The sequence below is a fragment of the Cupressus sempervirens genome, chromosome 8, assembly GCF_028749045.1.
Source record: "Cupressus sempervirens isolate cs-2001-9-10 chromosome 8, ASM2874904v1, whole genome shotgun sequence".
NCBI lineage: Eukaryota > Viridiplantae > Streptophyta > Pinopsida > Cupressales > Cupressaceae > Cupressus > Cupressus sempervirens.
The window spans coordinates 290,738,044-290,810,132 of NC_143125.1; the positions used below are offsets into that span (position 1 = coordinate 290,738,044).

At 34.9% G+C, this 72,089-nt stretch overlaps 1 protein-coding gene and 1 pseudogene across 1 annotated transcript; one reads left to right on the forward strand and one right to left on the reverse strand.

Annotated features, from left to right (window-relative positions):
* Positions 1–11,160: 11,160 nt before the first annotated feature.
* Positions 11,161–14,031, forward strand: LOC149542564 (uncharacterized). The gene has a single exon (XM_089796212.1). It carries the CDS (start codon positions 11,161–11,163, stop codon positions 13,789–13,791), a length of 2,631 nt encoding a protein of 876 aa, XP_089652338.1. The 3' UTR covers positions 13,792–14,031.
* Positions 13,875–48,960, reverse strand: LOC149542565 (uncharacterized; annotated as a pseudogene).
* Between the last annotated feature and the right edge of the window lie 23,129 nt (positions 48,961–72,089).

Consider the following 72,089-nt stretch of genomic DNA (forward strand, 5'->3'; position numbering starts at 1 on the left):
TTCTGTATGCAACTCCCCACCAGAGTCACCATTTTGTTGGCTCCCGATTTAACAAAATTTGAACAACCAAGTATGCAAGGAAAGAATGCATCTATGGGCAGCTATCTCCAATAATGGACACAATTTACCAAGAACCTGGGCCAACTATAAGGCTATACTCCTTCTGCACTTTAGGCTCTGTAAAACCTAGGTGGGTGAACCTCTTTAGATCTGACATATGGAACTAGTGTAATAAACATAAGCAGGATCTATGATAGCAGATGAAACCCCTAATTCTTCTATGCTTAACCAGGAGATCACAAGCATGAAATAGCTAAGAACATGACTCATGAAAATGGAAAGCTAAGTGCAGGTTTTACTTTGAATACCTTTCAACATAAAATAAAAATGATTTAAAAGATTGATGACAGCAAGACCCGGGTATGAGCAACAAAATTTAATGATCCTATATGTGATCAGTGCCTTATCTATTGGGCAATTAAATGAATTATAACCATACATCTCCTGGAAATCTCATACATATTACTACATCCAGATCCCTGATCTATCTTTCACCTTGTGAATAGATATCTGCATCAAAATGAATCTCATACTTAGAATATCCCATCATGAAATCAGTAAACCCTGTGATAAACACCAAGCGGATACATGGCTCTTTGTTCCATAAGCAAGGTATTTCAATCACATACATCACTAAATGAGATGCAACCTAATCTATGGTCTTTGATCATAAACTAGAAAAGATTACAGATCCACAAACAGGAGACAAGATTCAAACTGAATTTGAAACCATTGCTACTCTTTATTTGCTTTCCTTGAAACCAAATACATGAAATGTACAGAAGATAACTCATAAATCACCTAACAGACCAGAACTATCTGTATAAAACATGAAATGTTGTTCAATACAATAGAGAAATGTTGGGTGTGTGGCTTTCACAGCCTGAGCAGAGCTCCAAGAAGTAGAAATTGAAAACCAACCAACAACCCCTTTTAGAGAAGAAGAAAGAATAAATATGGAGAAGACAATTCTCGGATTGAAATTATGACTGACATCTGTCCCTTTGGAAATCCTTCCCAAGAAAATCAAAAACCTTTGTCTAACTTCTCCTTCTAATTGAAAATCAAATCTCATCATTTTTGCTCTCAGAGGCACAAAGAATCTCAAATTTTGATTTGGAAAGGTAACTGACTTCTAATGTCGAAATTTAACTCAAAGTGAAAGGTGAAAATCAGTTATGAGACCTCAAAGGAAAAATAAAATTTTTGGATTAGTTTTCCTCCATACCCAAGATTCAACAAGCCTCCACATCTGTCTTTTAACCACTTTTAATGATCAATGAAGAGTTTGCATATTCTGCTGCCAATACCTCAGATTCCACAAAATGACCTATAGCACAAATTGGTAAACACCTATGTAGAATCTAACTCCAGAAATAGAAAATTTAGCTCTTCCTGGTTTCGACGATATATTGGAGCGCATATCTAGCCTTCCAGAAATGCCCAGAATCTCAATTTGAAAAACGCTCTTCTGGCTATAAAAGTTCATGGCTGAAACTCAATTTGATTTTAAATTTCAAAAAATTTAAAATGCTTTAAAGGTAAAACTTTATAAAAAGGCCCACTTTTGATTTTAAAAATTGTGACGTGCATCCAAAAATAATAATAAAATATTATTATTATTTTATTTTTTTATTTTGCCCTAGCCCTTTAAATCCAAGGTCAACCTTTAGTTTGACCGATGCCACATGGCACTGTTTGATTGGTTGAGCCTTCTGCATCATCTACCATGTCAGCACCATCGGGACCCACGCCACGTACCGAAAATCCGCATTCTCACATTTTTTAAATCTCAAGCAACTTCATATTGCCGAGATGCGCAGACGGTCAGATCTGCCATGTGGTAGCATCCTGTGCGTCACGTCTGAACTGGTCATCTGCCCCATCTCATTGCCGACTGGGACCCACTTGCCACATGTCCAATTTCTGCAATCCCACATTTTTTAACCAATGAGCATCTTAATTTTGCAGAAATGCCCCCGTCACACGATCTTCCACGTGGCATCATCTCATGCCTTGGTCACCACATCAGTTCCTACGTAGGTTTGTTCAAAATTGTACATACTTAACACGATTGATGTTATGGGTGGTCGCCACATCAGTTCTTACGTAGGTTTGTTCAAAATTGTACATACTTATCACGATTGATGTTATGGGTGGGATCCCTGCGCATCACTTGGCCTTCACAAAAAGCGCTTCTCATAAGACACCATATTCTTTGTTTAAAATTGTATTTAAATCATAAAGATCTCCATCCATGGGGCATGTGGGATAAAATACTTTTACTGGTTTTTTCCCTCTGTTCTTATAACTGTCTCACAGATGAGACCATTCGACAATGCCAACACTGCCCACCTGCCCTCATTTCCTCCAACACCCACAACATGTTTATGAGAAGTTTAACTATGAAAGCGAGGGCTTTAGAGAAAGTCTCATAGGTGGCTTCGTTCTAACAAAGCATGGGCTATGTTTCTTACGCTATGGCCTTTTCCAGTGTGTGTTCTATGTTCTTTGTATGGGATTTTACCTCCACTTTAATATCGTGGGAGCTCCATTTTCTTATCCGGTGTGAGACTTCTGTTCATTCCTTTTAACAATGGCGGGAGGCTTGTTTCATAGCGTCTCAGACTTCCTTGTCCCCTTCCAAACAGAGGTGGTTTTTCTTTTATGGTCTGCGGGTTCATGTGCGGCTTCTTATCTTATATGACGTGCTTATCCTCTTTCCATTTGCATGGGGCTGCTACCTGTCAGTGTGGATTCCTCTTTTCTATGTGCATTGATTGTTGTTCAGACTGCCCTACCTCATTAACACAAGCTTCCTTCATTTTGGTTGGAGTGAACATCTTTTGTTTGCTGCGTGGACTCAATATGTTCTGCCGCTTCTACATGGTGTGTGAAGGCTCTTCTTCTTAATGTCGTGGGTTGTTGTCTTTGTGTATTAGGTGTGGAGCTACTCTGATTTAATGTTGCGTGAGCATTTCTTTGCCTGCGACCTGGCCTTCTTATGTGTGGGCTATGCCTTTTTATTGCATGGTCTTTCAATGACTGAGTCGGATCCTTGTTCCTTCACTGTGAGCATTTTCTTCATCATAGCCGATTCTTTCATTGCTATGTTGTTATATGCTCCTTGTTCATGCTATGGCATGATCTTTACTTTGTGTGGACGGCTTATTCTGCTCACAGATCATGGTCTAGTTCCTCTTCAACATGGGAGGAATTCCCTACGGCTTTGGCTCAACATGGAGCCTCCCTTTTTAAAAAATTGCTACCCTCTAAATATAAGGGAGACTGTTGTGTCTTTCTCATCCATCTAACTGAGTCATTGAACCGACAGTCTTCATTTGACGCTGGAAAACTATGTTAAACTTACGCCTTTGAACTATACCCCCGCTACAGATGGGTGACTTCCTCCCATGCAGCATGGATGATCATTTAACACTGTGGAGATCCCTTGCAATCTGTAGACCTTCATGACGTGGGGGGAAGTCACAAGCTACATGTGCTGGTGAGCTCGTTCCATTGGTTTTATGCTAGTAGCGAAAGCTCTCTAGTATGCCAATTACAAATTCTCTGATTTGATATCCCGGAGTCTAACATGCTTTCATAAGAATGTATATCAAAACCTCAACAAGAGATGCAATGTAACTTAGGCCCCGTTTGGTTGCTGGCATAGGAATAGAAAATTAGAATAGAAAAATAGAATGGGAATGGAAATGAGGAATGAGAATAGAAATAGGCAATTCCAATCATGTTTGGTGCACATGAAATTCGACTGGGATATGTTAATCTATTGTTTGGTTGTACAAAAATAGAATAGGAATAAGGTTAAGTTTTGTATTTTTAAGAATATTTTTCCTAATTTTTTTTTTAATTTATTATTATTTTAGTTAATTCATTTTCTTTTTCATTTTTTTTAAACAAATAGATGTAATTTAAAAAAATGTTATTAAAAAAAATTTCAAAAAGTAAAAGTACAAAAAAAATTCCAAAAAAAAAAAAAATTGAAAATTATAAAAAATTGAAAAAAATAAAATAAAAATTTTAATTTTAATTTTTTTTTTAATGGAAAATCGGAATGGGAATGGAAATGGCCTATTCCAATAACAGATATTTTTTGGCATAGACATATGCTCATTTTAGGGGCAAAATTGGAATATGTCTTCCTATTCCCAATTCCGATTGAGCTTACCAAACAGTGAATATAAAACATATTCTAATTTCGTTTTCCTATTCCACTCATACTCCAGCAACCAAACGGGGCCTTACTGACTTCCTTTTCTGTGACTGCTGAAACTAGTTCTTGCATAGAACCTTTTAAAGCCACAACAAATTTTCCCTTTTCCATTCTTTCAAGACACACAGGAGGAAACTTGGAAGCACTAGGTGAGGACACATTATGATTGTTGGCAACCTCTTCCATTGTCTTTTGCTTTTTTTTTTTATCTCCATTTTAAAACATTCAAGACTCCATTTGTATCATTATCTTTATTAGTCTGATAGAATTAGTCAGACCGCAAGGTGGGTCCGGCTAAAAAAAATTTCAATTTCGGACAACTGAAACCTCAAACTGGCCCATCAACCTTTTAATGTCCACTGGGATTAATTTCAAGTATTAACTTATTTACCCATTTTTTTGTAAATTGTGAATTTGGTGCCAGAAGGTCCGTTGACTGGCCTAAAAAAAATTGACTAAAACACCTGACCCGGCTTTGAAAATTGGCACAATAAATCTTTGTTCTGCATACTTTCACCCTAGTAGATTTCATCATATGACGAATTCCCAGTCAAAAGATATTTGCCATCAAAGTTGCCTCCTCAGAATTATCTGCAAGTAAACAAATCAGAAAACAACAAACTGGGTTTGGATTTGGCTTCAAAAACTGGGTAAACTAACACATGGGAGGACAAAAACTGGGGCATTGGTTCTCTGTCACAAGGACATTACGGATCTATGATTTGGGCTCATGACGAATAACATGACTCAAATGGAATACGCTCAAAGTAGGCCACTCGGATTTTGCAGATTGGAACAATGGTAAGATAGTGATTTTGGCAAACGGAATTGACTTGGAAAAGTATGCGAATGGATTCGTCAAGATTTGAAAACTGACACACTTAAAATATTTTCAGAGTACAACACAGTGGTACAATCCATTCAACTTTAGTTATCATGGATTTCAAGTTATAACGTCTTGAACAGGGGTCCTGACAAATCTGCAAATGCTGACACCAGTAAAAAGATAAAAATTGTGTTTGGAATCACATTTGAAAATTGACCAAACGGATTCGTCATAACTTGACACTTGAAATATAACAAGTCTCTGAGCTCTACAATGCAATTCAAAAGGAATTTTAGCATTTTGTTCAACTGGGTCAAAGTTATAGCATGTCAAACAGGGCTTCCCAGAATTATGAACAATTTGCAAAAGCATGAAAACAATAAACTACCAAATTTGAGGGACTCAAAACCTAATCAATCAAACTCGAAACGACTCGAAATATAAAACATATGTTCTTGGGTATGGATATTAGACACTCCCAAAGTAGAAAGTCTTGAAACATTTCTGGGTGCAAGATATTCAGTTGCAAACACAGCCTCCTGTCGCTATTTGACACTAGGTGTAAAATGTAGATTTGTAAAATGCTCAAAACAACACCTCACAAAAAGGCTCAGAATATCATTTTATCACCATGGAACACTTAGACACATTGAATGAAAGGTGCTAGAAGCATTAAACACCTCTTAGGGCTCAGACTGACAACCGGGTACAATCTTATCTAAAAGCATTTATAGGGTTGAATTTTCTCAATGGTGCTCAAAATCAGGGCTGCAATTTTGAGCGCCAACACAATCCATGGTGCAACATTGGACAAACTGACCACATCCAGGCCATTGTTACCAACTGAGCAAGACACAAAAATTGCCCTCTGCATCGCTCTGAATGCACCTAGAGAAATACTATTCTCTGTAATACAGTGCAATCCCACCGTCGAGAGACATTGAGAGGACATTAACGCCATCTGCAACAACCTTATCAATGGCCTTCAAGATATGAGTACTAAAACACGCACCGACCTAACATACCTTATCAGCTGCAATCCTCGCTTTGGGGGCCATTCCTCTGGTGGTTTCATTAGCATTCTATGATCACAGAGAATGCTCACAACAAATGTTTATGCAAGTCTTTTGTGGTCATAGATATTGTAATTGCAATTGTAAAATATATCTTTCACGGGATGCCATATTAATAGATTTTTTTTACCCTCCAAGAATTTGAATTTGAATTTTGCAAAGTGCTTTTAAAAAAATCTAGATTTTGATTTTGATTTTGGAAATTGGTTGATCTGTGGCATTCTCAGTCTGCATTTTGATTGGTTGTCAATTGATGTAGTGGTTTCAATGTGTTAATTTTGCTTTATCCATGCCATTCTCAGAATGCATTTTGATTGGTTGTCAATTGATGTAGTAGTTTTGTTGCATTAGTTGTTTGATGTGATTGAGAAACTTTTAAAATGTGTTGTATTAATTGTTTGATTTGAGTGGTTTGATGAGCTGACACCACTCCATATTTTTAATGAGGTACTCCAAGTTTACTTGTGAAAGACTAATAGTTGAGCATTTGTTTTGTAAAAGTGATTGATGTGAAGTATATAAAGAATATATCTTGTGGAGAACTTGTGTGAGATTTAGTAAATCAATGATATATGCTTTATAAATTTGTAATGATTTAATGTCTCTTAAATATTGATAAATAAGTACATAAAATTCAATAATTTTTTGTTCAATCAATAGGTTGTATTGTTACAATAATTGGATCAAATGATCATAACAATAGTCACAACAATTGCTACACAATCAACTACTGGGTCCTCTCCCCTAATTACAATTTCAGTCATTATAGAAAAGTGGGGCGAAAAAGCAGTCCATAAAAATATGACGTCGAGAAAAAACTTATCAATGAGAACTAAGACTATAGAATGTCTCAAATGTTGAGCGCTTCTACAAGCAGTTATCACATGAACAATGTACAACATAAATTATTTCTAGCCGATATTTTCATTGCATTCATGAACAATGTACAACGTAAATTATTTCTAGCCAATATTTTCATTGCATTGACTATTCATCAATATGGTACCACATAGTCATTGCAAAAAGTTTAATTATTTATATTGGAAAAAAAGTATATATAAATCAATAGGATTGTAATTGTGAGTTAATGTTATTTCTACTTTATGTTTCACCGGTCATTTGAATTTAGCTTGGACAACACTAAAATATGTATTATTGTATTGAATTTTTTTTAACTTGCTAAAATTATTTGTTTTTTATGTGACATGTCTAATACTAAAATTTGAAGGCATGTAGGATGACTTTATTATCTGTTTGAGAGAGAGAGAGAGAGAGAGAGAGAGAGAGAGAGAGAGAGAGAGAGAGAGAGAGAGAGAGAGAGAGAGAGAGATGTGTAACAAAATATTTATTTTAAATTATTATAAGTATTAAGCTAATTTTTTTTTTTTTTTTTAAATTGTATATTTAGTAAATAAAACTAGTAAAAAGTTTTTGTGTTTTAATTTACATTCATTATTAAAATATATATTTATGTAAAAACTAATAACAAATAATCAATCTTTTTAACAATATAGATAATATCAAATTTTACATATATAATATAAATAATAAATGATATTTGCATACCTTAATAAATGGACTTTAAATAAAATAATATAACAAAATCAATTAGGATCAAGGTTGGGGTTAAGGTATATATCATAACTATTGTTATCATCAAGGTTAAAAATCAAGGTTTTCCCTAGTTTAATTAATATAATATAGTCAATTAGGATTAAAGCTAGGATTAAGGTATATATCATAATTATTGTTTACCATTACCATTTGAAGTTTATCAGAGTTTGAGTTTTAAGTAAGATTAATAGTTAAGGTTAGAGTAAGATAAGAGTTTAGGTTTGTACCATGATTAGGGTTAGGTTTAGGGTTACAATTTTAATTAGGATTAAAGGATTTCATATTCAAATATATATTTTGTACATAGGGATGTGGCTATCCTCCATCCAAACTGTACAGTTGACCAATTTTCAAAAGCTCAGAAACATCATGGATTTTTCTGGAAATTTCGGTATTTGATCTTCATGATCTACAAAGTTTGTAGCCGAAAACAACAAAATTTTGAAAAGATCGAAAACATCATGGATTTTTCTTAAAATTTCAATGTTCGATCTTTATGATTTGTATAGTTTATAGTCGAAAACAATAAAAAATGTGGGAGCGGTCCCTTTTGGTCAATGACCACTCCCCAACACACCTTTCGTACACCTTCCATACCCTAGAAAATCAAATCCTTCCCTTGCTTCGTACAACACCCAGCAAAGACCACTGGTCAATCCGTTGCAACTGCTGCCCTATGTGGTGAGCAAGGTTTTCATGGGGATAGGTGAGTGTTTGGTAGGAGGCACGTGGGATAAGGGTAGTTATGTAGAAAATTAGTAAGGGTATCGACTAGGAGTATGTTGTGAAAAAGGTGTGAGTTAGGAGGTCAGTAGTTTACATAGGATATTTGTTAGTTATAAATTGGGTATTAGTAATGTTGAATATATTTAGATGCAAGTTAGTGATTAGATGGTAGATGGTAGATAATGTTCATAGGTAGTCAATGATTAATAGATATAATTTAGTAGATCTTATAAATAATTTAGTTAGTGCTAAAAATAAGGTTGTTACTTAGTTAATGTTTAGGATGAGTAGTAAGTGATAATGGATAGTAAATAAATTCAATAGAGTTATTAGTAACATATGAAATTAAATTAGATAGTGGTTATTAAGATTTATGTTCTTAGGTTTATAATTTGGATAATGGAAATTGCAGAGTAGATTAATAGAAAATTTGTAAGTGTTAATAAGTGACTATTAAGGGAAATTCTTAGAGATTGTTAAGGAGTAGTTATTAGGAGTTAGTAAGTGGTTTGATAGGTGAGCATATAAATAAATTAGCAGATTAGAAATCATTGAAAGTTGTAAGTTAATAGCATGCATAAGTTGTGATATTGCTATCAAGATTTAACTGTGTGAATTTGAGTCAAACTCATTGACCCAAAGCTTGCAAATGGGGTTGCAAGCTAGGTTTAACCATGGGGAAACTCCATAGTTAAGCGCACTCAGGCTAGAGTAGTACTGGGATGGGTGACCTCCCAAGAAGTTTAGGTGCTTCACCCCTGTGAGCATCACCTAGATCCAGTTAGTGCTAAGTGTTTCATTTATTCTCATGAGAGATGGATTCATGTTGAATCACTACTCATGAAACATGGGTCAATAAGTTTGACTCAAAATCACACATTTAAATCCTAATAGCAATATCACAATTTGACTTGCTGTGGAAATCATCTCCTACTTATCATCATGTATAAGGTTTGTAGATGGTAGGAAACATTCAATAGTTAAGTAAGATAACATTTAATTAATAGGTGAATTAACTAGTGTATGGAAGTTAGTAGATTGTTAAATTATAACATGGGTTTAGGGTGAGATGGCTTAACTTTTTAGTTGTTATTACTCTACTATCACCATGGGTGTTAAGTATTGTTGTGAGAGTATTGTGGTCAGTATATGTGTTAGATATTTTTAATGCAATATATTGTATAAATTAATATTAGTTACTAATGTAGGCAATATTCAAATGGGAAATGACTGACAATGTTGTGTGTGTGTGTGTGTGTGTGTGTGTGTGTGTGTGTGTGTGTGTGTGTGTGTGTGTAAAGAGGCAAAACAAGTATGTACAAAATAATCATTTAAGTAAATTTTGCACTCCAGGTATGAATAACAAAATGGAAATGTAGTAGTTATATGATGCGACCTAATATGTAAAATGATATAGATATGTGGTATAGTATTAAGTGAAATTAAATGGAATTGAAGCAAATATGGATTCAACTCATGAACCTACATTAACTAAGGACTATGTGTGCCATCTTTATAAATGCATTATGACTGATCCCATCTAATTATTTATGTTATGATATTAGAGCATTGAATGGAACGAATCAGCTGACAATGACACCAAGCTAGAATCAGATATTCAATCAAACTACATGCACACAAAACATAATTATTTCACCCACGATACCTGAGACCTAGTTGGATATGTTAATGCAAACTGAAAACTGTTTACTATAATATCCTATGAGAAACCAACCTATTAAAGGGTTCAATTTCAATTAAGTGATTGAAGTATGTATCACCCTTATGAACATAACCATTACTGGAATACCCAAAGTGGATGACTCTTGAATACATAAGTATTTGATAACTTAGTTGCATCAAGTAAGAGTCAATATGTGATTCCTTAAGTTAGCTTTAAAGAAAATAAAATATTGTAGTTGTATTTTGCCCTAAATTTTGGGCATGACACTTTTCTTTTTACGATTGAATCTCTTCGATTAAGAGCCAAGGACTAAGAGGTATCCATTTTGCTAAATTCGTCAGGGGCACAATCTTGACCTCATCCTCTTTTGATGTTGGAGCCTTACACTCAACAAGACATGATCCTTTCAACTTCACCAATTGACCAAGAGCCCTATAATTGTTTCTAATATTTTTATATTATTACATATTTAATATAAGAGTCAAGACATCCTCGATATGAAGTATGATGGATGGCCAGTGGCTACATGACAACTTATAGAACAACTCATATGCCCCACTAGCCAATGTTAAATAATAAAAATCTTCCATAGCCAATGTTAAATAGTAGAATCTTTGGCAAGGTGCATTGAATTAAGGTATTGCACCTTAATTCAATGCACCTTGGACAGCGCGAACGCAGGTTTGAATTAAATAAACACGGCTTAAATAAAAAAAGCACTAGCGTAGATGTGTTTCAAGCAAACGGAAGCAATCAGGAAAGTGGGACATTTAAGTCTCGATTGGCTGCTTTGACTGGCATTTTCAAATTGACCAAGTATTGAAGTTCTTGGACTGCTCGCTGCTCGAGTTAATCCGGCGTGAGGAGTAGAAGGAATGGCAAGCGACATATATAGAGGCGGCCACAATGAGTCTTCAAGCCATTGTGTTTCAGTATTAAAAAAATGGATTGCAGCAGGCAAAAGACACGACATGAACTAATTTGGATGCTCATGTGGGTGGGCTTGGCACTGTCTTTCACAGTAACCAGCTCATTGCCCATTTACAACACCTCACTTTCTTCTCACGCCTCTGCCTTACATGCCGATGATGCCCCAAGTATAATGCTCTCTGTTGTGAAAGGCCGTATGCTGCTCGACAAGGGCGATGAAGATGTTTTTGAGAAGAGAGACGTGGAATCCCTACTCTCTTTCAAAGATGGCATTACTGCAGACCCAATGCACTGCCTTTCCAACTGGACTTCCACCAATTCGGGAAATGTGTGCTCGTGGAATGGCGTTTGGTGCAGAAAGAATACCAAGCGAGTCGTGGCCATCATTCTGCCTCAATTGGGATTGGAAGGTACTATTTCACCCTTCATAGGGAACCTTTCTTTACTAGGAGTTCTCAATCTTTCTGATAATTCGTTGAGGGGAAGCATTCCACCTCAGATTGGCCAATTGAAGGCGTTGAGACTACTGGACCTGAAATCAAATAGGCTGGTGGGTTCCATCCCCACATTTCTTGCCAATTGCACGCACATCCAGTGGATCAGACTTTCAGTCAACAATTTGACAGGGAGCATACCAAAAGAATTCGGTCGCCTGGGCAACTTACAGCATCTCCGCTTGTCCTTCAATCATCTAAGCGGGAGCATTCCAAATGCTCTAGGGAAGTGCACGTCTCTACTTGATTTGGTCCTCGGCTATAACAGTCTCACAGGTACCATCCCTCCTCTCAGTAATTGCTCTGCTTTATCCGTCATTGATATCCCAAACAATTTCTTGACTGGTGGCATCCCCTCTGAGCTGGGGATGTTGAAGAAATTGCAATGGCTTCGCCTGCAATCAAACAGGTTGGGGTCTCGAATCCCAGCAGCTCTGGGTAATTGTTCATCACTTGAGCGGTTGGTTCTTGGGGATAACTCACGGATAGGCGATATTCCAGCCGATCTAGGGAAATTGAAACAGCTTAGAACTCTTTCCTTACTCAATAACAATTTTTCAGGGACAATCCCACAACTCATTTTCAATCTCACCCACCTAACTTACTTAAATTTGGGTGTAAACAATTACGTGGGAGCCATTTCCGATGGCATTGGAAATCTGAGAGAGTTAAACTTTCTAAATCTGGGCACAAATAGTCTAACAGGCACCATACCGCAAGTAATAACTCGACTGACCAAGCTTGAAGCACTTTACTTGGGTACCAATCAATTGACAGGGCCAGTTCCAGAGGGTATAGAAAGCCTCCAAGAATTAAAAACTTTGAGTTTGCATTTCAACAATCTGACGGGCATGATACCCGAGTCCATTGGGAAGCTCAGGAATCTTACCAGGGTGCTGCTCGAGAGCAATAACTTTTCTGGGAGTATTCCTGAATCTATCAGTGCTTTGGTATCGTTGGAGGATTTAGATATGTCGGACAACTATTTGTCGGGAAGAATTCCTCCCACAATTAGCAACTGCACATCTTTAAGGAGGCTAAAGTTGTCGCAGAATTCATTTCACGGAAATCTGTATCTGAACTTTTCTTCTTCTTTACAAGTTTTCTCTGCACACTCCAATAGTTTCTCCGGGACTCTGCCTGCATCATTGGCCAACTCCATAGATCTTCAGCTGTTGGATCTCAGAAACAATCATTTGGGAGGTGACCTTCCTTTGTATCTGACGACTTTTCAGAAATTGAGAGTCTTGAGCCTCGGGTATAATGAGCTTCATGGTCGTCTTCCTCCGTCCATGGAAAACCTCACGAATCTGCAGGTGCTAGATTTATCCAACAACAAGTTTGATGGAGGAATACCCACTAATCTTGGCAGTCTCCAGGGATTCGGAAAGTTGGGAGACCCAAAACTGAGTGGAAACACACTGTATGAGGACTTACCCATTGTAATGAAAGGAACAGAGTACAAGGTGGAATATGTACTGACATCAAATACCATACTTGATTTGTCATGTAACAATCTCAGCGGAAAGATTCCAGAAAGCGTGGGGAATATGAGCAGCATGAGATTGCTGAATCTGTCTGGAAACCATTTGGAAGGTGAGATTCCAGGTTCCCTTGGGCGGATATCAACTCTGGAGCAGTTAGATTTGTCTGAAAACAAGCTGGAGGGGAGAATTCCCGAGGATCTGTCTCTCTTGACCAAGCTGGCCTCGTTGAATCTATCTTCCAACAGGCTTTGTGGACGGATACCAAAAGGAACGCAGCTACAGACATTCGACGCCACTTCATTCCAGAAGAACCTTCCGTGCTTGTGCGGGGAACCTCTAGAGATTTGCAGCCCCAAGAATAAAACTCCTCCTCTACTCCCATCGACATCGACAGAGGGTGCAGGCAAATCAATATGGGATATAGTAGATGAAAGAGTCTCCATGATTGCTGTGGGGATGGGCTTCGGGATCGCGTTTGGTGGAACAATAACAGGGATTGTATGGGGGAACAATATCAGACTTTGGTATAGCATGAGGTCCCTCAAAATCAGAGCTTTGTATGTAGTTGTGGATTCTAAAACATGTAGCTCGAGTTTGAAGTACCGCCCTCGTTTTCCATTTCACTCATCCACGTCCACATCTACATCTGCCGTCACTGCCTAGACGCTGTTCCGTCTATTCTTCAGTTTCCTACTAAATAATTAAAGATAAAAAGAGTACAATAAAGCATGGGAAGAGCCGAAAGTTTACTGTTTACCTCCGTCAGTCTGTTTGGTCAGTCTATTTGCACTGAGTCGTACTATGCCCATAACATTTTTATTGCTGCAATGCAATGACAAGAAGTGTTAATAAAAATACATGAACTCTTAAACAAATATGAGAAGAGTTCTAGAAAATTTCTTTTCCGTTGTCTTTTCTTTAAATTTTATAGAAAAAATTATGTGAGCTTTATTTAATTTCATTGTTTTCAAAAAAGAAATTAAAACTTTTTTGTTATTGAAATTATAAAAATTTGTATATTATTTTATATTAATAAAATTATTTTATTTTATTTATTTAAGAAATAAGGTTCAATTTTTTAAATGTAATATTAAGCTACAATCTAACTAAAGAGAATCACGTTAATGTTTTTGAATTGTTATTAATTTTAATTGTTGTTAATTTTGTATGAAATTTGTTCAACATTAGAAGTTATTTCAATTTATTAAAGTGTTTTAAATTTAAACATCTATTTTTTTTAAAACAAATTACAATAGAAAAATAATTTTATAAAGCTTTGAAAAATAATTAATTCAACTCTGCTTGTTTATGAATCAACATTTTTTTTACAAAATAATTTTATCCAAGACAATTTATTTTTTTAATACTATGTAATCTTTCTTTAAAGATTTTTCTAATATTATATAATATATTTATTTTACTTTGTTAAATTAATAATTTTTAATAGCGCATAATATTTTTTTAGTGTATTTCACAGTATAAATATTTAAAATAAAAGAAAATTATTATATATAATAAAATAAGTAATTTTATTTATATAAAAAATATATACTCAATATTATTTAGAGTTAATCAAATAATATTTAAATTTAAAAAAAAAAACTTGAACTATTAAATAAAATAAAGATTTTATATAATTTTTTAAATAAAAGTGTAAGAAAAAAAAAATCACAATCTTATGTTCTTATAATTGACTTCTATTATGAAAATTGTGCACACCTTTCATAAGAAAGATCTATTATAATAAAAAATGATATAATTAATAACTCTTTTAAAACTTGATAAAATTTATTCTATCCTAAATTCTTATAAAATTTACATTTCTTATAAAATTTACATATGTTTAGATCTGAAACATTTTTAAATGCTAATAAATTATTTTGAAAAACTTGAATAAGCTGAAATAACTTCAAATTAATGTTAATGAAATTGCATACAAAATTTAAGATGGATGAAATTAATAACAATTCAATAACATAAAACTAATTCTCACAAATTAAAATAATTTTTTAAAAATAAAACTTAAAGAATTAAATTAAATTAAGCTATTGTATTATTTTTTACAATAAAAATAGATAATAAGTTGTTGAAATTGTAGATATGTCAAGTTTTTTACAATATTCACATTTGTTTTTGTTCATTTACTTTGTGTTGTCTAGAGGAGTGCTAGGTTCAGGCATGTTGAACCAGTACAACGCCTATTACAAGATTTGTATTGGGTGGAATGTACAATTGGTTGGGTCTATGTTGGTACCACGTCTTCAACAATTATGCTAAGTGGTTCATGTAAAGGGAAGGCCAAATATGTGTCGTTTGAGCCCCATCTTTGTACAATCTATTGGTTCCATAGGGTGTTGGAGTTGACTGCAAATTGTAGTTCTATAGGGTGTTGGAGTAGGTTGCAAACTGTGGATGGTAGATACATATGTGGTAGTGCAGGTCTTGTAGACCAATAGTATTGGCCTATGGCATGTGAAGCATCTTTTCAAGCCACAATTGTCTTGTTCCTTGTTAGAGAATGGTGTTGATATTGACATAGGTTGCAACCATATTTCACTTGGTATATGGTGTATTTTCGGTTGAGTGCACATTGTACAGGTTTTTATTGGCATGGTTTTATATGTTATTAGTCTTTTTTTTGGTATAAGTAGCATTTTGTTATTATTCCAGCAAATATTTCTTCTTGCTGGAGGTTGTGGAGGTTCATCTATTTGAAGAATTCATTAATCACAAGTGTCCTTATGTGTTTGAAGAAGTCACTGGTCACAAGTGTCCTTACATGTTACAAATATTTGTATAATAGAACAAGGTGAGCAGTTAGTTGTAGTAGAGGAAAACTATACGATAATATAGTAGTATAATAATGGAAATGTAGGTTTACATTAAACGGGAGTGAATCAATTACCACAAAAACAAATTCACAGATCCCTTAGATGTCTTAAATAACTAGTTGCTGTTGTCACTTGGTAGCTACACAGAAAAATGCTATAACTTGGTAGATGAACTGTGAATTAACTTATTACTTATCTTTAAGCATTCACAATTAACATGCATGCAAAAGTAAATAACATGAACACAAGAGACACCAAATTTAACATGAAAACCCAATATGGGAAAAACCACCAAGTAACTAGCTACCAATTTTCACTCTTTTGAAGTGAGCCCTGTTAGGAGCCAACCCTATTAAAGGTTACAAAACACACTGTTAGGTGTGACCCTATTAGAGGTTTTAATCACCCTGGTAGGAGTGGCCTTGCTAGAGGATTTAGAACAATTCAAGAGAACTGTCCACCTTGTTAGAGGATTTACAAAATGGCTATTAGACAAACTCTATTAAAAGATTTAGGAATCACTACTACAATAGTGAGAACGTAACAATAAGTGACCTGAATGAGATGCAACTAAAATTTGCTTATGCAGATCTTTGCTTTTCTTCAATAGATCCTCACTAATCGAATACAGCTCTGCTTCTCCTCAAGAATATATGATCTTTCTTCAAAATTTTCTTACACTTCCTCTTCACACAATGAACTCATTTGCATGTTCATTCAATAAAATTAGAATCCACAACTTGACCTTTTATTTATACATTTCAAATTGTCAAGTTGGCTCATTTACAAGTTACATTTACCAATAAATCATACATCAGTTGGCTACAAATATTACATTATACAAATAAAATTTATTTCCCAAAACAATGAAATCCATCATTGGCTAACCCTGCTCTATAAACACTACTCTAGAAAATGATTTCTAGTGTTAACCAAGTGAGGCTCGATAAACACTACAGACTCTACAAAATTCTTTGGAGACCGAGTGAACTCGGTAAGAGCTAACTTTCCTTCGCTGATCTTGCTAGCTCGGTAGAAATTAATTTCTGCCACTGAAACCATCAACGCTTGAGTGAGCTCAATAGAAACTATCTTCATAGTGTAACCTCTAGAAATGCTCGGTAGACTCTGTAATCCACTTTGCTAACCTTCTAAGCTTGGTAGACTCTATCTTTTGCTTTGCTAACCAACTAAGCTTGATAGACTCTGACTGATAACTGATATGACATTTGTGTAACATCAAATGCAACACAGAATTGAATAATTATATCCAACAATCTCCCTCTTTGGCATTGATGGCAACACAACATGTCATAGCAAAATGAAATTTGAAAACAAGTCTTTTTCTGAATGTTTCTCCCTCTTACATTTCATTTCACAAACTCCTCAAATATAGTAATCTCCCTCTATGAAGGAATTACATAGCTTCTATACAAACATCAAACTTCTTCAAAAATAGATTCAAATTTCAAAAAGATATGACAATAAACTCTCCCTCTTTGACAACACATGCCAAAGACAACACAAACCAAATGAATAGCAATGTACCTTATGTATAGATTCATATGCAATATTTCCATGATTATTATGCAACAACTAAAAGATCTTCAACTTGATACCTATTGATGCATCGCTAAAATTTCATTTTAGTGAGCTTCGGATAGGGGAATGACCCCTAACTTACTTCTTAGATATAAAAATGCATCCTTAGGTAAAGGCTTTGTAAATATGTCAACAATTTGTTCCTTTGTATGAAAATATTTCAATCTGATCTCCTTATCCTGCACCAATTCTCTGACAAAGTGATACTTTATTGCAATGTGTTTGGTCTTTGAATCATCACTGGATTTTTGGATATGTTAATTGCACTTTTATTGTCACAAAACATAACAACAAGTTCTTTGATTTCTTCCTTCATACCTTCTAATAACTGTTTGAACCAAATAATATTAGAATAGTTTACTGCTGCTACAACATACTCTGCTTCTATTGTGGATTGGAATGTACAATTTTGCTTTTTAATTGTCCAAGAAACCAACCTCTTTCCAAGAAAGAAAGCTCCTCCACCTGTACTCTTTCTGTCATCAATGTTTCTTTCCCAATCTACATCAGTAAACACTTTCAAATCCAAATTACCTCCAAATTTGTACCATAATCCATAATCTTCAGTTCCTTTCAAATATCTCATGATTCTTTTGATTTCCATCATGTGATTTTCTCTTGGTTTTGTTGAAAATCTTGCTACAATACCAATTGCAAGGGCAATATAACTTTCCAATCATAGATCTATATAATGTTTGATCTACCTCCTTTGATTCATCATCCTTGGTAAGTTTCAATCTAGTACACATATGAGTCCCAATTGGTTTGCAGTCTTCCATACCAAACATTTTTAGTATCTCCTTGATGTATTTAGATTGAGTGATGTAGATGCCATTCTTACTTTGCTGAATCTGAAGACCAACAAAGAATTTGATCTCACCAAACATTGACATTTCAAATTCTTTGTTCATTTGCTCTAAAAATTCTTTGCAAAAATCATTATTTCCTATGAATGAAGTATCATCCACAAATATTTCTACCAAACTAATCTTATTATCTGGTCCTTCCTTGATATACAAGCTACTTCTATCATTAGTTTTTTGAAAACCAATCTAAATAAGATAGTTATGCAATCTTTTATACCATGCTCTAGGGGCTTGTTTCAGACCATGTCCTTCTTTTCTAGATCAACAAAACCTTTAGGCTACTCAATGTACACTTCCTCATCCAATATACCATTGAAAAATGCTGACTTGACATCCATTTGATAAACCTTAAATCTTTTGTATGCAACTAGGGTCCTGACACCTTCCAATCTTGCAAAAGGAGCAAAAGTCTCTCCATAGTCTATTCCTTCTTCTTGAGAGTATCCTTTGCATACCAGTCTAGCTTTGTTCCATGACACCTTACCATCTTCATGTAGCTTATTTCTGAATACCCACTTTTTTCCAATCACATTTTTGTCTTTAGACCTGGGTACAAGAGTCCATGTTTTGTTTCTCTCTATCTGCTCTATCTCTTCATTCATAGCCTCAATCTAACTTTCATTTTCTAATGCATCTTTGATACTTGCAGGTTCAAAATCAGCAAGTAAACAAGTACCTTTCAACTTACTTTTTGTCATGGTTCCTTCAGATTTATTTTCAATGATCTGATCTAGTATATGATGTCTCTTGACATACTTAGCTAATATAGGTTCCTTGCCTTTTGAATGCTTTGCATTCTCATCCTTTTGTACTTCAACTTCAGGTTCTGGCTATTCTGTCTACTACTCAGGTCCTTTAGACTCACTAAGAATTGGCTTGGTAGCATTAGAATGTGACTCAAGTTCTTGTAGCTTAGTTTGAACTTCCTACAACTTGGTTACTAAAGACTCAGGAGTAGAAGATTCTTGATTGATGGGTGTGTTTGGCATTGTGTCAAGTTCAATGAAAACAAATCTCCTATAGTCTTCTAGTTTCCTTTGGCTTGCTTCTTCAGTTCTTTCTACAAACTCATCAACTTTCACATGTGCACTCTCTATGACTTTGTGAGTAGACAAATTCAAACATCTATATGCTTTACTTTTGCAATAATATCCCAAAAATATTCCTTCATTGTGCCCTTCACATCAAATTTAGCTTTTCTAGATTCTTTCAAAATGTAACATTTGCTTCTAAATACTTTTAGGTAACTTACATTGGGTTTATAGCCATACCATAACTCATAGGAGGTTTTGAATGAGTCCTTCTTCAGTTGTACTTAGTTTAAGGTATGAACTGCAATGCTGATAGCTTCCTTCCAGTATTTGATAGTTATGCTCTTTTCAATCATTAGGATTCTTACACAGTCCATGATAGATTTGTTCCTTCTTTTAGCCATTCCATTTTGCTCAAGAGTTCCAAGGGCTGATATTTGTCTTTTGATTCCCCTTTCAATGCAAAAGTTATTGAATTCATGGGAGATGAATTCACCACCTTTATTTGATATCAAACAATTTTGTCTTTTGCCTATTTCCTTCTCAACTTTGGCCAAATATCATTTGAACTTTTCAAATGCTTCTAATTTCTCTCTTAGGTACATGATAGTCATCATTCTTGAATAATCATCTACAAAAAGAATGAAAAACTTTTCACCAATATAGCTTTCAATTCCAATAGGTCCACACAAATCAATATGCACACTTTCTAAAACTTCTTCAAACTGATAGTTCTTATTTTTAAAACTAGTCTTTCCCATCTTGCCAATTTGATAATTCTTACATAGATCAACCTTAGGTATCTTTATGTTAGGAATGCCTCTTACTTTCTTGAATTTACTTATTTTTACCAAGTTATCAAAGTTCACATGACACAACCTCCTATGCCATAACCAACTTTCTTCAACTTGAGCAATAAAGCATGAACATTCACTAAGTTCAAGATAAAACAAATTAGTTTTTGTTTGAATGCCTGATCCAATCAGTTTTCCTTTGTCATCCAGTAGTCTTCCTTTTCCATGCATGAATTCTTCTTTGAATCCATTATTGAGTAGTTGTGTCACACTCAATAGATTGTGTTAGTCCTTCTACCCAATATGTATCATCACATACAAGCTCTTTGGTTAGTGAGATTCTTCCTCTTCCTTTTATGCAACAAGGTTCATTATTACCAAACCTAAAACTGCCACCATCATAGTCTTCAAAATGTTCAAACTTAGTTTTATCATCAGTCATATGATGAGAGCAACCACTATCTATGATCCATGTATCATTTTTGCTCACATGAGAAATAAGTGCCATTTCCTCATCATTATCAAACTCATCTTTCACAACAATGTAAACAATTTCATCTTCTTCTTTATCATCAAAATCATTAGAATTCTTAGCCATAAAACATGTTTTCTTACCTTTGTCCTTGAATGATTTGAAGTCTTTCTTGCCATTGCACTTGTGACCTTTCTTCTCATCCTTTTTTTTCTTATTTGGGCACCTAGCAACAATATGTCCAATTTCTTCACAATAAAAATAGATTAGAGAAACCTTACTTCTGTATTTCCCTTTGCCTCTAGAATATTTCCTTGCTAGTAGAGCTTCAACCACCTCAAGATCACTATCACAACTTTGTTCTGATTCTTCTTCACTTTTTGATTGATAATCCTTTATCTTCTTGCCTTTCTCCTTGAGTGAAAGCTTGACTTCAAATGCTTATTCAATGCTCTTGGTAGCTTGAACATAGTTGTCATAGTTATCTAGCTCAAATGCAGTCAATCTTCCAACTATGACCTCTAAATTTATCTTATGATTTGCTTCACATCTTCTTTCTTGAATTGCAGAAACTCTGATTGCATAAATGGGAAGTAATGTTCTAAGTACTTTACTTATAACTATTTCCTCCTTAATATCTCCTCTAGAAGCTTTGATTGTACTAACACTTGCTTTGACTCTTTCAACATATTTTGCAATGTTTTCATCCTCTCATCCTCATCTGATCAAATTAACCTCTTAGACTTTCTACTTTGGCTCTTCTAACATTATCATCTCCTCCATAGATATCCTTTAGCTTGTTCCACATTTCAAAGGCAATTTTGCAGTCCTTGATATCATCAAATCCTTCATAGCTTAGGGCTGATGCAATGTCTATCATCATGGTGTTATGAGTCTTCTTCTCAGTAATGTCATTTGCAGATACTGTGCCAATAGGATTTACATATGCTTCATCCAAATCTTTTAGTCCTGTATCTCCAATGGAAGCTAGATGGAGTCTCATGAGACCTTGCCATGCTAAAAAGTTATCCCTGTTAAGCCTTGCTTGGAATTTCCCTCTTGTAAGACATCCTGATCTTTAGCTTCGATCCTTGAAATCCTTCCTGCAAGCACCAAAAGCTCTAATACCAATTTTTGGAATTAGAGATGGAGTAACTAGGGGGCAGGTGGGGGGTGCAGGGTGAATCAATTACCACAAAAAAAAATCCATAGATCCCTTAGATGTCTTAAATAACTGGTTACTACTATCACTTAGTAGCTACACAGAAAAATGATGTAACTCGGTAGATGAACTGTGAATTAACTTATTACTGATCTTTAAGCATTCACAATTAACATGCATGCAAAAGTAAATAACATGAAGATAAGAGACACTAAATTTAATGTCAAAACCCAATATGGAAAAAACCACCAAGTAACTAGCTACCAATTTTCACTCTTTTGAAGTGAGCCCTATTAGAAGCCAACCCTGTTAAAGGTTACAAAACACGCTATTAGGTGTGATCCTGTTAGAGGATTTAATCACCCTGCTAGGAGTGGCCTTGCTAGAAGACTTTAAAACAATTCAAGAGAACTATCCACCTTGTTAGAGGATTTACAAAATGGCTGTTAGACGAACTCTATTAAAAGATTTAGGAATTATTGCTACAATGGTGAGAAAGTAACAATAAGTGACATGCATGAGATGCAACTAAACTTTGCTGATACATATCTCTACTCTGCTTCAATAGATCCTCACTAATCAAATATAGCTCTACTTCTCCCCAAGAATATTTGATCTTTCTTCAAAATTTGCTTACACTTCCTCTTCACAGAATCAACTCATTTGCATGCTCGTTCAATTCAATTAGAATCCACAACTTGACCTTTTATTTATACATTTCAAATTGTCAAGTTGGCTCATTTACAAGTTACATTTACCAGTAAACCATACATTAGTCAACAACAAAAATTGCATTATACAAATAAACTTTATTTCCCAAAACAATGAAATCCTTCATTAGTCGACCCTACTCGGTAAACACTGCTCCAAAAAATGATTTCAAGTGTTAACCAAGTGAAGCTTGGTAAACACTACAGACTCTGCAAAATTCTTTGGAGACCAAGTGAACTCTGTAAGAACTAACTTTCCTTTTCTAACCTTGCTAGCTCGGTAGAAACTGATTTCTACCACAGAAGCCTTTAGCACCCGAGTGAGCTTGGTAGAAACTGTCTTCATAGTGTAACCTTTAGAAATGCTCGATAGACTCTATAATCCACTTTGGTAACCTTCTAAGCTCAGTAGACTCTATCTTTTTCTTTGCTGACCAACTGAGCTCAGTAGACTCTAACTGATAACTAATATGACATTTGTGTAACATCAAAGACAACACACAATTGAATAGTTGTATCCAACATCAAAGAAGTAATATTTAATACACCATACTCTTAACAAGTGAAAATACCTAGTGGGTGTGTAATACCCAAATATCTTTATTATCAGAGATGGGATCATACACAGATAAAAGCTATAATTAAAGGTCAATTGAGGAAAAATGATCTGAGAAAGATGAATATGATGGTGAACCTCTATTTGAGAAAGAGATACTAGTGAAATAAAGAGAATGGTCCAAGTTCAAACTAAAGAAGAATGTTATATAAGTTGTAGGAACAAAAAGAATAAAATCAAAGAGGCATAACATGACTTGTCCACAGACACAACAAAAGGCTCCCCTACAAAAAGATGCAAAACCTTCACAAGAATAACATATAGTTTGTGCATATCAACAACTTAGAGAAAGCAAAATATATCAACTTTAGATACTAACGTACCTTAATAACAATAGGATAACTATACTTCTATTAAGTATTCATCAAAGCTACTGCTACATATGTGGCATTGATTCCTAGACATGTACAATATTCATACATTTTAAGTGGGATCATTTAAATTACAAAGTGAAACCCACATAGAGAATTGTTGTCCACATATAATTGTAGACACCTAACATGAAATATGATGTACAAATTAACTATATCAATAAAACCTAGAGACCTCAATTTACACATCAACATGAATGTGATGTACAAATTAACTGTATCTTCATAAAATAATCTCGCCATTTCAAGACATGTACAATATTTAGACATTTTATAACTTGTAAGTCATAACTTATGCACCCATTTCTAGAAAAATTGTTCATCTAACTAGATCGTAAATATAAATAACTGGTGAGTCAACCACATTGCTTTAAATTGTGCTAATAAAGAAGCTTTATGTTTATACAATAAAATACTATGTTCTTGTCATAATGATGCTTGCTTTGAGTAAACTCAGCAACTTACAATGGAAAAGTTAATTTTAAGAGTATCATCAAGCATATACTCTGCAACTAAGAGGCACTCATCTCCTTTATAGTTACACCCTATTAAATTGATACTTCAACCGACTCTCTATGGCTAACTCATTTTAAATAAGCATATGAGCACAACATTGATACGAATATTGCTACAATATGAATATTAGTGTGCTAGATATCATGTAATGTACTCCTAATCTTCTCTCAATTCAATATTTGTGTAATCTCTATAGGCTACCCATAACTAGTTTGAAATTTTTTGCAATATTAACTATTTATAATGGTCTTAGATGTACAATTTTTTGAAATGACTACCCGTAATGGGTTGCCCATGATATTCATATAATGTTCTTAGGTAAGATTAACGAAACAAGGGACTTGGAGCAATAGAATGAGAATGTATACAAGAACTGTGGATCCCAATTTTCAATAGGCATAGAAGGTTGTTTAATCTCACTCATGGGAAATAAAATGATAACATATTGGTAGTCAATTATAGCATATTCATTTTGAATTCACTACAAGGTCTATTAGAATTGATATTTTAGAGTAACCACCACTCTAGGCATAGGTGAAAATGTTAATTTAGAAGCTCACTAACACCTATAATTTTCCCTACAACAGAAATTTTTGATTTTTAAGCTTATGAAAACCTATTATTTTTTCCCCTAGAGATATCATATTTCTAGCTCTAATGTACATTAGGAGGAGTAGTAGGTGAACCATGATCCACTATATAGAAGAGTCCCTTTCGGTAGGTGATATAAGGAATATATCTAATTCTAGTTGAGATCATCTTAATTTTGCAAAGGGTAAATACCAATTGTATGCCCTTTGTATGCTTACAAAGAAGATCTTCTCTACCTAGGTAAGAGCTAAAATAGGAAGATATTACATTATTGTTCATGGAATCATGTTCATGCCTTCACACTCTTTAAAGATTCATTTGTAGTTGCCCTAGAATTAGACTTTCCCTAGAATTATACTTGCAAGATTGGTTATCATCCCTAGCATATGGTTAAGTCCATACACATGTTCATGGGTTATTCCACACACATTCATATGTTGTGTCCTGCACTTGCCATAATAATATATGATAAACTATAACTGTATTAGAATCTCTTATTACTACATATTTATAATATTGGAAAGTTGTATATTCATATCAATGTCATGCAATTACTCACAACAAGGTTGACAATGTCCCATCTTAACACAAATTGTTGCACTATAATCTACAATTATTAATAAGATTTCTTAAAATCACACAAGATTCTATTTAATACACCTAATTTTAATCATGATTATCAATTTTTCATAATTATTTTCACTTAGTGACTATCAAAATATTATCCATATTTTAATTGATCTCTATTCAAAATGTGGTGTTCTAGTTAAATGGTGCTAGCTATCCTGACACAAAAAGTGACATGATAAGCATGTTTCACTCATATGATACATTATATGCCATGACATGTGGAAATGGATGTCAAATGCATTCCCAATATACAGATGTTAAACAGACTCCTGAGTACATCGTAGCAAAAATGACACAGATAACAGGGTGCAAAATGGAGGGCGTTTTAAAAAATCTTTCCCACTCAACTATTCAAACATATTTGAAATATCAAAAAATTGTATGCATTTTCATTTGTCATGGAGGTGCAGTGGTAGATGGAGAGGGAAAATTCAGGAAGCCATACACTAGTTGAATACAAAGACATAGTTCCATTGTCATTGTTAAATGCTTCAGATAAGTCTGTACCATAAACCTATATTTTCCAAGTTGTTGTTGCTACATATTATGAATATTTGTAGAACTAATAAAAATTTTGATATGGTTGGAAACTGGATTTAGATTCACAAATGGGAATGAAGCATCATTTTTCTATATGGTGGCTTACATTTTGCATTAATAGGGGCAATTTGGAGAGGCAGAGCAATAGCGAACAATGTGTAGGGCATGAGATGACATTTTCTATAATAAGAACTAGTTGGGGGTTCCAACCCTACCGGTGGTCCCTTCCTTACCAAACTGGGCGACACATAGCTAAAATAGCATATTTGTTGATTTTAGTTGTAACTACCCACCGATAGTGCAATGGCCACTGGCCATGTCTTGGAGGTTGGTGGTTAGAGGTTCAAACCCCACCGACCATTGTTTGTAATGATGTCACCACATGGTTAACTTTTTACACAACATGTCACATGCCACATGGGCCTACTGCATGTCGACACATGTCAAAATTGTTGCCACATAGTGTTGACTATGCACTTGCCATGTCACTCTTGGCCACATGTTGTAAAGCCATGTGTCATCATTTGATTGGGTGATTGACATCATTTGTATAGAAATGCCATGTCACTGGGTGATTTCATCATCCCTTTTCATCAACTAACTTTTCCCAAGCATAACTTTTGCTTCTGGGCTCCATTTTTGATGAAACAAACATCATTAGAAAGCTCTCAACGAGACCTTCAATTTGGTGCTGACTTTGACCAGTTTTGGAGGCTAGTGGTTGGAGGTTCAAACCCCACCAACTACTATTTGTAATTATTTCCACACATGCTTAACTTTTTCTATGACATATCACATGCCATGTGGGCCTACTGCATGTTGACACATGTCAAAATCATTGCCATGTAGTGCTGACTGTGCACTTGCCATGTCACTCTTGGCCACATGTTGTAATGCCATGTGTCATCATCTAATTAAACAATTGACAACATGTTGACATCATCTGTGCAGATATGCCACATCATTGGGTGATTTCATCATCCCTTTTGGTCAACCAAATTTGATCGAGCATAACTTTTGCATCTAGGCTCCATGTTTTATGAAACAAACAATGTTAGAAAGCTCTCTACGAGACCTTCAATTTGGTGCCGACTTCGACTAGTTTTTGAGAGTTCCAAAATTTTTCCTTTCTAACAGCCTCTAATCCAAGGTTTGACCCAACCTTTGACTAGCCACAACTTGAGCATATAGACTCCTTTTTCATCTGTTCACGTTGTGTTGGACTCAGAATTTTGAGGACTACAACATGGTACTGGTTATTGGAGTCTTGGAGGCTGGTGGTCGGAGGTTCAAACTCCACCAACCACTATTTTTAATGATGTTGCCACATGCTGAACTTTTTCCATGACACATCATGTGCCATGTTGGCCTATTGCATGTTGAAACATGTCAAAACTGTTGCCATGTAGTGTTGACTGTGCACTTGCCATGTCACTCTTGGCCACTTGTTGTAATGCCATGTGTAATCATCTAATTGGGTGACTGTCACCATGTTGACATCATCTGTACAAACATGCCACATCACTAGGTGATGTCATCATCCCTTTTGGTGAACTAACTTTGATCGAGCATAACTTTTGCATCCCAGCTTCATTTTTGATGAAACAAACATTGTCAAAAAGCTCTCAACGAGACCTTTAATTTGGTGCTGACTTTAACTAGTCTTGGAGAGTTCCAAAATTTTTCCTTTCTAACAACCTCTGATGCAAGGTTTGACCCAACCTTTGACTGGCCACAATTGAGCATATAGACTCCTTTTTTGTCCATTTGAGTTGCATTGGACTTAGAATTTCAAGGACTACAACATGGTATTGGTTGTTGGAGTTTTGGAGATACTTCAAATTTCAGCAAGAATATCCTCTAGATCAAGCCTCCCCACTGAAAAGAAGGTTTTGCATCTCTGAATGTCTATTTTTACATAAAATGAAAATGAGGGCATGTTTGCCTCACTTTTCTAGTATCACCTATACAAACTGCTTGAATTCTAAATATTTGAACCATCAAACACATTATGAAGAATGACATAACACTACTAATACAATCAACCATATATCCACCAGTGTTCATTATTACATCCATCACCCATATATTACCAACTAGTAGAAGTAGAAGTAGCAAAGACTAAAATAACTAATGAAATGTAAAAAGTATCAACATTTTGGACCTCCTACATAGGAACACCATTAGAAAATGAACCCTTCAAATCCTCTTTTACCATCACTAGTTGAAGACTAGATTTTGCTTGCACATGATCCTCACTAGCTACTATAGACATGAGAGTCAGTTTACTACTTGCATTTACAATCATTTTCAAGTGTTTACAATTTATCCTTCATTCTTCATGCAATGAGATCTTATAATGTATTCAATTCCATCTTTAAACAAATGATACTTGTTATGTTCCCTGTAGAAGATAGCTTTCCTATCATATAAGTATGGACTACCCAACACAATCCCACAGATATCAAGTGGAACCACATCAAATTCAACCTCATCTATGAACTTAGATGTTATTTCAAATCTTAACTTGAATTTGCTTAGTGACTCACAATTTATTATCATTTCACACCCAACCTAATGGATATGGTCTCCTATGTGGTTTAATTTCCAATCCCAACTATTTAATAACTTCTTCTGAAATCAAATTAACTTGGGACCCACTATCTATCAATGTGTCAGTTTTAGTACTTTTAGAAATCACCCTTATATGAAAAATTTCACACCTTTTACTATCTTCAGGAACAACATGACTTTTAGAAGTAGAAGCATATGAAACATCAGTGGTAGAATCAACAAAAGCTTTATGTTTCAAACCCACAACTAATATTGTTGTCTCATCACAAGAATCTAATCCAAGATCCTAAACAATAGTTGCATACTTTTTCTTTCCCTTTTGATCCTTCTTAAATCACTTTGGTTTCAACTCTGGATGCAATTTCCAACACTTTTCTTCTACATGCCCTTTCTTCTGACAATGTGAACAAGTAGGCTTGTCACCTTTCTCTTTCTTCACTATGGTTTCTTTCTTTCCTTTCTTGATGCATTTAGGAGGAAAAAATTCCTTCTTTGAATTGAAACTTGTGTTTCCTCCACCTGCTTCAATATGGGTTGGTTGAACATATACTTCATCAAAGTTAGATAGACTAAACATCAATATTGTATGTTTTAAATAAGAATGCATTCCACCTATAGACTTCAATAAAGTATCTTGCGTGTAAAGAGGAATTCCAAGAGTTAAATCCTTCTTCCTAAACACCTATGTATACTCTTGCACAGACTGTCCTTTACCTTGCTTGAGATTTTTCCAATCCATAATGGCTAACCCAATGGGTAAAATTATTTCCTCAAAGTAGAAGTAAATTCATACCAAGATGAAATGATTTTACCATGTGTAGTAAGATCATCCCAAATCTTACTCTCACACTAGACTAATGCAGTGCCTCCCACTCTGAGAGTAGCTAGCTGGATTTTGGAAGAATCATCCAAAATATTTTGAACATTGTAGTACACTTCAATCTACTTAAGCCAATTATCCAAATTTTCAGCATCCAATTCACCTTTATATATAGGCAAATCAAACATAACATCAAGCTTTAATAAGGGTGTCTTCACAGAATGTTTCCTTTTAGAAGAAGTAGATGAAGAAGAAGATGATGATGATGAAGATGAAGAAGATGGAGATGAAGGTTCAGGATGGTCATTACCACCTCCTACCCCTTTTCCTTTGTCATCTTTTGATGAAGATTTTGCTTCTTCTTTCTTCTTAGTCTTGTCCACCTTTCTCAATTGTCATTCATGCCTCTCTTGAAGAAGAATGTCCACCAAATATTTCAACTCTACAAAAGCTCTCTAGAAGGCTTCTACATCAAACTCAGAAAGATTTTTTTTAGATGTCATGACTTGCAAAATAGTTCTTCTTTTCCCAATATCTGGATTGAACTCTGCAAGTTCACGTTCTCCTTGTTTCAACTTCAACCTGGTTAACATTCACCACCTGTTATTTCTCTGCAAAACAAGCTCTAATACCAAACTTGATTTGATTTAGGATCTATAAGTTTTATGACTTTATCCCAACAATTAGATATATTTTTCCAATCCAAGTAGTAAATGTGTGGCTATGTATTTAAAAATCGTTCAAGTTATAGAGAAGAAGAATCTAGGATTGATATAGAGGAATTTTAATCAATTATGTAAAGTTAAATTAATGATTTTACTAAAGAAAATTAATGTAATCAAAATGTAGAAATGAACAACACAAAAACAACTGATAGAAAGAAATGACAGATAAGAGGCACAACACAATTTGATCTTAGAGTTCGCCCTATTAGGACTACATCTCTAGGTCCTGCTCCAACTGGTGGACTGATCTGATTAACTCCAAAATCAATTAAAATGTGTTACAATATCAACCCCTTCAAGTACATTGGCATTACTCTACTCTGATGTATGGGACTAACAAATGTCCTCACAAATTTTCTCTCTCCTCCTCAACACTTAGTCGTCCTTCTCATTCCTCTCAAAAGTTGAATAATCTTAATAATTTTCATCAATTTTTCATGACTTGGGAAGGTCCCCTACCCCCCTTTATATGTAAAAATGGCCTAAAATAGGCTAAAACAAAATAATTTGATAATAAATAAAACCTTACAAAATAAGGCTAACATATTTTCATTAAGGTTTAAATAAACTATTTTCCAATTATACTTTAAACACCAAACTTGGCATGGTGGCAAAATAGATTTTGGTTGGCAGCACTGGTCAGGGGTTCCAACCTTGTCAGTGGCCCTCTCCTAATTACCAAACTAGAGGCACATAGCTAAAATAGCATATTCATTGATTTTAGTGGCCAGAGGTTGGAGGTTCAAACCCCACCGAACACCATTTCTAATGATGTCACCATGTGCTTAACTTTTGCCACGACACATCACATGCCACGTGGGCCTACCACATGCTGACATGTGTCAAAACTATTGCCACATAGTGCTGACTGTGCACTTGTCATGTCACTCTTGGCCACTTGTTGTAATGCCATGTGTCATCATTTGATTGGGTGATTGACACCATGTTGACATCATCTATATGCGCATGCCACATCACTAGGTGATGTCATCATCCCTTTTGGTCAACTAACTTTGACTGAGCATAAATTTTGCATCAAGGATCCATTTTTGATGAAATGAACGTTGTCGAAAAGCTCTTGATGAAAGCTTCAATTTGGTATCAACTTTGACTAGTTTTGGAGAGTTACAAATTTTTTTCTTTCTGACAACCTTTGATCCAAGGTTTGACCCAACCCTTGAATGACCACAACTCAAGAATACAAACTCCTTTTTCGTCTATTCGAGTTGCATTGGACTCAAAATTTTGAGGACTATAACATGGTATTGGTTATTAGAGTTTTGGAGATACTTCAAATTTCAATGAAAATATCCTCCAGATCAATGTAGGACATAGTGATCAAAGATGTATGTATGTTTTTCACCGAAACCTTCAACAATTGAATATTTGAATATATTTTATAAGATAGGGAAGTCATGACAAGAAATGACCACTGACACTCTATGTTGTATTGCAAGGATCAAAATCTTTATGGCATTAATTCATGCTAGGAAATAAATGTAGAAACATATAAGGCACATTGTACAAAAATAATAATCATTTTGCATTTTAAATTCATATAATTTCATAGAGCTGTAAGGTTTTTTGTTAGTACACTGAGTTTGTAGTGATTTGATTCAGAAAGATTTTTTTTTAGAAAAATATGGAGGGTTTTAGTTTGGCATAGAAAAGGAAGGTCGAGAAGGTGAAGAAGGGTAAAGCTGAGAAGAAATAGAGAAAGGAAGAAGAAATTCCATCAAGAAAGCTAAATAAGGACTTCATAAAATAGATAGATTTTGCTAGGACCAAATCTAGGACTAAGTTTTCTTCTCTGGACAAATTAGAAGACAAATAAAATAAAATTGAAAATTATTTGAATTGAAGAAGAAGAAGAATCTAATTATATGTTATAGATTGTTTCAAATATAAGAAAATAACTAAAATATACAACATAATAGAAATATTAGATTTATTTTCACTTACTTAAATATAAATAATCTATCTTAATTTAGAATATAATTAGATTTATTTAAATATAATCTTTTATATCTCAACATTTTAATCATGATAGAATTTAACATTTTGATTTCTTTCAAACAACAATTAGATTTATCAAGTATGGATTAATCTAATCAATATGTTTGAAATGAGCACCATTTCAATCTCTTCTAGTCTAGGAAAGCTATTAAAATTTAATATTCTTATTTTAAAATTTTAGTTAATAAATATTAAAATAATAACATTTTACAATTGTTTACACTAATTAAAGTAAAACACCTTGACCAAAAAGATTAAAAAAGGTAGACAAAAATACATACTATTAATGTAGTCCTTTATTTTCTAAAAATTAAATATCAAAACAACTAATTTTTATCATATTATTTTTTTTCCAAAATTCATCATATGCAAGTATAGAATTTATATCATATCACTTGCTCATATTTAGACGCTTATAACAAAGGATAAACAATTTTTGACAAGTGCAAGTCATCCATTTGAGATTGTCTAAATTCATACAAGAGTAATAAATGTAATTGGAGTTAGAGGATGGAACAAATAAATGCTAGGAAATTCTACCATTTAAATTTTTTATTTTCTATTCATGAAAATACAAATAAAAGCCTAGGAAAATACCTATTGACCAATTACAAAATTGAAACTAACATAACAAAATTGATTATTAAAATCAAACCTTTGAAAGTTTTGAATACTACAAATGTCCTTTTAGCAAGAAAATTAATAGTGATAGCTATAGATGGGTCCAACAGGAACATTAGTTCTTGGCAGGGACTAATATAGTTCAGATATATTTTTTTCTATAAAATTTTAAGAAAACATAACAGAAAATAATTTTTCTAGAACTTTTATCTTTTCATAGTACAATAATTAACACATCTTGTCATTGCATTGCAGGTAATAAAAATGTTATGGGCATAATACAACTCAGTGCAAAGAGACTGACAGAGGTAAACCAATAGCTAGTGCAAATTGTCGGCTATTTAGCTAGTGCCCTTCCCATGCTTTATTGTACCCTTTTATCTTTAATTATTTAGTATATCACCTAACCAAAAATAGGGAAACTGACAAATCTTTCAACAACTAGCCTACATGGAAATTGAAGAATAGATGGAACAACACCTAGGTAGTGATGATAGATGTGGACATGGATGACTAAAATGTAAAATGAAGGCAATACTTTAGACTCTAGCTACATGTTTTACAATCGATATCTCTATAGAATATTTTGATCTTGAGGGACCAAAGTCTAATATTGTTCCACCATACAATCCCTAAATATTGTTCCACCAAATGTGACCCCAAAGCCCATGCCCATAGTAATCATGGAGAATCTTTCATTTATTATAGCCCATATTGATTTTCCATGATCCTCTATTGATGGGAGCAGAGGAGTTTTATTCTTGGGGCTCCAACCCTCTAGAGGTTCCTCACACAAGCACATAAGGTTCTTCTAGAATGAAGTGGCATGGAATGATTGTAGTTACATTCCTCTCAATATCTGTCCACAAAGCTTGTTGGAAGATAGATCCAACGAGGCCAGCTTTGTTAATAGAGATAGATCCTCTAGAATTCTCCCTTCCAACTTGTTTTCACACAAATCTAACTACTCCAAAGTTGATATTTTCCCAAGGGAACCTAGTATCTTACCTTCCAAATGTTTTCTAGATAGATTCAACAATCTTAGGCTACTCATATTCCTGACACTTTCTAGTATCCAGGATGAAAAGTGTTAGATTACAACATGTGGTAAGATCAAACAACTCACACTTCCCTACAAAATGAAGATGCAAGGTCATTAAACAAAGTAGGAAAGTGTTGTGTTGACATGAGGAGGTCAATGATGATGTGGCAAGTTCTAGGAGCACTTCATCAAATTGTGACATGTGGTACGATTCGATAGTTGGCGCATCCCTGGAAGATGAAGATGCTCGAAAGATAAGGAATGCGGGGAAGCATAGAGGTGGCATGTGGCAATGGTTATGAATGGCTAATGACATGGCACAAAGAAGTTTTGACCAATTAGAGGATGCCACGTTGCGATGATGTGGCAAGGCACTTAGTAGGAAAATGATGTGGCAAGATGACCATGTAAGGAGATCCAATGAGAAGTTGCCACATGGTAGTCTATCAAGTGACAAGTGGCAGATCGGTGAGCCAATCAAAGGGTGCCACATGGAACCCAAGTGGTTGTGACAGTGTAGAAGTTGACCAATCACATCATGCCATGTGTCAAGTTAGTCAAACCATGTTTGACCCAAATGGGAAATTGGAGGGAAAAATTAGGTTCAAAAAAATAATATTCTATAATTATTTTTAATTTTGAATTTGCAAAAGGCCATTTAAATCAAAAAATCTATATTGTGTAGTTTCAACTTTAATATAAAATCAAATATTTGCAAAGTTGAAAGCCCTATTATACGAGTCTAAATCTAATTTTGAAATAGACATCCTGGGCATTTTTGATAAGCCAATATAGGAATATCATATATTGTCGGAATGTTCTTTGAATTTTGTTTTCCAGATTTGGAGTTTTCTTTTACACAAGAAGCTATATGTTTAGTTATTTAGAGTTTTGCATCAGGTGCCTTTTTTTCAATCACTTTCTATTAGAGTAATTCAGATTTGATTTTTGGTGAAATGATGAACTAGATGTGTGCTAAAGGCAGTAAGGATGTAGTTAGTGATGATATTTTCATCTCCAAATTAGTTTAGTAGAAAATTTTATTAGAATTTTAGATGTATATATGATATTTTATTAGAGCAAGGGTTTCTTATCATTAGGAAGAGATATTTCAAGTTTGTTACACTCAATGATGATATTCCTTTCAATTTTCGATTGTAGAGAGAAGAGAGAAGCTTTGCAGAAAAAATGGAAGGAGGTTCAAGTGGACATTGTGTCACTTCTAGATCATATATGACTTCTTCTTCCTTTCCTATATCTTTCTCTTTCTCTCTCATTGTAAGTGTTTGTTCCATTTTATTGGAAAGTTTTCCACTATTGTGATACCACCTGTTGGTTCCCAAGTTATCTAAGCAAGATCAACTAGGTTTCCACCATTCTTTAGCATTCTCTTTTGTATGAACAATAGTAATGAAGCTATTATAGATAGTTTTGGTCTATTTAGTGGTTTTATGAGCTATTTACATGCATCTTGAATGTATAGTTTCAAAGAAATGAATACAATGAACAACAAACTTCTTAGTTTCATTCTCATTCTCATCTCTTATCTTTGTAATTTGCAATGTTTTGTGGTTTAGGGGAAAAGAACTTAAACCCCTTTGCAACCCCTTAAAGTTGTATGTCTTGAATGTCTTATTGTTGGAACAAAGGGCCAAGTAAATGTTTGATATGTCTGACAGGGTCACTGGTTACATGAGAAGGATACTTCATGAGTATGCAGTATTTATTAACATTGATGTCTAATTCACAAAGTGATAGGATAGATCTAATATCTTGATATATGGAATATGTCATTGGCATCATAGATGTATGTGTGTGATTTATGGAACTGCCTAATAGATAAGGCACCGATCAGCTATAGGATCAATATGTTCCTATTGCTGCATATTTGGGATTTCCTGAATCAAACTTAAATCAACTATCCATTTCCCTTTCTATTTAGGAGCTAAAAGGATGCCTCACTCAACTTGTGGATTTTATAGGATATGCAATTTTCTATTGCATGTAACTTTATTATTGCATGAGTATAGGAGAAATAAGGGTTTTATTTGCTTTGTCTAGATTTAGTTGTATGCTTTTAACACTAGTACCATATGAAGAATCTATAGGTTCACCTGCCTAGGTTTTGTGGAGCCTATAGTAGAAGAAGGGTTTAGCCTTATAGTTAGCCCTAGTTTTTGAAAGAGTATGTTGTAAATGGGAAGTAGCTGCACCTAGATGTATTATGTTCTCATTAGGGATTTTTAAATGTGGCATTTTGAAACACCAAAACTGTATAGGTCCTCTCTCTCTCTCTCTCTCTCTCTCTCTCTCTCTCTCTCTCTAGCCACTATTAAAACCACAACATCAAACTTGGAAAATAGAAATGATTTCTAAGCCAAGAATTTTAGACTTTAACATTGGAGGAATCACTAGTCATATCCTCACAACAACAAATAACAGTTTGTTGAAGGGGTAGATGTTGTATCATGTACATTAAGTCAACAAAATGCCATAAAAAATATAAAGATAAAGGAACACTACTCTTTTTTTCTCTCTACAACACTGCTTCACTTCGACATACCAATTGTACCCACAGATGCGATTGCTAGTTAATTATTACATACATATACTAAAGTTTTCAAACTTCAAAAATCAATCTATAGTCAAAAACTCAATATAGCCAACGCAAGACAATTCAAAAAATTTTGTCCATCCATTAGATGACATAATGTGAAATTAGAGAAATGACAATTATTAAATGGAAGGCATCCCTTCTCTCATGCAAATGATGGATTTTTTTTCTTGCTAGGTCTTTTAGAAAACACAAATGCACATGTCATAGGGATGCTAATCGGATTGCCATGTGGAGAAGGGTTTTATTATTGTCACGTCAAGTGACAAACCTTACTGCCACTGAGCTGTTTGCCACATAGAAGTGATTGTTGCATTGTGTTATATAATGGAGTTTCATTTTCTTAACAATCTCCCACAATCCCACCCATTCTCCGCTTTGGTTCCATAGCTTTTAGCCTTAGATTATGCTTGCTTGCTTCAAAAATGTTGGATTTACTAGAACATCTTCACCAAATTTTGGATTTTAGGTTTATGCAAATTTAGTTGACAAATTCATTTAGGAGTTCTCTATTTATCACATGTTTTTTCTATTAGTTGCCAAAATTTGAAACTGTAGTGCATTAATCATATCCTTTTCCCATTTTTATGAGATTTAGGTTCATCATGTTTGAATTATTTTTGCTTCTCAGCAAAGGTTTAGCTATGATCAATGGATTTCCTTTTTGAGAATCTAAAAGAGAATATGTGGTGGACATGTTCCTACTTATTATCAATGAATTTTTTAGTGGTGAATCTTTGCCAATTGGATATTTTGTCTCTTTTGGAAATCACAATTTGATGAATAAAACCTACATATGGGGTCAACCACGTCACCAAGATATTAAATAATTTGGGTCAAAATCCAAGGCTAATCACTCATTAGCTTACACATAATTGGTCCCAAGTCCTAGTCCAATCGTCGATGTAATCTACTTTTAGAACACAATTATTTTAAAATTTTCACCAGTGTTTCCCTAATGTTTTATTATTGAACAATGTTATTTCACCCTTAAAATAAATTAATATTTCCCCCCGAGTTGAGCATCACCTTCCATTTTACTGATGTGTGTCTCCAATTATTGTAATGATCCCATCTTTTAGCAGTTGACCAAGTGTGTGTGTGTTAGCCTTGTTCTACATAGTCCTGAGGGCTAACAAAGGGTTTAATGGGATCTTGGAATGTTTTGGCCTAGTCATTTCCAGTTTGGGGCAAAACGAAGTTGATTTACTCAGTTTCAGGCATACTTACTATTTTTAGTAAGTCAGTAGGACACAGTGCAGGTCAATTTTGGTGATTGGATTCGATACTCCTCGGTGAGAGCTTTTCGATGAGCTATCACTGGCATTATTTGGAGTCCGATTGCTAATACATTTTAATGCCTGAAGTTTTATTAAAGTAATGTCTAATTTAATTGTAAAATATTAAAGTGTTACTTTAATATTTATTTTATGGTGATGTGTACCCAAGGGATACATAAGGGGTATTTTAATATATGTTTTATATATTACACATCTCTTATCCCACATTGCCCATATGAGTTGAGCAGACCCTTGGAAATAGAATAAAAGGAAGCATTTGTGGCTTCATTAGATAGGTTGAATATGAGAAGAAATAGGTGTGTGAGTTGCAGCTCCGTTCTTGGCATTTGAGGACGTCTATCCTCTCTTGTAACATTCTAGACGTCATTCCCTTGGGGTTTGGCCTTTGGAATTCTTTGTTATTGGCTTCATTATCAGGCAGATTTGGTATTTTGCTCATATCTTCTTCACTACTTGTCCGACGCTTATGCCGCTTGGAGGGAATGGTATTATGAAGGTAGTGGACTGATTGAAGGACAAAGTATTGTAGCAGCAAGTTCGTAAGCATGGGCTGGAGTATTATGTCAATACTACTGAAGTAATTAGTGAGTTGATAAATCTTCCATGTATTTGGTTTTATGAATTCTGAAAATAACATTTTATTAGCAGCAGTTCATTTCCACTTTGCATATCATTGTAGTTTCTTTCTTGTTTATGTTGTATGATACCAATTCTATGCACGAAACACAACAAACAATAAACGTTTGATTTCTAGAGTTATAAGGGGTTTAAAACATTAGACGGAGAAATAAGAGGTTGAATGCAAACTGTTTGACATAATTCCTTTCAGCAATTTGGTTTAGTTTTTGGGACATCCAGGGGTGCCCATTACAATTATCCTTGTTTAGGCAACTATAGTCTAATTTATATTTTGGTCTTTGGAACACATGTCCCAATTTTGGGAAGATTTAGACTTTATGGTTTGTCACTTAAAATTAGGCCCAAAATAGAGATAAAGCCATTGATCTATATTATATCGATGATCCAAATTAAATCCTTTCACCATAAAATGACAACATTAAAAGTGACGATGACCAAATTGGCAATAAAAAATGGCACACTATTAAATTAATCTTAATGGATTGGCATACCACAAGTACACTGTATAGTGTGCACTTGGCATCTGGGCTATGGACCACTTGTGACTCTATAATTTCACCAAAAAATTAAATAATTTTTCTTTGGAAACTGACATATTATCCAACTATATTAACATTTTGAGTTATATGAAATAATTAATTTGCCTCTTACATTATGAAAATGTTTATGCCCAACAAAAAAAATTGCCTACATTTATTTACATACTAAAAAAATAAAATTAATTTTCCATAGTTATTGTTAAATTTTGATACAGAAAGGAAAATTTTGCCAATAGAAAATAATTTTCTCCCTTGCCTTGAATGAAAAAATCACCCTTGATTAGAAATTTTTCTTGCATATTTAATGTTGAATTTGCTAGCATTTTAAATATTTTTCTCAGGAGGGGTTTCTTAAAGTTATCCCTGCTTATTATTGATAATATGTAGCATCAGTGGATATCTATCATACTTGCAACAGTATTCTCATTGCTAAAGCTCACAACTTAACTTTTGAGAACATTGTCTATAGAGTAACATATGAAAAGTGCCATATGTTATTACTGCAAAATGCCTACCATTTATTGTTTTTTTAAATACATCATTGTTATATTCATTAGTTTTTTTGTTTTCTCTATTATTGCAACTAGATAGAATCCAAACTCCAATAGGTTTTTTTTGCACATAGGATTTGTCGCCATTTCATATGCCAATCCAAGCACTTTTGAATCCTAAAAAGAATGTTTGAAATTTCAATTCTATTCTTCAACCATTTTCCATCCTCTTCTTGAAGATTATTGTTTATTTGGGTGTGGTTTTATTTATTTATTATTTTGGCCTACATTGGCTCATTTTTCCCTCTTAATCCATCATTTTTTGCTTTAATGGTGGTGAACTCTGTTAATTTTGAATAGGTGGTCTCTTAGTTTGGATTAATAACTTTTTTTATGTCACTGTGGTGGGTGTGAATTGATATGGATTTGGGTTGAGAATCCAAATTATCATCAATTTTTGTTTATATATTCAATTTCCTAGATCAAATTAATTTTTGTTTATATATTTAGTTTCCTAGATCAAATTGGTGTTATGGGTACACTATTTTTTTTTCAAAACTTTGAATCATTTGTAAAGTTTATTTTGACCATAGTCAAATATGCCCATCCAAAAGGTAAACATGATATTTGTTTCACAAAAGTGGTGTCATGTATTTACCCTTTGTATGGTAGTTCCCTTCTTAAATCAAGAGGCAGTAGTATGAGAAGGGCTTTAATGAGAAGATGACTTATTGGAAATGAGGAACATGTAAAACTCTAGCATTTTTTTTTGAAAAACTTTCCAAGTGAGTTGTTCCATACTGTATGAAATCCCTTTTTTGATGCTTGTCTCTTTCCTAATTTCTGCTCGAAATTCCCTTCTTATCCTTTGAATTCAAGTTTGACTCTCCTTAGAGTAAATCCCAAGCCTCCACCAAGTACGTAGTTCTATAGCTAAATTTAGTTTGACTGGCTAATAACAATCTTGGGAGTGGTTTTGGAGAAGAATATTCATTTTAGCATTAAGTTAGCACCACTTAGAAGATGAAAAAAGATGGGGATTTTTCTCCTAGAGAGGTAGGTGACTATGTAATCAAGGAGTACATTGGATTGGATTCAATTATGGTCATCTGTACACTTGCATGTAATTGTTTTAGTAAACCCTTCTTCTAGGCTCCAAATATTTATAAAATATTGTAAGTTAAAAATATATAAACTGTTCCAATATATTCAAATGATAGGGCACCTAGTGTGCTTTGGTTGTAGAATTTGGTGATACATATAACTTTAGTGTACATGCGTTGTTGTTTAAATAATTAGCAATAAAAGTAAAAAGTATTTTGGTACATTTAAATTATGAAACTTAGGCCAACTTTTGTAAGAAAAAAACTATATGATTTGACATATTTTACATGGTAGAAGTGGAAATCAACTAAATGGTTATCTTTCTTTAGGCCAACTTCCAAAAGGAAAAAACTATCCAATTTGACATATTTGACATGCTAGAATTTGAAATTAACTACATGGTTATCTTTCTTTAGGCCAACTTCTCTAAGAAAAAAACTATATGATTTGACATATTTTACATGGCATGGTTATCTTTCTTTTGTTTTGTAGTTATGATTCAAAGATAATTTCCTTAGAAGAGATTCCTATTGCTATTGTTGTTCAAAATAAAATATGGTCATTCTTCAATTCTATATTTAAAGTAAGTTGTGACAAGCATCCTTTGGACTAGATTTTCTTTTTAATACAGATCTCACTGTAGGTATGTTATTGGATGTAGTTCTCCAAGTGATAATCTTATGTTTTTGTATTAGTTCATAAGAATACATAAGACTAATTTTAGTCAATCATGTCCCAACAATCACTTTGCACACAAATGTTAGATATGCTATTCTTTTATTGCAGCCACTATCCATATTATTGTTGACTACTATATCTTGTTTGTTGGTGGCACAAGGCAAGATGCATGCTATATGAGAAAAGGCACAAGAAGTTGAGTGATACATCTTTGGATAGGGCTCCCAAGATGTCATTTGTAACCTTATATATTTCAGAACATCTTTTTGATTCTCTATTATCTCTCTTAGCTTGTGAGTAGGAAGTGTTGTAGAAGTGCAATTAGTGAAATTTGTACCGCCTTGACTGAATCATGCTACAAACATAAAGCATCTTACATACTTTTCATATATATTCCATTTTTGAATCCCACATTTTGTGCATTGGAAATAGTGTACGAAATGAAAGAAAATGAGCCTTACAAGTGGCATCTTCAAATGAACCATTTCTTAACAAATAGAAGGATCCTTAGTTACTGATTTGGGATATGAATCTAATTTGGGTACTTGAATCGGATTCATGGATTCATGATTTTTTATTTTTCCATTAGGATTTGTGAGTACACACACACACACACATATATATATTCCAAGTTTGGCCTATGGGTCCTTGGGAATTCATGAAGGATTCATGATGGATTTGTGCAGTATCCTTGTTTTGGACTATGGATTTGTTTGGATTCGCAGTCCATGGATCCATAGTCCACAACAAAGATCTTACTCAAATCCAGATGAATCCTAGCATGAATCTAGATCTGGATTGGATCCAAATTTGGATTTGGGCTCCTAGACACAAATTCGTTAACAAAGGAAGGAACTAAAACATTCCTTAACAAATAGAAGGAACTGAAAAACTTGAGTGACTATTTTAAGTTTAGACTCTTTGAGAAACTATACTATCATACTTAGATAGGGAAGCATCTAGCTAGCCGACCAAATTAACATTTTGAATGATTTAATAACTAATTTAAAAATTGATTTGCAATGTTTTTGTATTATTGTACTTAAATTTAAAAATCAAATATAAGGAATCCAATCAGCTAGTTAGCCACTGACTCCAGATAACATGATAAAATATGATAAAAGTAGACAATGACAGAATAAATTTCCTTTGATGCATTGCATAGCATGATAAAAGTAGACGATGGCAGAAGAAATTTCCCTTGATGAATTTGTATTGCTAATATTTTCCTCTAATTACCTGCATGATTCCCCAGGCTGACTGTTTTTTTTCCCTTGTGAATTTTATGAATTTTATCATGCTTTCTAAAGGCATTTTTCTTTGGATAAGTATTGCCAAGAAGGCAGATCCTATTATAATAATTTATAAAATAGAATTACAGCTATTCATGCTCTGCAAACATTATCCTCTGCACCTTTTTACAAGAGGAGACAAGAGGTCCCCATACATCCCAATGCATTAGGCAAAAGTTGAGGGGTTCCCCTTTCCATCCCATCTTTGCAACTCTCCCTATTCAAATTTATTAACTAAACAGTTTATCTACAGATCTTGTTAGTTCCTTTCTTATTTGATTCCACATATTTCTTCGGCATTTCTAGATTGCTAGTTATTTAGTATATCACCTAACAAGAAATAGGGAAACTGATAAATCTTTCAACAAGTAGGGTACATGGAAACTGAAGAATAGACGAAACAGTGTCTAGGCAGTGACGGCAGATGTGGAATCTCTCCACTCAGCTTATTCTGAGCCAAACTTAAGCGCTTGAGAGCAGCACAGTTAGTTATTCCCTCTGGAATTTCCCCATACAAGCTGTTATCTGACATATCTAACTCGTCCAACGAGTCCAAAGCATTGATAGATTTAGGAATACTCCCGAAAATGTTATTGCTCTGGAGCAGCAGCCTCGTAAGATTCCTGACCATCCCAATACTTTGAGGAACAGAACCAGTAAAGTTGTTGAAATGAAGAAACAGGTTTGTTAAAGATTTGAGCTCTCCAATGTACTCGGGTATCGTGCCTGTCAGATTGTTGAATTGCAAAGTCATAAATTTTAATTCTTGGAGGCTTTCTATTCCCTCTGGAACTAGCCCTGTCAATTGATTGGTGTCCAAGTAAAGTTCTTCAAGCTTGGTCAGTCGAGTTATTACTTGGGGTATGGTGCCTGTTCAACTATTTGTGCCCAGATTTAGATAAGATAACTCTCTCTGATTTCCAATGCCATCGGAAATGGCTCCCATGTAATTGTTTTGCACCTAAATTTAATTAAGTTAAGTGGGTGAGATTGAGAATGAGTTGTGGGATGGTTCCTGAAAAATTGTTAGTGATTAAGGAAAGAGTGGATAGGGGTAGCAGGGAGATAGTCTGAGGTAGGGGTCTGCTCATTCTGGGGTTCGTTCCAACATGAAGCCACACAAGATTGCTACAGTTTCCTGGGCCATACAGCGACAATCGCCTTTCAGTGATTTATCCCATAGAAACAACACCTCAACTGATGAACAATTACCTAGAGCTGCTGGGATTCGAGACCCCAACCTGTTAGATTGCAGGCCAAGCAATTGAGATTTCTTCAACATCCCCATTTCAGACGGGATGCCACCACTTTAGAAATCGTGTGAAATATCAATGCTGGATAAAGAAGAGCAATTACTATAATAGGCCCAAAGAAATGAAATAAAATGCACACACAGGAGAAAATTTTATTAAAATAACAAAAGAATATATACAACCTAAAAACTGTTCGGGCAGTTGAGAAAACTATATTAATCATTACATAATCAAACTGCCGGACTACTTCTTGAACTAAACATATTCCGAATGATTATTTAACATTCCTCCCTTAATCTGAAGGGATATTTGTCATGCCAAGTAGCATTCAAAATTGTTCAAATTTAACACATCCCAATACTTTAGTAAAAATATCCGCAATTTGTTCTTCAGTGGAACAATGTTTCAATTGTATAGTTTTTGCCTCAACATGATATCGAATCAAGTGATATTTGGTGTTGATATGCTTGGTTCGATCATGAAATTTAGGATTCGATGCCAATTGTATTGCAGAATTGTTATCAACAAATAAATTTGTTGAAGCTGTCTATGTCTCTTGCAAGTCATCAAGAATTTTCCTTAGCCACACAATTTCCTTTGTAGCTTGAGCTGCTGCTACATATTCTGTTTTAGTTGTAGAGTCAGTAGGAATTATTTGTTTCTTTGATCTCCAAGTAATAGCTGTTGATCCTAGGGTCATCAAATAACCAAAAGTAAATAACCCATTCTCTTTGTCACAATTAAAATCTGAATCAGCATAGCCAGTAAGATGGAAGTTTGAAACTCTTGAATATTTTATGCCAAGAGTTTGAGTTCTTTTTAAATATTTCAAAACTCATTGTGCTACAATCCAATGCCCCTCACATGGTTTATGCATAAATATGGATAAAATTCCTACTACAAAAGTAATGTTAGGGCGAGTAGTGGTGAGATAAATCAAACTTCCAACAAGCTGCTTGTACTTGGTTGGATCTTTAAAACTATTTCCTTCATTGGATGAAAGTTTCATATTTTGCTCCATTGGAGTGGAAACAAAATTGCAATCTTTCATCCCAAATCTATATAATAACTCTCCAATATTTTTTTTTTGAGGAATAAAAATGAACTTAAGATTTTGAATGACTTCAATACCTAGGTAATAATGAAGTAATCCCAAGTCAGCCATATCAAAACATTTTTCAACTCTCTCTTAATGGATTCTATATAACCATCATTATTGCCTATGATGAGAAGATCATCAACATATACAACTACATACACAATTGATCTACCAGTTTTCTTGACAAAGAGAGTTGCATCATCAAGACTAAAATTCTTGTAGTCTAATTTTAGGATGTGCTTAGTCAATTTTTCATACCAAGCACGTGGTGCTTGCTTAAAACCATACAATGATTTTACCAATTTAAATACCTTTTGTTCCTAGCCTTTGATAACAAAACCTTGAGGTTGTAGCATATAGACATCTTCCTTCAAATCTCCATTTAAAAAGGCTATTTTAACATCGATATGATGTATATGCCATCATTTTTGTACTACCAAAGAAAAAAATGCTCAAATAGTTCTCCACTTGGCTATAGGAGCAAAAGTTTCAGTGTAGTCAACACCTTCTCTCTGAGCATATCCTTTTGCTACAAGTCTTGCTTTATGTTTATCAAGTGAACCATCAACTTTATATTTGTTCTTATAAACCCACTTCCAACCAATAGGTTGTGCACCAATTGGAGGATCCACTAACCTCCAAGTTTCATTTTTTATGAGAGCATCATACTCCCTTTGCATTGCACTTCTCCATGCATCAATGCTTGTTGTTGCTTCTTGAAATGAAGAAGGTTCATCAACAATAGAAAAATTTAATTCAAAATCTTCATACCACTGAGGAATTTTCTTGGTCTGCATTGATCTACAGATTGATTGCTCTGATGTTTTATCAACCTCCAGAGCCTTTGAATTAGATTCTTCACAAGCTGGTTCACATTCTTGTGCAACGAGTTCTTCACAAAAATCTTCTCTGTCACAAACTATTTTAGATTCTAAATTTTGTTGAGAACTATTGTCTTCTCTTTCAACAGGTTCTTCATTCTTTCTAACTTCCAAAGATTGACTTAGAAAGAGAATCCCCCCTTCAAGAGTTGAAAGTTCATTATCCCATTCATGATAGAATTTTTTTGATTGAAATCTATCAAGATGAGAAAGTTGTTTGTCAACATTGTGTGCATCTTTGTCAAATTCAAGAAATATAACATCTTTAGAAAGAATTTTTTTTTTATTCTCTTCATCATATAGACGGCAAGCTTTGGAAGTAGTAGAATATCCCAAAAAAATGCACTTTCTACTCCTAGCTTCCAATTTATTTCTCAAGTGAGTAGGGATTAAAGCATAACATGTGCAACCAAAAACCCTAAAATGCTTAACTCTTGGAAGATGGTCGTACCACATTTCATAGGGGGTTTTACTTTGCAGTGTAGCAGAAGGACTTCTATTCTTTATGTAGAAAGCACAGAGAATTGCTTCTCCCCAAGACATTAATTTAACATTTTTGAAAAACATCATAGATCTTACCATATTCAAGAGTGTTTGATTCATACGTTCAGCTACACCATTCTGCTATGGGTTATATGGAACACTTTTTGATGCTTAATATCATTTTCCTGCAAATATTTGCAAAATCTTTAGAAGTGTTCTCACCACCATTATCACTTCTTAGGGTTCCAATATTGAGTTGAGTCTCATTTTTAATCCATAAATGAAATTTTTTGAAAGTATCAAAAGCTTGAGATTTCTCTTTTAATAAATAAACCCAACACATCCAGGTATAGTCATCAATAAAAGTCATTATGTATTTATTTCATTTGTTGATGGAAAGGGCATAGGCCTACACAAATATGAGTGAATGAGACTCAACTTTCTAGAAGCTCTAAACATAGAATCATGAAAAGGTTGTTTACTGTGTTTGCCTAAAATGCAAGCATCACATTGAGAAATTTGTTTTGGGATAGTGGGAAGTCCTTGAAGTCCATTTTGTTTCAGAATTTTGAGACTATCATAGTTAATGTGACCAAATCTTGCATGCCATAACAAACTAGAAGAAATATTACCACCATGCTATGAGAAATTTGCATAATTCTGAGAACTTGATAAAGTACCTTTCAAATATAAAAGTTTCTCATCTTCAACTCCACTCATTACAATCACATGATCATCATCTATTCTAATCTCAATAATACCATCAAACATATGTATTGAATGACCTTGCTGTATAATATGCACAAGTGATATTAAATTTCTCTTCAACTGTGGAAGATATAGAACATTAGAAAGTATATAATCAGAAAGACTTGGTAATTTAAGTCTAATAGACCCAATGCCTAAAGGTTTTATCTCAGATTTATCAGCAAAATATACTACTCCATCCACTTGATCATTGAATGTCTCAAAAAAATCTCTTCTAAAGGTAATATGACATGTGGCTCCAGTATCTAACAACCAAGTATCATTCAAACAAGAATTTGAAGTACTAAAAACTTCAATCCCAACATTGCAATGTGCAATAACATAATGTGTAGATTTAGGAGCGTTACCTCTTTCTGGTGGCTTCTCCTTCTTTTCACAAATCTTGTCCCATGGAATTCTGCAAATATTGGCACTGTGACCTATTTTTCCACATCTATAGCATTGTATAGATTTCCTTTCTTTTTGTTGATAATCCCTATGCTGGTATTGTGGCTGAGAATATTGTCTATCACCTTGATAATTTTTATTCCCCCTGCCTCTAGATTGTCTTCTTCCATGACCTTTGCTGCCACTGTCATGTCTGGAAGGCTCATCTTTGGATGTTTTCCCCTGTTGTTTCTATGCAAGACACAAAGTTTCTACATTTGAAAGTGAATCTTTTTTTCCAAATGCTTTTTCCCTCTCTGCAATCTTCTCCATAAGTTTTTCAAATGTTATATCTTTCATCTTTTCACTAGCTTGAAGAGATTCAAGAGTGTGAATAGGTAGGATAAAGAGCTTTAATAAAAGTAGTGAGTTGTAAATCTACTTTTACACCTATGGCTTCAATATCATGAAATAAAGCCCTAATTTCAGAGGCTAACTTCATCATATCATTATCTTTCATTTCTAAATTGAATAACTTCATCTATATTTGAATTATTTCAAGTTTTGAATGAGAATCATACAGATCTTTGAGTTTCTTTAATGCTGCAAATGCACTCTTACAGGAGATTATATGTCTACTTACCTCTTCAGTAATGGAGGCAGCAATGAGAGCATAAGCCTTTTTGTCTTTAGCCTTCCAGATGACGAGTTCCTTTACATTTGTAGGCTACTCCGACTCTTCTTTGTCATCTTTTCTTTCACAAACATCATCCCACAAATCATTAAAAATAAGTGTATTTTTAACTTTTCGAAACCATTCATGATAATTCTCTTTTCCAGAAAGAACTATTCCAATGATTGAAATTAAAGAATGCATTAGAATCACAATTCAATCTAAATTATTTTTCTCCAACAACTTGGCTCTGATACCATAGTAACAGGCCCAAAGAAATGAAATAAAATACACACACACGAGAAAATTTTATTAAAATAGCAAAAGAATATATACAACCTTAAAAAACTGTTCGGGCAATTGAAGAAACTATATTAATTGTTACATAATCAAACTGTCGGACTACTTCTTGAACTAAACATATCCCGAATGATTATTTAACAATTACTGAGAAGAGGGATGGTACCTTTGAGACTGTTAAAGCTGAGGGCCAAATAAAGTAGAGACGTGGACTTCCCTAGAGCATTTGGAATGCTCTCGCTTAGATCATTCAAGAAGAGATGTTGTAAGTTTCCCAGGCCACCAAATTCTTTTGGTATGCTCCTTCTCAAATTGTTGTTTGAAAGTTTGATCCACTGGATGTGCGTGCAAGTGGCAAGAGATGTGGGGATGGAACCCACCAGCCAATTTGATTTCAGGTCCAGTAGTCTCAACCCCTTCAATTGGCCAATCTGAGGTGGAATACTTTCCCTCAACGAATTATCAGAAAGATTGAGAACTGCTAGTAAAGAAAGGTTCCCTATGAAAGGTGAAATAGTACCTTCCAATCCCAATTGAGGCAGAATGATGGCCACAACTCGCTTGGTATTCTTTTTGCACCAAATGCCATTCCACGAGCACACATTTCTCGAATTGGTGGGAGTCTAGTTGGAAAGGTAGTGCATTGGGTCTTCTATAATTCCATCTTCGAAAGGGAGTATGGATTCCACGTCTTCCTTCTCAAAATCATCTTCATCGCCCTTGTCGAGCAACATATGGCCTTTAACAACAGAAAAGATTATACTCACAACAACATGGCCATGTAAAGCAGAGGGGTGAGAAGAAAGTGAGGTGTTGTACATGGGCAATGAGCTGGTTAATGTGAAAGCTAGTGCCTGAAGGAGGTGGATAGAGTGGATCAAAGATAAATATGAATGCAATGATAAACATTCAAATCAATAAGCAAAACACAAAGACATTAAGTTGTGCTACAACACTTCATACTCATTAACATAACTAAACTCCATTAAAAATCTTTAGAATGCTACAACATTCCATCCACTCATGATCCACAATGAGAAACCCAAAATGGGCTCTACTGATCACAAGCCTAGCTTATGCTATTTATAAAAAAATGCATAGTAAATGCTATCTTGACTATAGCATAGAAATAGCTACAATATTAATGAGATTAGTTGAGATGGATGGCTGAGTTGGTTGGTGTTTGGACAGCTACATGTGGAAAATGTGTGCTCTATTTCTCTGCAGCTGTGGACGGCTATTTGTCTACTATGTAATTACTTTGGACGATGCTAGAGTGTGGGCTGGATAGTGGATGGTTAACCAACCATAAGGCTGCCAACAATAGTTGTTGGATAGAAATTAATTCTTCCAACACTCCCCCTTAATTTCTGTCACTAATGCTACTGCATTTATATTGTTTTCCCTTGTCATAATTACTTCGGGTTTTACGGCTTACCCCTAACCAATGCAATTCTGAAGTGGTTTAAAGTTTACCACAAACTTCTCAAACATCACAAATATGGTTTCAAGATCACCATAAACTTTGCACTCAAATGGTTTACAAACCAAGCATTCATTGGTTCTATTGACCATGAATCATCATTATAGGGAAACTATCATCACTTTGAGCCTTTCTCTTTCTTGACCTGCATCAAACTGATTATTGAGTCCATATAAAAAGAAATCCATCTACCAATATACATGGGTACCCAGCCGCTGTACTCGCCATTTCTATAGGAATCCTTTTCACATACATGGTTCATCAATATGTCAAACCAAAAAACCTTTAGGGTGTCGGGCACAACCGATAATGCACCCCTTACAATAGATTATTAACAAGCAATTCTCATTCAATCTTCATCACTTGATTGGGGAATATCAATTCAGCAATCTACTATTACATGACCACATTTGATATGACAAAGCCTTAAACATTTTCTCATCCAGATTCCAACACTTAAACTCCAAATCAGCACACACAGAGACCTTTGCACTATGACAACAAGCTTTAGCACACCATCTCACCTTTTATCACACCTAAGATAACTAACTTAACTTTAACAACTAATGCATAACAACTAACACACATATTTCAAACACAAACATAATAAAAATTTTCATGATCAATATCTTCCATGTCATGTGTATGCATTCTTTGGCACTCCTGCTTGCACAAAGATGCTCCACATGTTTCTAACACACACTTCAACTTTGGATTTCTTCTTTTCATAGCTTCTTTGTTTCTCATAGAAATCTCTTGACTTGTTCTTCTCTTTATTCTTGCAGAAGATAACTTCAAATGCCATTGCCTGTTGGGCTACGATGCCACAACCTTAATGAAAAATACTCAATGGCTGAAACTTTTCATTTGCCAAAAAACACTTCAAGATCATCGACCTCTCCATGATCTCCAAGATCATCTCCCATTAGCTCTGATACCACTTTAAGGAGGTGGATAGAGTGGATCAAAGATAAATATGAATGCAATGATAAACATTCAAATCAATAAGAAAAACACAAAGACATCAAGTTGTGCTACAACACTTCATACTCATTAACATAACTAAACTCCATTACAAATCTTTAGAATGCTACAGCATTCCATCCACTCATGATCCACAATGAGAAACCCAAAATGGGCTCTACTGATCACAAGCCTAACTTATGCTATTTATAAGAAAATGCATAGTAAATGCTATCTTGACTATAGCATAGAAATAGCTACAATATTAATGAGATTAGTTGAGATGGATGGCTGAGTTGGTTGGTGTTTGGACGGCTGCATGTGGAAAATGTGTGCTTTGTTTCTCTGCAGCTGTGGACGGCTATTTGTCTGCTGTGCAATTACTTTGGACGATGCTGGAGTGTGGGCTGAACAGTGGATGGTTAACCAACCATAAGGCTGCTGACAATAGTTGTTGGATAGAAATTAATTCTTCCAATAGTGCCAAGCCTCCCCACATGAGCATCCAAAATAACGCATGTCGTGTCTTTTTCCTACTGCAATCCATCTTTTCATACTGAAACACATGAATGGCTTGAAGACTCATTGTGCCAGCCTGGATATATGTCACTTGTCATTCCTTCTATTCCTCACACCGTATTGACTTGAGTAGTCATTTAATTTAATTCAAACCCACGCATGCCTATCTCCCTCTCTCTGACAGTAACGGTTATGATTTTTCCATGTTTTCCAAAGAAAGAATATAGCCTACCTGCTGCAATCCATTGAATAGCTACACAATAATATGGCCCTGCCAGCTTTAAACATTACATACTAAGGAGGAAATTAAGCCTGGATTAGTAAGTCAAACTTTAACTATTTAACACTTTTACACTAGGAATCAAGCCTTAATATGTGATGTTTAACTATTTGGAGCCTGGCCTATAGCCTACCTACTTATCTGCCAATACAAAAAATACTTGTTAGAGACCTTTTTTTAAAGTAAAGTACTCGTCAGAGAACTTTTTTAAGTATATTTTTTCTTTAGAATGTGTTAAGTGGTGCCATATAGACTTTTATACTATATAATTGGCATCTTAGTCATGGTCATTTGTTCAGCGTTTGAGCAGATTCAAGTTTCTGTTTGAATTTGAACTTCAAATCATTGTCTCCCACCCGGTCATACATTTGAGGAGCTCAATTCTATGAAATATGTATTTCTGTCTCGCGTCACTTGCCAAAGCAGCGTTCTGCTTTGATGGTTTTTTTTCTCTCTCTCTCTCTACTACTGCCGACTCTAATGTTACTTCGTATGAAAACTTGGATTTGGATGGATTCATATTACTGACACTAGAAGAAGAAATAGTGAGGATCTATGGGCTTATCCACAAAACATATTATTAAGATGAGGACCTCCTTTTGCAGATCTTTTTGCACCATGTAAATCCAAATTTATTATTTTCATTAGAGTTTGGAGGTGTCAAAAAATTATTCAAGTTAAATCGCCAAGGAGAAGATATTCAAAACTCCACAAAGTAGATTAAGCTTACCTATATTTAGTTACAATATCAATCAAATCAATGCACTCAACCAAAAACTAGTTAAGGTGTTGGCCAAAGAATAATAAAAACTTAAATAATGTAATGAGATAGAGAAAAATTATGAGATATAAACTAGGATTGAAGAACTTTTGATGCGGAAAATTCATTTTACATTCAAAACTAATTAAGTGTCACCTAGGGGTGTTACTTTCGTTTTAGTAAATTACAGTACAAATAGAAATGTATAAGCATAGTAATAGTTTTTATTTGAGATAATAATTGTTTATTTTAATTTTAAAATTAAAATTTAATTTGAAGTATAATATTTGTTCATGTCGTTTAAAATACTTTGGTTAAGCTATGAGATAATTAGGGTCTGTTTGGTTTGTGGAATTTTAAAAATCAAGATTTCTACAAACCTTGGTTTAGCCAAATCAAGGTTTTGCAATCTTCATTCCAATTTTTAGGATTTCACTTAAACCATTTGTTTCAGTTGAAAGATGTGTGTGAAGACACATTTTTATGCTTAAGATTGGAGTTGATGGAAAATTCAAAAGTAGTCCAATCTATTGTTTTTACACTCCTTTAAAAAAAAACTAGATTTTGATTTTCAATTCCTACTTGCTAGTAGGAAGTTGGAAAACTTAGTTTTTAGTCAAAATTAGAAGTTTGGAATGATAATTCCATTTTACCAAATTTGGAACAAACGCAAAAAATTTCAAATCCAGATTTTGAAAAAGCCAATTCCTGTCATCTTCCAGGAACCAAATGGACCCTTAATGTACTTGAATTTAGATTTATAAATAAATACTTTTTAATTACTCTAATTATCATCAATTTATTAAAAAATTTAGAAATATGAAGCATAGATTCTCATTGAAGATGAAATTTTAAAAAAAAATCATGTTCAAGATAGGAAAGTTATAAAAGTAATCTCATAGTAAAAAAAACAATAATGAAAATCAATAAAAATAAATACTAGCCCTGATCACTATAGAGTGGTCCAACGAGAACATTAGTTCCTAGAAGGGATTAATATAGCTCACATATATTTTTTTTCTATAAAATTTTAAGAAAAGAAAATGGAAAAGAAATTTCCTAGAACTCTTATCTTTTTCTAGCATGATAATTAACATGTCTTGTCATTGCATTGCAGCAAATAAAAATGTTATGGACATAGTATGACTCTGTGCAAAGAGAGTAATACAAGTAAACCACAAAAGGCACACACCTATCAGCCAATGCCCTTCCCATGCTTTATTGTACCCTTTTATCTTTAATTATTTAGTATATCACCTAACCAAAAAATAGGGAAACTAATAAATCTTTCAACAAGTAGGCTACATGGAAACTAAAGAATAGAAAGAACAATGTTTAGGTAGTGATGATAGATGTGGACATGGATGAGTGAAAGATAAAATGAGGGCAATACTTTAGACTCCAACTATATGTTTTAGAATCGACATCTCTATAGAATGCTTTAATTTTGAGGGACCAAATTCTAATATTGTTCCACCAAACGTGGTCCCGAAGCCGATCCCCATGGTAATCATGGAGCCTCTTTCATCTATTATAGCCCATATTGATTTTCCATGATCCTCTATCAATGGGAGTAGAGGAGCTTTATTCTTGGGACTACAACCCCCTAGAGGTTCCTAGTACAAGCACATAAGGTTCTTCTAGAATGAAGTGGTGTTAAATGACTGTAGCTACATTCCTCTTGGTATTCATCCATAAAGCCTATTGGAAGATAGATCCAACAAGGCTAGCTTCATTAATAGAGATATATCCTCTTGAATTCTCCCCTCTAGCTTTTTTTTAGACAAATCTAACTACTCCAGAGTTGATATCTGCCCAAGGGAACCTATTATCTCACCTTCCAAATGTTTTCTAGATAGATTCAACAATCTTAGGCTGCTCATAATCCCTACACTTTTTGGTATCCAAGATTAGAGGCATCAGATTGTGACATGCAGTAAGATCAAGCAGCTCAGGCTTCCCCATAAAATGAAGATGCAAGTTCATTAAGCAAAGCGAGGAAGTGTTGTGTTGACATGTGGTAGTCAATGATGACATGGTAGGTTCTAGGAGCACTTTACCAAATTGCAACACCTGGCACAATCCAACAAAAGATGCTTAGAAGATAAGGAATGTGGGGAAGTATAGAGGCACCACATGGTAGTGTATTTGGGTGGCTAATGATGTGGCACAAAGTTGTTTCAGCCAATTAGAGGATGCCATGTGGCCATGATGTGGCAAGGTGCTCAGTAGGAAAATGATGTTGTGAGATGATTGTGTAAGGAGATCCAATGAGAAGTTGCCACATGGAATTCTATCAAGTGACAAGTGGCAGATCAGTGGGTCAATCAGAGGGTGCCACATAGCACCCAAGTGGTGGTGATGATGCAAAAATTGACCAATCACATCATGCCATGTGTGAAGTCGGGCAACCTAGGTTTGACCTGGATGGAAATTGGAGGGAAAACTTAGGTTCAAATAATTATATTTTATTTTATTTTTAATTTTGAACATGCAAAAGTCCATTTAAATTAAAAAATTTATATGGTATAGTTTCAACTTTAATATAAAATCAAATATTTGCAAAGTTGAAACGCATATCATACCAGTCTAAATCTGATTTTCAAATAGACATCTTGGGCATTTTTGATAAGCCAACATAGGACTATCATATAATGTCGGAAAGCTCTCAGAACTAACTTTCCAGATTTGGAGGTTTTTTTTACACAAGAAGCCACATGTTTGAGTTATTCAAAGTTTTGTACTAGTTTCCTTTTTTTCAACCACTTTCTATTATAGCAGTTCAAATTTTATTTTTGGTGAAATGATGAACTAGGTGTATTCCAAATGTAGTAAGGATGTAGTTAGTGATGATATTTTCACCTCCAAATTAATTTAGTAGAAGATTTTATTAGCATTTCAAATGCATATATGATATTTTATCATAGAAAGTGTTTCTCATCATTAGGAAGAGATATTTCAAGTTTGTTACACTCAATGATGAGATTCTTTTCAGTTTTTGGTTGTAGAGAGAAGAGAGAAGCTTTGTAGTAGAAATGGAAGGAGATTCAAGTGGACATGTGTCACTTCCATATCAAATCCGACTCCTTCTTCCTTTCCTATAGGGTATGTGCACCAAGTTGTGGTGCCAAAAACATGACACCTAAAGCTTTTATTTTATTTTACAAAGCCCATATGTGCCATAGCACACATGTGCTATAGCATGCATGTGCTTTGGCTTGGGCTCTACAAGCCTTAGGCTTGTGGAGTGCAAGCCAAATTCTATACACAGTCTAAAAATCAAAATCTTTTTAAAATGGGTTGCAAACCTGTGGCCCATTTTATCATTTCATTTGGCTTTTACATTTCTCCCAAACAACATGGACGCAGATTGAAGAAGTTGTAGAATTGTGTTACCCACCTCTTCAAAATTCCTCGTTCTCATCGAAGTTCAAGATTGGGATTATGTAGTACACTTTCTACTCTCTTTTTTGCATTGTTTTATATTCTTTTGTATTGTTGTGTAAGTTTTTACATTGTTTTGTAGGTTTTTTCAATTTTGCTTTATATTTGTTTACTTATTTAGATTGCAATTGGATTCTTATTAGGAAATGTAAATAATCAACTGCCAAATCCCTAGCTAGATCAAAAAAATCAAAATGAAAACCCTCTACAAGATCCTAATCAAAACCCTCCAGAAGATGAAAATCAAAACCCTCCACAACAAGAGCAAGAAATTCTACAACCTACACTGATTGGAAGACCTCCTCCTAGCACCCGAGACAACATTATGAATGAATTAGAACGAGGGAAAAAATGAATTACAAGCACTCATTGGTAAGTTGAAAGCTTGTGGACAAACCAATCTGATGAGAGCACAATTGGCATCCTCCCTAAAGTCCATTATGACCCATGTAGCTTCTGTTAATGGTCAGTTGGATATTTGGCATGTTAAGATGGATGAACAAAGAAGATATTAAGCAAACAAATTATCATATCAAGATGTAAATTTTTTTTTCAAAAAATACCAAAAGGTAGCATTTTTGCACTGTTTAAAAAGCCTAGTGAACAAAATATTGTTAGACATACAACTAAGAGGTTCCCCATCCATTGGTGCATACATGATGGTATTAGAAATAACTTTTGGGATAGATGGTGGATGGTCTTTAATGCCCCTCCTTGCAACAATCATGAGGTTCCAATGTATTTTTTAAAGCAATTGTATTGTGAATTTGTCCTTGGGGAGATCTTTACTTATTTTGATATCTTAGAATCTTAGGGTAGAGGTGGGGGGTCATCATTTGAGAGGTTAGGGACACATCATGACCCTAATGTAGTTAGGGCACCTGTTGTCAAGTCACAGGGTGAGCATGTGATTGTTCCTTTAGTTGTGAAGGAACATGTAGAGACTAGCACTCTAGGAACTATTAATACTTTGACACAAACCCACATTCATTGCACGAGTCCATTAGTTGAGGAGGAGCCTTTTGTGCATCATGGTCACATGTGCACATCATGTGGATCCTTATGCACATTTGGCAATCATGCTAGAGATAGTATGGATGATGGGCTAGTCACTAATCAATTGATGAGTTAGACATTTGGCATTGACACACAGGTAAATTACAATTATAATAAACTAATTTGATCATATTTCGTATGTATAGTGCATGACTAATTAATTAGCATGTATTGACATTGTTCAAAATTTAGGGTAGGAGTGTTACTAGCCCTAGTATAGATCCCCTGACCCCATTTTTTGTTTTGTCAATGAGTGAAGAGGTACGTATCAATTTTATTATTGAAATTAATACATATATTTATTAAGTAATCATATGAAGGATTAACAAAAAAAAATTATGCATGTGCATCAGTTCTCTATTGGACCATCGACATTCACAAGGGACTCTAAGCCTAGGCATGATATGAGGTTCATAGAGGTACATTTGTTTCATGTTAATTTAATTCATTTTATTAGATATGTTTCATGTGTTTTATGTTACATGTAAATTGTATTATATGACATGCAACTATTGACATCTAAAACTTCTCATCTTCACCAGTCCATCGATCATGGAGTTGCTGCAGCAAGGGCTAGTTCAGAGCCATTGACCAAGGGATGAAAGAATTTTTTTGGTTTTATTTTTTGTTTATAATAGTTAGTATCAAAATCTTGAATGGTATTTATAAGTGATTATATTGACTGAATTGTTGTAGGGTCTTGTTACACCTGGTCATCTGCAAACCTTTGAGGTGGATGTATAGAGTGACTATTTGATGGTAGTAAGAAAACAATTAATTTTGTGTGTAAATATATTTGATTTCAATATATAATAATTTTTGATTCATATCTACTTTTTTTGTATCAGCTCGAGTTAGAGAAGAGCCTAAACAAGAGGATGAGCGAGCATGTGAAGAAGACCCCATCATCTCCCTCCACATGATGACTAAAGACCTCTAGGGATTTGTTCCCTTCTGATATAGTTGCTAGACACACATGTATAGGAATTAGTGGACATATATTTTTGGTTTTATATCAGTGGACGTATTCGATATAAATTTGATGTATATATGACATTTTATATTTGATGTATGACATATATTTGATGCATGACATTATTAGACTTATGATATTACTGGTTAAGATATGATATGTTTGTTCATGTATGACATTATTGGTTATCATAATATATTATGTGTTTGTTAATATATGACATTATCAGTTATCATTTTATATTATATGTTTGTTCATGTATGACATTATTGGTTATCATAATATATTATATGTTCATTCATGTAATGACATTATTGATTATCACAATATATTATATGTTCATTCATGTATGACATTATTCGTTATCATAATATATATCTTTTTTTTATTGTTTACATTTTAAGTACATTTCATGTAATTCATTTGAATGTAAATTGCATCTAAAATGATGCAGAGTACTCAAACCAAAAGCTAGTGGATTCCCAGCAAGAACACTTTTAAGGAAAACTACCTCTCCCACCTTCGTAAGTGTCTTAAAAGACTCTTTCCAACTTGGTTACAACATTGAACAAACTTCTAACCGACTTCACAAAACTACTTGATCACTTTCCCTATTCAAGACTTGGGAAGCAATAAGGGAAAAATGAGCAAATTTGAGAAAAGGATTATAATCAACTTCTTGCTTCAAACTAACATCTTAGAGACTTCAATGAACACCTAATAACTATCTCACAAACTTCATTTTATCATCTACTCCATCCTTCTAAGAGATTCTTCAACATCCTATGAGTGAAAACAATCTTCCAACATCCTATGACTATATTTTCTTTGCAACAACATGTAATTTGTTGATTTTTGGACAACTCTAGACAAAGGGAAGTGATTATGTTTCAAACCCATGAAATGAATATTAAGACAACCAAGAATATCCTTAGCATCTTTCACTAAATCCATTCAATGATAACATGCAGCTATATAAGGTGTAATGACTCTCAAAACACTGATTGAGTCAACTTATTAACCAAAACAACAAAAAATGAAAAATCGTTAGGACTAAGGAAACTTGGGTTTATAGGTGGCCTCAACTCCATTGACATAAAAACAAGGATTACCTTATTACTATAAAAAATAATATGTTCAAAATGATGTGTATGATCACCCCTTACCCTCTATCACAAGTATCCATTATTGGATGAGATGACATATCTAGTTACCACAATCAAAGATCGCTACCCTATGGCATTTAGTGACTCTTAGGGATGATTTGGTTTGGTGTTCTTGAGAACATTCAAGCACTCAATAGGATAGGAGGAGCTATGGCTAGTGTTTACCCAGCCACCCAGAGCTAACAAAACAAACAATTTGATCCCATGATGAAAGGTGAGAAAGATTTGGCAGTTGGCAATTTTGTACTAGCCAAAACTACAAGTTTCAGCATCAAACAAGATGGCATCACAAAATTAAAATAGAATAAGATCTCCAAAAATAAAGAGAGGTTATTGTAGGTCTCTGCAACACAGTCCTATAGCACCTAGAATTGCATCCATACCTCACACTAGCTCCAAGATATGGCCTATCAAAGATCATTGCTCTATGGCATTTAGTGATTCTTAGGGATATTTTAGTTTGGCGTGCCCAATAACATTTGAGTGCTCAATAGAATGGCATGAGCTTTGGGCTAATTTTTAACTAGCTACTTGGAGCTAATAGAATAGACAATTCAATCCCATGATGAAACGTTTGAGAGATTTGGTAGTTTGTAATTTTGTATTGGCCAACACACCAAGTTTCAGCATCACCCAAGATGGCACCGCAAAATCAAAATATAATAAGATCTCCAAAAAGAGAGAGAGGTTATTGTAGGTCTCCATAACATGGTCCTATAGAACCTATAATTACATCCATATCTCACATGAGCTTCAAGATATGCCCCATCAAAGATTACTGCCCTATGGCATTTAGTGACTCTTAGGGACATTTCAGTTCAGCATGCCCAAGAATGTTTGAGCACTCAACAGGATGGGACAAGCTTGGGGATAGGGTTTACCTAGCCACTCAAAGCTAAAATAATAGACAAATTGATCCCACAATGAATGGTGAGAGAGATTTGGCAGTTGACAACTTTGTACTGGCCAACGCTGCAAGTTTTAGCATCACCTAAGATGGCGCTGCAAAATCAAAATGGAGTAAGATCTCCAAAAAGAGAGAGAGGTTATTGTACTTCTCCATAACACACTCCTATAGCACCTAGAATCACATCCATACCTCACACAAGCTCTAAGATATTCCCCATCAAAGATTTCTTCCCTATGGCACTTAGTGACTCTTACAAACATTTTGGTTCAACATGCCCAAGAACATTTGAGTGCTCAATGAGATAGGACAAGCTTGGGGCTTAGGTTTACCAAGCTAATCAGAGCTAACATAATAGATAGTTTAATGCCATGATGAATGGTGAGGGGGATTTTGCAATTGGCAACTTTGTACTAGTCAACACTACAAGTTTTACTATCACCTGAGATGGTGCTGCAAAATCAAAACAGAGTAAGATCTCTAAAAAGTGAGAGATTTGATTGTAGGTCTCTGCAACATGGTCCCATAGTAGCTATAATGACATCCATACCTTGCATGAGCTAAGATATATGCCCCATCAAAGATATTTGAATTATGGCATTTAGTGACTCTTAGGGGAGTTTCCATTCAATGTGCCCAAGAATGTTTGAGTGCTCAATAGGATGGGATGAGCTTGTGGCTAGGGTTTACCCAGCCATCTAGAGATAACATAAGTGATAGTTCAATCCCATAATAAATGGTGAGGGAGATTTGGCAGTTGGAAACTTTGTGTTGGCCAACATTACAAATTTCAGCATCACTCGACATGGCACTGCAAAATTAAAATGGAGTAAGATCTCCAAAAAGTGAGAGATGTTATTGTATGTCTCTAAAACATGGTCCTATAGAACACGCTCTAAGATATGACCTGTTAAAGATCATTGCCCTATGGCATTTAGTGACTCTTAGGGATGTTTTGGTTTGGCATGGCTGAGAATGTTTGAGCACTCACAGAATGGGACAAGCTTTGGGCTAGGGTTTATGTAGCCACTTGGAGCTAATAGAATAGATAGTTTGATACCACAACGAATGATGAGGGAGATTTGGCAGTTGACAACTTTGTAATGGCCAACACTACAAGTTTTAGCATCACCTAAGATGGTGCCGCAAAATCAAAATGGAGTAAGATCTCCAAAAAGTGATAGATATTATTGTAGGTCTCCATAATACAGTCCTATAGAACCCAAAATTACATCCATACCTCACATGAGCTCTGAGATATGCCCCATCAAAGATTGTTTCCCTATGGCATTTAGTGACTCTTAGGGATGTTTCGGTTCGGCATGCCTGAGAATGTTTGAGTGCTCAATAGGATGGGATGAGCTTCAGACTATGGTTTACCCAACCATCCAGAGCTAATAGAATAAACACTTCAATCCCATGATGAATGGTGAAGAAGATTTGGCAGTTGAAAACTTTGTATTGGCCAACACTATAAGTTTCAGCATCACCCAAGATGGCACCACAAAACCAAAATAGAGTAATATATTCAAAAAGTAAGAGAGGTTATTGTAGGTCTCCACAACATGGTCCTATAACACTTAGAATTGCATCCATACCTCACACTAGCTCTAAGATATGCCCAGTCAAATATTGTTGGCCTATGGCATTTAGTGACTCATAGGGACATTTTGGTTTGGCATTCCTAAGAACATTCAAGCACTCAACAAGATGGGACAAGCTTGGGGCTAGGGTTTACCTAGCCACCCAAAGCTAACAGAAAAGACAGTTTGATCCCACAACTAATGGTGAGGGAGATATGGTAGTTGGCAACTTTGTACTAGCTAACACTACAAGTTTTAGCATCACCCAAGATGGCACCACAAAATCAAAATGGAGTAAGATCTCCAAAAAGTGAGAGAGGTTATTATAAGTCTCCACAATACAATCCTATAGCATCTAGAATCTCATCCATACCTTGCATGAGCTTTGAGATATGCCCCATCAAAGATCATTTCCCTTTGGCTTTTAGTGACTCTTAGGGATATTTCAGTTTGGCATGCCCGAGAATGTTTGAGAACTCAATGTGATGGGATGAGCTTGGTGCTAGGGTTTGCCTAGCCACTTGGAGCTAATGAAATAGATAGTTCAACCTTAGGATGAATGGTGAGGGAGATTTGGCAACTGGAAACTTTGTACTGGTGAACACTATAGGGTCTATCATCACCCGAGATGGCACCAAAAAATCAAAATGGAGTAAGATCTCAAAAAAGGGAGAGAGGTTATTGTAGGTCTCTACAACACTTTTCTATAGCACCCAGAATTGTATCCATACTTCACATGAGATTTTGAGATATGCCCCATCAAAGATTGCTGCCCTATGGCATTTAATGACTCTTAGGGACATTTCAATTTGGCATGCCCAAGAAAGTTCAAATGCTCAAGAGGAAAAGATGAGCTTGGGGCTAGGGTTTATCAAGACACCCAGAGTTAAAAAAATAGATAGTTTGATCCCATGACAAATGGTGAGGGAGATTTGGCAATTGGCAACTTTGTACTGGCCAACACTACAAGTTTAAAATCACCCAAGATGGCACTACAAAATAAAAATGGACTAAGATCTCTAAAAAGTGAGATAGGTTATGGTAGGTCTTTGCAAAACTATTGTATAGCACCTAGAATTGCGTCCATACCTCGCTGGATCTTTGAGATATGCCCTATCAAAGATCACTACCCTATGGTGTTTAGTGACTCTTAGGGACATTTTAGTTTGGCATGCCTGAGAATGTTCAAGCACTGAAAGGGATAGGACAAGCTTGGGTCTAGGGTTTACCTGGCCACTTGAAACTAATGGAATAGATAGTTTGATCCCATGATGAATGGTGAGGGAGATTTTGTAGCTGGCAACTTTGTACTGGCTAATACTACAAGTTTCAGCATCACCTGTGATGGCTTCGTAAAATCAAAACAAAGTAAGATCTCCAAAAAGAGAGAGAGTTTATTGTAGACCTCCACAACATGGTCCTATAGCACCTAGAATTGCATCCATACCTCACATGAGCTCAGAGATATGCCCTATCAAAGATAGTTTCCCTATGGCATTTAGTGACTTAGGGATGTTTCGATTAGGCATGCCTGAGAATGTTTGAGCACTCAATGGGATGGGATGAGCTTGGGGCTAGGGTTTACCTGGCCATTTAGAACTAACATAATAGATAGTTTGATCCCATGATGAATGGTGAGGGAGATTTGGCAGTTGACAACTTTGTATTGGCTAACACTACAAGTTTTAACATCACCTAAGATGGTGCCACAAAATCAAAATGGAGTAAGATCTCCAAAAAGAGAGAGAGGTTATTGTAGGTCTCTATAACATGGTCCTATAGCACCTATAATCACATTGATACCTTGCATAAGCTCTGAGATATGCCCCATCAAAGATCATTTCCCTATGGCATTTAGTGACTCTTAGGGACATTTCGTTTCGGCATGTCTGAGAATGTTCAAGCATTGAATGGGATGGGATGAGATTGGGGCTAGGGTTTACCTATCCACCAAAAGCTAATGGAATAGATAGTTCAATCCTGTGATTAATGGTGAGAGAGATATGAGCAAGATATGTATGCATAGGCCACTTTGTACAAGATATGAGCAAAAGTTGCCAATTAGTCAAAATTGGGTCTTTTTGAGTTTTTGGTTAAGATAGCCTATGATTAGGTTTTTTTAGTTTTTTTTTAATAGTGTGGAACCTTTTCCAAGTCCTAGATTTGAAATCTAGTGAATTTTGCAAAAGTTGCACTTTTTGTGCAAAATTGCAAAAGTTGTAAAAGTTGCTTAAAAATGCAAATCTAACTGGAAACCTTCTAACCTTTGAAAAAATGTTTCCCATGATCATATACTCAAGCATGGATAGTTACAAGCTCCCTAATTTCCATTTGAAACTTTTTTTGCAAAAATTACAAAAGTTGCTCAAGCAACCTTTTGAGCAACATAGCAACTTTTGAGCAATTTTTGCTCTTTACATATTTAGGTCAAATGGGTCCATCTAGGACTATTCTAGGACCCTCGTTAAGATTCCTAGGACCTATTAGGTAACTAAATACCTTAGTTTCCCATGAATATTGAAAGGAAATGAATAAGAAATTGGCTACTAGCTACAAAAATTTTAGATAGAGAAGTAGCAACTGCTATAGAATTGTTCACAGAGCAATGTGAAGTGAAGCCTCAAATTGGCTCATTAGTAGGAAAAGAATCTAGTCATGCACTCCATTCCAGTACCATAGATGTTTCAACTAGAAATGCCTATTCATCAATGTCCTTGTATTTACAAGACTTGGGAAGCCAAGATACTCAAGCTGGGCATGATCCCTCAAAGTTCTCATAGAAATATATTAATGATCTTAATAGAACAACAAAAAGCTCATTGCCACCTTTAAATGGAGACTTGAGTTTAAATGGAGATTTTCAGTTCCCAAACATGTCCCAGTCAAGTAGATGATTGGTGCAAAAGCACCCATTCTAGACTCATCAAAGAAGGCACCTAAGGATCCTAGATAGTTCACTTAGGATAGGTTGTGATGTAGCAGTCCATGGTGGAAGCTTCTAATATACAAGTCACTAGGCAATTAGACAAGGTTGGTATACTTCAAATTTCTCAAAAAGAGGGTTTAGTGTTGGGACACTTATCACAAGCATCAATAATAAACTTATCATAGGTTATCACAACCCAAACAAGGTAGGGCACCTAATCACTAGGTTTGCCTAAGTTCAAAAGTACCAAAGCATAAGGATTCTCCAAAAGCCTAATAAGGGAACTGATTCAGAGAGCATAACTAAGAAGCTTCTAATGGGCTTCCCACTCTTGAAATCAACCAACTAGCTATCAAATCTTTAACCTTATTACAAGGTTTCAGAACACTCCAATCCTCTAATGGATCAAAGAAACATGCTCTCCAACTTCACCAAGAATCCAAGGACAAAGAACCAAACTTGCCCACTTTATGGGTTTTGCACCAATCTCCCACAACTAGGTTAATACTAGGAAAACACCCTAGAAGTTTGTCCCAAGGGTTCTAAGAAATTAAATGATCTTAGGAAACCTATTTAGTATAGACTACACCATTGGTTTGAATCATACACTTGCACAAAGCTTCAAACCCCACTTTGGCCTAGTAGCCCTATAAGCCCCTTTTAGCCCTCCTGAAATGGTTTTTGGGATCTAACTTCAAAAAGTTTCAAAAAAGACCCAAAAAAAATTAAGTTTTTGAATACCCTTTTCAAAGTTACTCAAAACCCCAAAGCATCAAGTTCTAACCCCACTCCAACATTCCCTTTTCTTCACAAAGCAACATAGACCTAAGTGATCAAGTTAGGCTTGGTTTACAAAGAAACCAGTAGGAAATAGGGTTGTGTAAATTGACTCAATTCTTAGAAAGGTTTGAAAATAATAAAATAAATTATTTCCAAATTCTTAGCCCTTCATCAATTCCCATCCTCCTTCCATTCACAAATCAACATGCTATAAGAAGTAAAATCCTTCTTGGTACTTGACCTAGGGCTTGATTGGAAAAATCACAAAACACATCCCCTAGTCTTAAAACCCTAGAATCTTCAAAAGGACCCTACTAACTACCATTTCCAAAGTATTCATGAAATTTTAACCAAGGAAATTGTAGTTAGAGGCCCATTTTTGCTATGTGCTGCCAAAATGTTGTCCTTAAAACCTAGTTTCACTAAAAATGCAATAACTTGAGTTAGAAAACACACAAAACAATGAGACCTGAAGAAAAAGAAAGTTGATTCAAAGATCTATCTTAAAAATCTATTACATCTAGTCTAAAAGTCTGTATAGTTTGTGCAACATCTAAACAACAATAAAAATGACTCCAAAACTGAATTTCTTTCTTTGCAACTTCTTCCAATCCATACATTAATACCCTCCAGACCTCACAAATTATATATATATATATATATATCCTATGTCTATTTTAATGGTTACAACCAATATTTTAATAGTTATAACCCTTTTCTCACTAAGTTGCAAATTTGAGCAACTTTTACAACTTTCAACAATGCAACTTTGCATAAAAAGTGTAATTTTTACATTTTTCACTTGATTCCACTTCTAGGACTTGGAAAAGGTTCCAATTTAATTGAAACCAACTAATCTTAGGATTTCTTGACCAAAAATATTAAACCAATAGAACATCCATGCATCTATGAATTGAGATGCACAATTGTCTAACCAAATAATGTGTTGATGATATGGTATGCCCCTGTTAGCCAAATCTCCATAAAATAGTTGAAAATAACCATGTACAAACTCCATAGAATGTGATCAATCATTGTTGATGTAAAAATGGTACTCCCTCAAAATATTCCTATCATCCTCTATACTTGTAGGTGAATGCATGAATGTTATGTGAACAAATATGGAAACTTGTTGAGAAGTATAATACTTTGCTTGCACCTTGTTTTGTACTTGTAGTTGTAATACCCCAAAATTGGCTCATTGCCATTATACCAATTCTGGTCTATTTCTGATAATTTCTAAGTCCTATTCTAATAGGTAATTCTCATTCTACTATTCGCTACTTGACTTAATTGTCAGATGCAGAAAACCCTAATCTGCATTCATCATATTTCTTATTTAATTCCTATAGTATGTACTCATATTAGTCACATTAAACCTACTTGATTAAATTATAATTTAATTATTAAGTATTTATACTTTAATTAAAATTAAATTATATCCTAAGGCTAATGTACTATGGAATTAAATTTATTTAATTTAATAAATACGCCTATCTTGATTAATTAAATGGGAAAGGTATTTCTAATTAATTAAATGAAATTATTTAACTAAATGGAGTACTTACTTCTAATTAATTAAACAAAGTTATTTAATTAAATAGGAAGCCATTCCTAATTAATTAAATGAAGTTATTTAATTAAATAAGAAAAGTGTCTCTAATTAATTAAAAGATTATTTAATTAAATAGAAAAAGTAATTATGAGAGCATATCTCATTTTATTAAATTAAATATCTCAACAAAATCTCTCTTCAGTTCAAAAAGGGGAATTTCCAGTTCACTATTGATAAAAAATGAGTTAAATCAGTTAACTCCTTTTTCTACTCAAATTGAATCAGTTAACTCCTTATTTTACTCAAGTTAAATCTGTTAACTCCCTTTAATTTGGGAATCTCCCTTTATGACTGAACTTCACCTTTAATCCTAACCGTTGATTGAAATCGATCTCAACCATTGATGGATTCCAGGAAAGTCTATTTAAGAGACCCTCATCTCTTCATTTTGAGAGGATGAATTTGGAGAATTTGCATCAAATTGTTGTTGGAATTCATACTCACATTTGCTCATATTTTTACATACATCTTGCATTCTTAGTTTAAATTCATCTAGCTTAATAATGCATACATTTTTAGTTTAATGTCTTTTATTTCTTAGATTAATTGCACATTCATATAGCTTAAATTGCATTCAAATCCTTTGTTCTTGTAGGGTCTGGTTGCCTGCACCTTGATTCTGAGGATATTAACAGGCAAAATCCCTTTAGATAGAAGGCAATAGGTCCTCTTGCCGACTGATTTTTGGATGAACAATCCAATGTTCATTCTGGGATGAATCTGCATACAATGATCATGTTGAAGTGTGTGTGTTAGCAGAGGCCACATATTCACGCATACATTTCTGGCGCCCACTGTGGGGCTCAAAATTTAACTTTACTGGCCTCTTTCTATTTTTTAAAATTATTTTTTGTTCTTTGTCTGTACTATTTTGTACAGATTTGGGAATCTTCGCACGAGACTGTTCCTTTTTGTGCGAGGATCTAGAATCTTTGTGCAAAGATTCTTTCCGCATCGCGCGAGAAAGTTCTTGGGCGTGCGAAACTTCACGCGAAACCTGTTTCTTTGTGTGAGCCGAATTTGATTTCGTGTGAAACTCTGCTGACAAAGGCAAATTTTTGCATTAATTTTTGTGTTTTTTAATTTTCTGTTTACTGTTCACGATTTTTGGTGTTTCTGTGTTTTCTGATTTTTTTGGAACAGCATAACAGCAGTTTGCGGGACAATTGGAAAAGCATGATAAAGTTGCTAAAAATAGGTAAAATCTACTAAGCACATTGCTAGAATCACCAGGTAACCTTCCTCAGCTGATAACACCTCATTTGGAGCTAAAACAGACATCTCTTGTGTCAAGCTTGTGTGTGTTTCCTTCTATGTTCTCATTTTACAACACATGCATAATATTGATACTAGGTTGTGATCTCTATTAGTTTCATGTAGCAGGCTTAGTTATTAGTGATAGATCTAATTAGCTATCTTGGGTTATTGGACTCGCTAATCTGTCAGCCCCTCGTTCCAACCTATGGTTGCAAGATCAGCACCACGTTAAAGGGGAGGGGTCTACAAGACAGAAGCGCTAAAGGCTCCACTAGGCAACCCTTTTGTGCTTTCTAGAACTCACTAGTTTCTGAGTTGTGGACTCGCATTAGCTTGTGTGAGGGGTTAAATGTTCCACATCTTTGGACTCACCTCACATTAGTTAAAGAATTAAGTGTACCACCTTGTGCTCTTTGATTACTTTTGGATAGATTTGCTTTTAGGAATTGACATCTGTACACACATAGTAATTAAGCCCCCATGAAAACTATTCGTGGATCTTGAGGGAGTGGGTTCCTAGTGAAACTCCTCTCTAAGACGAATTCCTTGTAGGTGGGGAGGATACTTTGAGCATCTTCCAGATAGATGAATCTTCAACTTGTTGATTAAGGCATCCTTTCTCCGGAGAGGTTGATAGATCACTAGGAGATGATATGATAGATCTTTAAGAGATAATCTTAGTTTAGCGTGTTGGATCAATCTATCTGCTTTGATTGGGCTAAAGGTGAAAAGGTGTCAAAACCTTGAATCTGGAAGCTAAGTCCCCTTGTGGTATACTATTGTGAGTCGGTCACCTTTAGAGAGGGTTAACCATAGCAGACAATCCCTCTACAGGGAAAACTGTTATGACAAAACCTCAAGCGGTAATAGCCATTTTCACCATGGTAGTGACAGTCACTATATAAATGTCCTTGTGGAAGAAATCTCCACGGGTGTGGTTCATTGTGGGTTGTCAGATCTCCCTAGCAGCTCTTGAAGATTAAGTTCTCGGACTATGTCAAAACCTCAGTGCGCCAGGATTGGAGGTCACCCTTGTGAGTCATAAAAGTTGCAGAGTCAAACCATTACTAAAAACCTTAGAGAGGCCAACTTTTATTTTCTAGGGATGTATGCGTGATTGCAAAACTCTTTGAAAATGTACACAAATAGCTCTCTTAAGGATTAGCACAAACTAAGTCACTTGATTGTTCATGTGCAAGGTTTCTTTTGCCCTTGCTCATTGTTTTTAGACATGCTTGAAATCACTTGCTTGCTGTTCTACGTGCCTGTTTATCTGCCTGGTTATTGGAACAATCAAATTTTTTGTCAAAATCAGTCACTGTTGTGAAACTATTCTGCCCTTTCGCGTGAAATCATTTGGGTCTCGTGCGAAATCATCTGACACTTGTGTGAAGCCATTTTGTCCTCACGCAAAATTAAATTGTTGTTGCACATCTTCACGCGACCTTGTGAAAATTCTCGCACAAAATTAAACCATTGTTACTGACCTTCGTGCAAGATAGAAACTTATTTGCACAACCTGCAAAATTTCTTCGTGCGACCTGTAAAGGTCTTTTGTGCAAAACTTTGTATCAACATTACCAATTTGGGTCTGTTCTAGCTATTTGTGACCTACACACTATCCTTTTTTGCATCCGTTTATTGCTCTTTGTTTGCAAATAGTCCTTAAATAGAAACAACTCACTTAGTTGAAGACTTATGTCTTATACCTTGACTAGTCTCGTCTCATAAGTAATTTTGGTCCTCGTCTTAATGCATGTCATACTTTGTGTCACATTGGTCATAATCTTTGGCTATTCTAGACTTTAAATTAGACCATTTGTGCCTTAGTGAACAACATTCTTGCTATTATCTTGTCCTTTTTAAGACTCAGTCTTAGTGTAGACCTTGTCTAGGTTCTAGCTTCTTGTTCTTGCCTATGACTGTCACAACTAGAAGCGACAACGTGTTTTATCCCGATAACCTTAGACATGGTCATGCTAGGGGTCGTAATCACGGTAGAGGTAGCTTACCTTTCGCTATGCAATCTGTATCCAGTTTGGCTAGTGAGGCGTCTTCACTGTCTTCCTCACTTGCAAGGTCATCTTAAGTTCAACGAACATTTTCCAATTTGCAACAAATTAGGAATCCTTTTTACCAAGAGGATACTGAGATAGGTAGAGGCCCTGCATTCCCAAACACAATGTATGATCCTTTCTCCATAGACCCTTTTGAAACACAACATACGAAAACTAAACAAGTTCCTATAATGACTAATTGTGAACCTGAATGGGGTAGTCATAGTTGATATCAAGAACAACCTAGGGATGACAAGGAGAAAGAGAAAGAATATGAGACTAATGAAGAATAGGAAGAGGTGGAAATCCTTCCTGAACACATAGCAAAATGTTGAAGAGAGAAAAACTTTCAAAAGGTCATGGGAATCCTACTCAATGAAGAGAAAGAAAAGTACTTTCTCAAACTTGCCCAAGAGGGAGCTAAACTGCCCACACATTTCAATGTGGAGACCATTATCACACATGAAGAAGAAACTGAGACTGCTAAACTCCAAAAACAACTAAAAATTATGCAAGACCAATTGGCTCAGATGATGCATGAGAAAGAGAAACCCACAAAGACATACACATTGGATGCTCTTTGTTCATTCCAATTTGACAAAAGTATAAACATGTCGCCTTTCCCATGAGGCGTAGAACTACCCAGATATGACAAGTACTTTGGTACTACTAATCCCCAAGATCACTTGCAAGAATTTGGTGCTTTGTCTATGGAGTTTATACACAATCAAACGTACCTGATGCATTTATTCCCTAGAAGCCTAGGTGGTCAGGCTTTGGAGTGGTTCTCACATTTACCTCCTGGTATCAAGACATTTGATGAAATTGCTAATTCATTTGTTCAGCAATATTCTCATAACATTCAACATCCTGTAAATATTTGAGATCTATGCAACCTTAAACAGAAGGTTGGTGATCATTTTCTCACGTTCCTCCAATGGTGAAGGCAACTATACACTAAGTATTCTCGTAAAATCCTAGAAATAGAGAAGCTCAACATTTTCACTGATAATCTCTTACCTAATTTTGGGTATAGAGTCCAACTACAAGGTCCACATACCTTCAAAGACATGATTACACAAGCTATCTGTATCGAAGAATTTATGGTCAAGAAAGGTGAGCTCACTCTTCAGAGAGACACAAAACAAGGTTCCACTTCCAATAGGGATAAAACCAAACATGTCAACAAGAACCAAGAAATTGTACATGATGGGGTTGTTGATAATGTCACACCAAAACCTGCTAAAGCAGCATTTAATCTCACAGATTGCCTCAAAGTGGCCAAAAATGTTGAGAAGCCTCCTTCTGACAATAAGATGTCTAGAAACAAATCAAGAAACTCATGGGCAACACGACCCAAGTGAGAGTATACGCCTTTGGGAGAACCTTTGGATGTGGTTTATAAACCATTGGTACAACACAAGCTTATCTCACCAATGGATAAACCTCATCCGTATGATCCACAACCACGTCCACCATGGTGGAATGAGACCTCATTTTGTGAGTATCACCAAAACAAGGGACACAAAACCAGCAACTGTATAAACTTGCGTCATAAAGTCCAGGACATGATTGATGTTGTTGAACTTGTGGTAGATGGACATAACAAAAGCTCAGACCACAAGGCATTCAAAGAGTCTTTCCCAGCTTATGAAGAAGGAGAAACTTCAAAACTAGAACCCTACAATAAGGTCAACTATACATATTCCAATGATGACAATGTTATTCACATGGTTGAACCTGTAGATTCTGAATACTGTGACGTTATTACCATAAAGGGGAAACAAGATAATGACAAACCCAGGACACCATTTGTCTTGAGAGGCCCTACTTCCAATAACATGGATAATGCATCTTCACAACATTGTGCCAATGCTGTTACTCGCTCTCATGCGAAGTTGGTGCTCAAAGGCCCTGCACCTCCTATTTCAAATCTTGAACAACACAAGGACAAAGCCCTAGCTGGTCCATCCGGTAAAGGTACAAAACACATGATGAACTTGACTGCAACCAGTTATAGTGTTCTAGATCAGTTAAAATGATCCAATGCTCACATTTCCATATTTGAGCTGCTTAAAATCTCGCCTGCTCACAGGAAAATTCTGGACAAAGCCCTCACTGAGGCAAATATTCCTCAAGATCTTGATCTTAAACAATTTCAATCTATGGTAGGTCACCTAA

Excerpts from the sequence above, each read along its gene's own strand:
- LOC149542564 (XM_089796212.1), top strand. The coding sequence starts at position 11,161 with ATGGATTGCAGCAGGCAAAAGACACGACATGAACTAATTTGGATGCTC.